The 72,089-nt window shown below is 34.3% G+C and overlaps 1 protein-coding gene across 1 annotated transcript; it reads left to right on the forward strand.

The window, feature by feature from the left end:
- The first annotated feature begins 26,610 nt into the window (after positions 1 to 26,610).
- On the forward strand, positions 26,611 to 29,648 carry LOC131063949 (cyclin-dependent kinase inhibitor 5). The gene is made up of 3 exons (XM_057997945.2): positions 26,611 to 28,474; positions 28,664 to 28,867; positions 29,204 to 29,648. The coding sequence occupies exons 1-3, from the start codon at positions 27,780 to 27,782 to the stop codon at positions 29,286 to 29,288; spliced, it is 984 nt and encodes a 327-aa protein (XP_057853928.1). The 5' UTR covers positions 26,611 to 27,779; the 3' UTR covers positions 29,289 to 29,648.
- The last annotated feature ends 42,441 nt before the right edge of the window (positions 29,649 to 72,089 follow it).

Genomic DNA, 72,089 nt, shown 5'->3' on the forward strand with positions numbered 1-72,089 from the left:
CTAAGATGTTCCAGTTTTATTCCAAACTGAAATTCGTGAAATCTCAAATTATGGCTTGGAATAAATTGGTCTTTAAGAATATTTTTCATGAAAAAGAGGTAGTTGCCAATGATTTGAAGGTTGTTAATGAGCAGATTATTAGACATGGCACTAATTCCTCCACTAATGATGCTCAAAAGAACTTGCAAGCTTACTGGGAGATCCTTTGCTCTCGGGTTGAAATCTATTGGCAGCAAAAGTCTGGTGAGGTTTGGCTTAAAGAAGGTGACAGGAATATTGCCTTCTTTCAAGCTGAAGCCAAGCTTAAAAGAGCTACTTCTACAATTTTTAGTATTAAGGATTGTAAGTTTGGTTATGTCCTTAATTCAGATCAGTAGATTAGAGAGGAGGGGGTGTCTTTTTTTAAGGAATTGTTATCTCCTCCTTTTTCTTCTTCCTCCATGGATCATCATGTGGATTTGCTTTTAGATTCTATCCCCTCCCTTGTTTCCCATGAGGATAATGACTTTCTTATGAGACCTTTTTCTTTAGATGAGCTTCATTCTGTTGTTTTTTCCATGGCCCCCGACAAAGCTCCATGTTCTGATGGGTTTACTATCTTGTTCTTTCAGAAATGTTGGGATTTTATTGGTTTTGACTTATTAATGGCTTTGGAAGAGGCTAGGAGGGGTGGGTATATCCTTAAAAATTTTAACATCACTTATATTGCCCTTATCCCGAAATCTAAGAATCCCCAAACTTTTGTTGAATTTAGACCCATTTCTTCGTGCAACTCTATTTACAAAATCTTCACCAAGGCTATTTATTTAAGACTTAAAATTCTCCTTCCTCATATCATCTCTCCTCAACAAGGAGGTTTTGTTTCGGGTCAGGAAACTCATGAGGGAACAATTGTTGCTCATGAAACTTTGCATTCCATAAATTTGTCCAATATCCCAGCTTTTGTGGTCAAACTTGATATGATGAAGGGTTATGATAAAGTTTGCTGGGCTTTTTTGCTCAAAGTTTTGAGAAAATTTGGTTTCTCTGAAAGCTAGTGTAAATGGATCAAGAGTTGTATTTCTACTGCTTCATTTTCTGTCATCATTAATGGAGCTCCCTCTGGATACTTTTCTTCAACCCAGGGTGTTAGACAAGGAGATCCTTTATCTCCTTTCTTATTTATCATTATGGCAGAAGCTTTTAGTCGATTGGTTATCAAGCAAAGGGATATGGGCTTTTAGCAAGGGGTATTAATTCCTTACTCTGATATGTCAATCACTCATAACCTTTTTTCCAATGATACACTTTTATTTGGGTCTTCTTCTATTCAAGAGGCTACTCATATTAAATTTATTCTAGATACTTATACTGCTGGATCTGGCCAGCAGATTAGCCCCCATAAATCCAAGATCTTCATTTTTAATACTCCTCAATTGGTGGCTGATAGACTTGTGAATATCTTAGGTTTCCCAGTAGACTCTCTTCCTTCTACGTATTTGGGGATTCCTTTCTTTATGGGATCTGCTAAGTCTTCTATTTGGAATTCAGTTATGGAGAGACTTAAATCTTGTATTTCTGCTTGGAAGGCTAGGTGGTTGTCTCTTTCAGGTAGGAAACTTCTCATTAAAACGGTCCTATCTGCCATTCCCAATTACTATATCTTAGTTCTTCAAGCTCCCAGATCAGTCATCTCCCAAATTGAAAAGATTATTCGATCTTTTCTTTGGAAAAACAACATGATAGAAGATAAAAATATTCCATTGATTTCTTTGACTAAGATGTCTCTTTTCAAGCAAGTTGGTGGTGCTGGGATTCATGACTTATCTAAAAGAAATAGGGTTTTTGGGGGAAAACTAGTTTGGTCTATGTATACTAAGCCCCAATCTTTGTGGTGCCAAATTATGCAGGCTAAGTATTCGGATTCCCAAAACCCTGCTAGGATCTTCACAATTTCTAATCCTCCACAGAGGTCTGCTATTTGGAACTTTATGATCTCATGTAGGGAAGTGGTCTCTAATTTTCTCTCTTGGCAAGTCCATTTGGGGGAGAATATTCTTTTTTGGAAAGACTCCTGGAATGGCTTTCCCCCTCTTTCATAGCATGATTCTCTTGCTTCTGTTTCAGTTGTTCTTTCTCAATCATGGAGAGTTAGATTGGTAGATTATGTAGATAGTGTTGATCTGTTTTGTCACAAGGTCTCATGGAAGGATCCCTCTACTCTGACATTGTCCTTGCAGGAAATTCAAAATTTTAAATCTGTTTTGCAAGATCGAGTGGCTTTCTTTTCTAACATCAAAGATCAACTTATTTGGTTCCCTTCTAAATTGGGAAATTACTCTATTAAAGAAGAATATTTTGTTGTTCAACAAATGGCCAATCAAAATGCTCCTCATGGTGCCTTTTTGTTCTATTGGAATAACTCAGTATTACCTAAAGCTGGTGTTTTTTCTTGGCTCGCGCCACAAAATAAAATTTTGACTAGTGATCATTTAGTCAAATTTAATATTGCAGCCTCCTTTTCTTGTATCTTATGTGGTAAAGCTCTTGAAGATGTCAATCATCTTTTTCTTCATTGTGAGTTTGCAAGTAGTTGTTGGCATTTTGTCCTACAAAAGTTATCTCTTTCATTCCCTTTACCTTTATCTTTATGGGACATGTTTTAGTCTTGGCCAATTTTGTATTCATCTTCTCTATTCGCTTGTTTGTGGTTTATAATTCCCTCTTCAATCATATGGGTCATTTGGTGGGAAAGAAACAAGTGCATTTTTAGATGTGACTCATTGGATTTATCAGTTGTTCTTGGGATTTTGGAAAGAAGTATTATTGAGCAAGTTAATGCTCATGTCCAGAAATATTTTAACATGAATTCAGAGTTCTCTTCTTGGGACAATTTTATGATCTCTTCTTGGAAAAGTATCATTATTCCTGTATCACCTGCCTTTCCAAGGATTCGGAAAACACCTGTAGACAGAAATTCCATAAAATGGCATCCTCCTAATGCCCCTTTTTGTAAATTGAATTTTGATGGATCCTCCTGTGGAATTCCCGGTGATTCAGGAATAGGGATAGTTTTTCGTGATCATTTGGGTTCTTTATTAGCATTAAAAGCTATGCCAATTTCTCCTAGCACAAATAATATGGCCGAGGCTTGTGCTCTTTTAGAAGGTCTTGTTATGGCTAAGGATTTGAATTTCAAATACCTTCATATTGAAGGTGATTCAACTATTGTCATTAATGCTTGCAAGGCAAGAAAAGCTGATAATTGGCATTTCCGGTATATTCTTGAACAAATATGGACTCTTCTTGATACGTTTGAGCACCTCATCATCTCACATTTTTATCATGAAGGTAATGCATTGGCTAATTGCCTCGCTAATATGGGTTGTGACAAAACTGTTATTGATTCCTCTTGATTGGGGGGTGATTTGATGAGCTTCCCAAACCTATTAATTATAGCCTATAGAGAGTTGAGGATTTAATCTTTCTTATTATATGATTGCTTGTTTATACGAGTTGATATTCTCTTCTCTTGGTGAGGTATTTCTTTTCATAATCCCATTTGGTTTTGATTTGAGGTACTTTGTTTTACTTGATCATCACTTGGCATTCATTAATGATGAGCTAGTTGTTATTGATGTTGTTCGTGTGTTTGGTACTCTCTTCTGGTGCGAAATCTGGAGATATTTATTTTCACATTGGGAATTCGTCCTTCATATGTCATTTAAAGTTTGACGTAGCGTTGTTTTCATAATTATCTCTATATGCCGCTTCTTTTGGTTTGTCAGTTTTTTATGATATATCTCCTCTTTCTTTTCATTTATGACAAAAATTTTGGGCTTCATTTCTCTCTAGAATTTCTGCATTCACCTCTTCTCCTTTGGCATTTGTCTATAATGGCGGACCACAGATCTCATGTCGTTGGTGTCAGTCATGTTTTGGAACCTTGCGTTTCTTGTAATTCTTTGCGTTCTGTAGTGTATATATATATATATATATTGGTTGCAATTGTTTTTTGGTGCAAGGGTATGTCAATTTTGATTGCAGGAGTTCTTTGTTGCAGGGTATTCAAGATATCCCAAGAACTTATCTTGTAAATAAGCTTGCATTCTCCTATTCTGTAAAATGAGCTTGCATGCTCCTATGTGTAAAAGAGCCTGCATGCTCCTATGTGTAAAAGATCCTGCATGCTCCTTTGCTGATCTCTATTTTGTAACTAGCTCCGGCTAGAGGATTGTTCACTACTTCTCTTCTATAATCATGTTGATGAGCAATGACCAGAGTTTTTCTTGCTGGTTCTTTCCTCTGGGAGCTCAGTTTGAACCAGTTTTTAAATATATTGTAAAAATTATTTATTATTAATAAAATATATCAAGTGGCATTGCCACCTTGCCAAAAAAAAAAAATCATCATTCTTATTCTTTTTCAAAATAAATAAACCACTCTCATATCTCCAAAACCAACATATACTTTCCAAAAATGGAAATATACATATAAAGAAACAAAAGAAATAGATAAACATTTCCCAATGAAATATAATTTCCCTTTCATATATTAAAACAAATACACGATCTAAAGATATTAATTAGTATATATATCTCTATATATACCTAAATTAATGAGTGAACAATAATTATTATATATTTGAAAATATGCACTAATTAAGAATCAATAATTAATATATAAATTATCGCAATTAACATATATTTAGTAATATACATTAATTAATAATTAATAATTAATATATAATATATAATTAATAAAATATATTAATTAAAATTTAATAATAATAAAACATTTAAAAAAAACAAAATTTAAATTTAATATAAATAAATAAATTTGTTTTAACAACCACACGGTTTCTATCATTTCTAAAAAACACAGAACTCTATTTTTACGAAATTTATACAGAAGTTAGAATGCAATCTCCAAGAAACCCAAAATATTTTGTAGAAACCCAATTTGTAAATTTGGAGATATTGTAGACATTCTGAAACAGCATAATAAAAACTTCTATAGGGGTTTCATTTTGGAACAAAATCTGGCAGCATAACAATATGCCAAGGAATAATTTTTAAACCAAAATAATTCCTTCCAGCTTAAATTTAATGGAAATAAAACATGAATCAAAACTATATTCAACCAGAAATTGGAAATCAAATAACAAAATCATGAAAAGTTTTCCTGTCCATTTCATTTTTCCCCAAATTAAAAAAAATGGAAACTAATTAAATACTAGTAAAAAAAATTCAACCAGTCCAAAATTTTGTGACAACACGGAGAGGGCAAAATACCAATAAGAATTTTTAAAACAAAATGAAACCCCAAATTTCTTCAACCAAAAATAATTTTAGGCAACAAGAATCATTGCTCACACATGATTCCACCATTCAGCCAAACTCTAGACTAATTCCTCAATCAAACATAATCCTAAGAGCTTTCAATGGAGATTTAAACCAAAAAAACAATACAGGGAGAATACCAAATCCAATCTTTGATTAAGCAAAGAACCAAAATGATACACAAATCCCTACCTCATTTAGCAATCCTAGAAGAGATTTGTTGAAGAGTCCAACCTACAAGCTCCAGATCAATTCTTCTCTTCCAGACATATTTTTCTCCAAAATTTCTCTAGAACCTCTTCCCAAAATGTCTCTCTAGAAATTTATTTCTCCAAAAATTATTCTCCCCAAAATATTTTCCAACCCTAGGTTATATGGGAAAAGTTTTGACCAAAAATCCCCTTTTTGCATTTAAAATATTTTTATTTAAAATACCATCCCAAAATTCTTATTTCTGAATTTAAAATACTTTTACATCATTTATTTCTAATTTAGAAAAATCAAAATGCCTCTTCCTCAATTAATTTCTAATTTTCTTAATTTTAAGAAAACTATCATTTATATTTCAAATTATTTAATGAGGGTAAAATGTTTTTGATTAAAATAAAATCTCCAAATTCATTCTTTCAAAACTATATTAAATATAAATATAAAACTTGATTTTTTAATTAAAATTAATTTTCTTTAAATAACTAAAATCAACCTTTCTATTTTTGAAAGGTAAGAGATTAAATTAATTCTATTTCAAATTAATTTAAATCTTTCCTTTCCAAAAGCATAACTAAGTAAATTAATCCATTAAAATTTACCATTAAATTTAAACTAGCTACCAATTTGCATTGAGCAATTCTAAATAATGATTAATCGCATAAAGGGAACCTATTTAATTTAGTCTGTTAATTTTTAATGCATAAACACAACTTAATCAAATAAAATAAAAAGGATTAATTACTCAATTTAACCACACACACAAAACACACAATCCAAGAAAGCCAACCAAACAGACGACCTGCATACCCAACCAAAGGAGTACTGACAGACGACTGACGACGCTCACTTGAGCATGACTAGGGTCAAATGAGGGTCTCCCGACCACCTAATCCAATTTCTAAGGGTTAATGAGGAGCACTCAAACCTGTGAACCCAGATGGAGTTGAACCTCGCACACATGCGGTACTGTACCTACAATCTCCAAGATTAAAATCTGATTAGGGCAGGGGTACTACATTCTCCCCCCTAGATTCTGACTTACTCTTGGAAGTCGTAAGGCTAGCCGGAAAACATGTCGCATGCATTATCCCTGAAACTCATTCAACAAATATCAAATTGCACATAGGAATCTTTCCACAAATAAATGAAACATAATTGCTAAATCCTCTACGAATGCCATAATTCATTGACAAGATACATCTAGATCCATACATTTCTTAAAATATTCTAGGAGCTATCTACAATCATAGCAGAGAAACAAGAATTTTCTTCCTTTCATTACACCAAATTAACGCATTACAAAGAGGTAAGAAACAATTACCATACTCATCTAACAAATATGACAAGAAAACATGCCATCGGATTAAATTTTTTTTTCCAATCCATCCTCATCATAAAATTTATCGCATAGAACTAGCTTCAAAATTCAACTTCCAATAAATAAGAGCAACATATAGTACACAATTGTTTACACTTGTCAGACATATAAGAACCTTTCCAATGACTATGTCCCATAACATAGTGACAAGATAACACATTTTTACACCATGATTACACATAATAACCATCCACATAACTGGAATGCACAACTTAAAAGGCCACATGTGAGCATGTCTAATGCTTGGTCAAATATAACCTGCACGATCAGCATCTCTATGCCTGATCGCAGAACAATAACATGATCATAAATATCCAACATCTCACTCAAGGCTTGATGGTGCTAGGGCACACCATAACGGTGCTACCTTCCATACAAGACCTTTGTGAACATCCCTTGTTGAGTAAGGTGGTTAGCCTCCAAGAGATAGTCACCACACATAGGTAGGTAGTGGATCCTAGCTGTATCACAACCTCACATACCCCCATCCTCAAGGTTCCCTACATCTACTTCCTCATATACACTCATCCAAGACTGCCTCCTACGTTCTTGGAGAGGAATTCACATTACAACACAAAACCAACATATGAAAACTGATGCTCTGCAAAAAAGGATTAGAAAATCTGTTTGATGGCAACACACACAAGAGCACAAGAAACAAACGTTAGTGTTAGCAACAAAAGATTATCCTAAACAGGCATATCAAGAGAGATATTAAACATGAAATAGAAAGCATATAAACATAGAATAAAATAGCTAATCAAAATGCTCATAGTTGCTCCTCCCTTGTTCCTCTCCTCTCCAAGTCCCAAATGAGTGTAGCTCTCAGCTTTTAGCACTAGCCATGGATGCCATATGGAGATTCAAGATAGTTGAATATGATAAGCAAATGCTATGCAAGTGTAGATAGTGATGCTAGAGAAAGCTCTATGCTAATGCCAGTATAACAACAATACTTTAATGCTTCCTTTTTTGCTTGAGGAGAAGGGTTCTATTTATAGAAGAAATGGGGAAATGAAGGGTTAAGATTGAGCAATCTTAACAAGGGTTAAGATTGAAAGATATTCAATCCATGTGAGACTTTCAACCCAATCCCATGTTGACAAGTGTCACCATGAGGAGGCTTGAGAGGAGAGATAAAGAGCATTAAATGCTTGAGGGGACATGATGGTTACCCTAGTCAAAGAAATAAATGCTTTGAATAGACACATGGGTTACATGAGGGTTAAGTTAGGGGTCAAAGTCCTTAACCATGGGTGCAAGTGGAATTAACCATTAATGGTCATGTAAGAGCCATAAGTGGTTTGGAAGACTTTAGAGGTTAATTTGTTGAACACACAAAGTATTAATTGATTTTCAGAGACTTTGGAGTCTTTGAGAAGTGACTCCAATTTGCTTAGGAATGTGACAATATTTAGGGGATGGATTAGGTTAATTAGGAAGGGTTTAGAAGAATCTAGAAGGGGTTTAGGCATGCAAATGGATTTTGTAGGAAAATGCAAGTGGGAGAAATTTTGGTATTTTCAATTAAAATAAAATCATTTATTTCAATTAAATGGTGTAATTTGCATTTGGATAAATATTCAAATAAATATTAATTTATTTAAATGAGAAAAAGGAAGATAAAGCATTAAAATGCTTGAAGACTTTGAGGGAAACCATTAAAGGCTTGAAGACTTTAAGGGAAGCAATTAAAGTCTTAAGAAAACTTTAAGGGAAACCATTAAAGGCTTAAGAAGACTATAGAAGGAAGCCATCAAGTTTGAAGACTTTAAAGCCATCAAGTTTGAAGACTTTAAGGGAAACCATTAAAGGTTTCAAATGGGTGAGGATAAATAGGATTTTAAATAATTTATTTAAAATAGTTGTGCAACTTGCATTTGTAGGAAAATGCAAGTGGGTAGAGGATAAAGGTGATTTAAATAAATGATTTATTTAAAACAGTTGTGCAACTTGCATTTGTAGGAAAATGCAAGTGGGTAGAGGATAAAGGTGATTTCAATAAATTATTTATTTAAAATAATTGTGCAACTTGCATTTGTAGGAAAATGCAAGTGGGTAGAGGATAAAGGTGATTTAAATAAATGTTAATTTATTTAAATGTGAGAGGTGGGATTTTGGGAGATTTAAATAAATATTAATTTATTTAAATGTGAGAGAAGATTTAATTAAATAAATATGATTTATTTATTTAATTAATGGTCTGAATTTGGTTAAGTGAATTAAATCAAATAAATTGAATAATTTATTTAATTAATAAGAGAAGAGGGTTAAGATGAATTAATTAAATAAATTAATATAATTAATTATTAATTGATGGTTAAATAATCAAATAAATATTAAATATTCATTTAATTAAGTGGACAGATTTATGTGACTACAAAAACAATAAGGATAAATCAGTTTAGCCACCAAAGTACAGATGAATAAAGATAATAAATCATCAATTCCAATAGTAAGGCAAGAAAATAATTCAGAATTTGCAACACCAAATCAAGTATGCAAAAGATCACAAGATCATGGCTAAACCTTCAAAATCAAAATCAAATAAATTGTTGGTCCCCAAAGAAATAAATAAGAATATCACAATTGCACATAACATCACTATGTGACTAGCATTTAGCCACCAACAAGGAAGGAGGGAACAATCGTATAGCTGTCGCAATAGCTCATCATGTGGTGTGGCCTAGTCACACATCCGCATGGCATGGCAGTGTGCACCTCGACATCACCCCACATCACATCGTCACGTAGCATGGCTCTACCCTAAACCAGTCGGTAGGCCGCATGGCAATGTCTACTACATCTTGCATCGTGTCTCAGCACGACATGGCTATACTCCAAGTGGAAAAGGCATGCAATGGACATATCCCGCATGGCAGTGTACCTCGCAAAAAAGGGCACACGCAGGTCACACCCCACATAGCGATGTACCTCTTAGGATACTCGCCCTAAGCTAGAGGTATACATGGCTAAGGTCCACCCACATGTCTATCAACTCTGGCCAATTGGCAGCTCATGTGAAAAATAACATACCTTTCATGAAGACAAGGAAAAAGATCCTCCCATAAAAGCCATCATTATGCTCAAGAATTGTCATCAATATGCTCAAATAAAGGATATGAATAGGCTGGCACACATAAACCTTATAATTCGGTTCATCAAAAGGGAAAGTATTGAGTACACCTATAATACAGTTTCATTATTTAACTATATTTTTCCTCAAAATAGAGAAGCTAAAGTCGCTTCACGCCGACATTACTCATACGCCAATCCATACTATTCAAGGAATGGTGACTTCTAATACTACCCCTTAACATACTGAATTACCAACAACCCTAGGTTTGGTACTCAGTAGGGTAACAATTAAGCAACATCACATAAACGGTATGGTTTCTCATACTCATAAGTAAACATATCCTCCATGGTTGATTACTTCACCATCCCATGGGCACATAAAGCAAGCAGAGGTTTCTTACAATACACAAAGAAAGCACCAGTACTGGTTTATTCACATTTATGAGGAGTACTTTTCAGTACGCTATCATCTAGTCAAGGAGGGTTTTAACTATGTTTTCCACATGAATAACTGAATAAAGTTTATTCTAGATACAAGTACTGAAATTCTTCTTAACCATTCAAAATTACATAAGGAAATAACATCATTCCGATATCTTTTCTAAATCCATTAAGCATTCACAACCACATTACTAACTATGCAAATTTCGTTATGAAGCTCAAAACTTTCATCTTTCCATAAAAAGCCAAAAATGCAAAAAGTACAATTTCACATGTTTTATAAACACTCTATTTAAATCAATGCACTCTTCAGTAGCATTACTAAAATCTAATAATCTAGGCAAAGAGGAGGAAAAAGAGAGTTTGATAACCAATCTATTTCATACATGGACACAAGATCACACGACATTATAAAATCTCACTATAAGTCTATCATCTTAATTGTACAGTTTTCATTTCATTATTGTTTAGAAGAATGCCAACAGGTATAACATGACATTTCCATTTATTATGGTTGCAACAAAATGTTCTAGTTTTCCAAATAGTAGAGATCAAGACAGACAATCTTTTCGATAATACAAGATCTCTTGCGAACACTCACTATTTTTAATTCTCTACAAAGCCTATCATAATCTGTAACCTTTCTTTGAAAATCTAGGGTACGATAAGAAGATAAACGAGGAACTTATCAACTAAATAATACATATTATTGTATGCACATCAAACAAGCTTTTTCATTTGCACTTTCTAATCATAATAAAGCAATCATATATATCCAACAACAAGCTCAATGTAGCATTGTTAAAATAGATCCTCAATCAAACTAGTTTAATGAAACACATAAAACAATCTTTCATGGAACACATTAATACACTCTTGAAGCTACTATAACATTTTCCCTTTTATACTTCTTTTACAAACAAAGTAGTTTTACATAACAACTATTCACATATTAATACACCTTGCTTAAGATAATATTTAATTATATTACTCCTACAAAACACATGGAAAATTATTTAATGTAAACATATAATTTTTTCTCAATAACCAATATGAACTTTCAAACCCATAGCCCTCTTATTATCTAGAAGTACAAAAGCATCATAAGGCTCACACAAGGGTTCAAGAAGTCACTACCTTTCTCTTGCAATAAGGAAACACACATAAGAGATAATTACACAAATCACAACCATTTAAATTCTAGAGAGAAAGAGGAAGAAGGATGATAATCATTCAATTTGCTACACCATAAGAATTAACATCTACCATACAAGTCCTTCAAGTGGACAACACTAAGCTAGATCATAATTTTAAAACAAGCACATTTCGTACTTTCAAATTCAAGACAAGCACTGACCAACCCAAATGGATTAGTCTAAAGAGTACAACAATCAATAAGGAGGTACATATGACTCTCTTTCAGAATAAGAGTAATCATAGACCAAGGAATCAATAAGTAAATCAAGCACATATAATCACTCAAAAAGCACCAACATCAAGAAGGTGTGAACATACATGTTACACACCATTAGGTTTGCTCAAAATAATATGCAAAATAATAGGACACGAGTACTTAAGATCTTAAAGATCCTATTCCTCAATCACATGCATACAAAAGGAAGACAAGTGTACAACACAAGGTCTATACACTTCACACCAACAAAGGGCACAACGAAACTAGAGATCCCAGTGTTGGCAACATGGGCTCTGATACCAAATGTAATGCCCCACCAGGAAACCCCGAAGGGATTAAGCTAAAACACAGGAATGGAGTGCACATAATTTTTTTTTTTAAATTAAACATAACATAATGATACAATGAGTTATCAAAAGCTCAGATAAGACAGCAGAAGACTAAGCAATACCTAAGGAGTTTCCCAACGTGATTACTTAATTTAACATCTACTCAACTCCCAACATTTGATCCAATTAAGCAGGTAACTTAATTTCATGTTATTACTTTAAACAAGGATATAATTTGTTCAGTAAATTTAAATTATAGATAATAGGATGTGTTCATACATTATGGTTGAAGATGAGGCTAACATGAGGAAATTTACACATTAAAGTTAAAACATAGATAACATGTGGACGTTCATTCATTAGAGTTAAAAGATAGATAACTTAATGAGTTTATCCATTAATGGTAAATTTTAGATGACATGATGAGGTTTATCCCTTAGAGTTAAAAATATGGATAACATGATTAGGTTCATCCAATAAATTTTAACCATTCATTACATTCAATTTTACATTAAATACATGCCATGCATCTAGTTTCATAACGTACTTTAACTTCATCATAAACTAATGAATACTTCCCATGCCTACTTAATTGCGCTATCAATAACTGAATATATTTCATTGATCAAATCTACATTCTCTTATGATCCCTATTACTGCATTTAATAAAATAACTACATATATGCATTTATGGTTTATTTCATCTAATCCCAATTATACATTCTAACATAAAGCATCCATACATGACAAATTAAAAGGTAACATAAGAATGGAAAAACACCACATAACATTGAAATGATCTTGGAGTTCACCCCTAGTGGGCTACATCTTCGGGTCTGCTCAACTGTAAGACCCCTTTGATACTTAATCAATAGTGAAGAATAGATAAGGTTTACATCAATTACAATCCTTCCATCAAGGCGAGCATAACCAATAAAACATATGACCACATTGGTCAAATAAATACATGAATGATCCCTGAATAGGAAAGGATCCAACAAAACATAAAAATAAATAATTATAATAGATCAACTGGAGCATCCGTGAAATTAAATCTTCGCCACCCATCATAAGCATCCCATGGTCTCACATGAATATCAGGTTCTCATGAGGGCAATAAACATCAGGACGACTCCACAACCGAGCTCCGATCAAAGGCAACACAACAACATACTGGCGAACATATTCAAAAAAACTCCTAAAACCCAAGAATACACAAGGTCGAGCAAACAGAGTTCAATAGGGTAGGATTACTCACTTGGTCAAACTAGACTTCATACGAGGTGCATTGACCGATGGTTCTCTAACTAGAGACATGACCAGCTATGGTCTACCATAAACCAATATTTAACACGCGCATAAAGGATATGATTGAATACAAACTATCACATGAAAACAGTCAAGATTCAGAATCAAAGACATAAACCAGTACCCAAATCGACAAATGACAATAACCAACAATTACAAACGAGGACTTGCCATTTCATAAGCAAATGTGAATAAAGAAGATTACATGCATAGTCAGATATTAAGAAGGGCAATCTATTCCACATTGCTTAAACATTAAAATCAATCCATTTTTCTAACGGATCTAAGTTGACTACAGTAATCTACCTCATCTAGGTATAGGTTGGTCATAATTCTCTAACTATCTAAGTTCATTTTGCATATGAAGCTAATATAATCACTTTGTCCTGAGTTCTTATCCGAAAATTCAGTCATAAATATTCTATAAGCAGAACACCCAATGATATAGAACAATTATTCAGATTAATTAGCTAACATATGATATTTATTGTTCAAAATAAATCATCATTCTTAGTCTTTTTCGAAATAAATAAACCACTCTCATATCTCCAAAACCAGCATATACTTTCCAAAAATGGAAATATACATATAAAGAAACAAAAGTAATAGATAAACATTTCTCAATGAAATATAATTTCCCTTGCATTTATTAAAATATATATATATATATATATATATATATATATATATATATATATATATATATATATATATATATATATATATATATATATATATATATATATATATATTAATGACTGAACAATAATTATTATATATTTGAAAATATACGCTAATTAAGAATCAACAATCAATATATAATTAATAATATATATTAATATATAAATTATCGCAATTAACATATATTTAGTAATATACATTAATAAGTAATAATTAATATATAATTAATAAAATATATTAATTAAAATTTAATAATAATAAAACATTTTAAAAAAACAAAATTTAAATTTAATAAAAATAAATAAATTTGTTTTAACAGCCACACGGTTTCTATCATTTCTCAAAAACCCAGAACTTTATTTTTACGAAATTTATATAAAAGTTAGAATGCAGAGTGACCAAGAAACCCAAAACATTTCATAGAAATGCAGTTTGTAAATTTGGAGATATTGTAGACATTCTGAAACAACATAATTAAAACTTCTACAGGGGTTTCATTTTGGAACAAAATCTGGCAGCATAACAACATGCCAAGGAAGAATTTTTAAATCAAAATAATTCCTTCCAACTTAAATTTAATGGAAATAAAACATGAATCAAAACTATATTCAACCAGAAATTGGAAATCAAATAACAAAATCATGAAAAGTTTTCCTGTCCATTTCATTTTTCCTCAAATTTAAAAAAATGGAAACTAATTAAATACTGGTAAAAAAAAATTCAACCAGTTCAAAAATTTGTGACAACACAGAGAGGGCAAAATACCAGTAAGAATTTTTGAAACAAAATGAAACCCCAAATTTCTTCAACCAAAAATCATTTTAGGCAACAATAATCATTGCTCACACATGATTCCACCATTCAGCCAAACTCTAGACTAATTCCTCAATCAAACATAATCCTGAGAGCTTTCAATGGAGATTTAAACGAAAAAAACAATACAAGGAGAATACCAATTCCAATCTTTGATTAAGCAAAGAACCAAAATGATACACAGATTCCTACCTCATTTAGCAATCCTAGAAGAGATTTGTTGAAGAGTCCAACCTGCAAGCTCCAGATCAATTCTTCTCTTCCAGACATATTTTTTCCCAAAATTTCTCTAGAACCTCTTCCCAAAATGTCTCTCCAGAAATTATTTCTCCAAAAATTATTCTCTCCAAAATATTTTCCAACCCTAGGTTATATGGGAAACGTTTTGACCAAAAATCCCCTTTTTGCATTTAAAATACCATCCCAAAATTCTTATTTTTGAATTTAAAATACTTTTACACCATTTATTTCTAATTTAGAAAAATCAAAATGACTCTTCCTCAATTAATTTCTAATTTTCTTAATTTTAAGAAAATTATCATTTATATTTCAAATTATTTAATGAGGGTAAAATGTTTTTGATTAAAATAAAATCTCCAAATTCATTTTTTCAAAACTATATCAAATATAAATATAAAACTTGATTTTCTAATTAAAATTGATTTTCTTTAAATAACTAAAATCAACCTTTATATTTTTAAAAGGCAAGAGATTAAATTAATTATATTTCAAATTAATTTAAATCTTTCCTTTCCAAAAGCATAACTAAGTAAATTAATCCATTAAAATTTACCATTTAATTTAAACTAGCTACCAATTTGCATTGAGCAATTTTAAATAACGATTAATCGCATAAAGGGAACCTATTTAATTTAGTCCCTTAATTTTTAATGCATAAACACAACTTAATCAAATAAAATAAAAAGGATTAATTACTCAATTTAACCACACACACAAAACACGCAATCCAAGAAAGCCAACCAAACAGACGACCTGCATACCCAACCAAAGGAGTACTGACAGACGATTGACGATGCTCACTTGAGCATGACTAGGGTCAAATGAGGGTCTCCCGACCACCTAATCCAATTTCTAAGGGTTAATGAGGAGCACTGAAACCTATGAACCCAGATGGAGTCGAACCTCGCACCCATGCGGTACTGTATCTGCAATCTCCAAGATTAAAATCTGATTAGGGCAGGGTACTACATAACATATTAATTTAATTTGGCATGCAAATGTAACATATTAATTTGTTTTTTCCTATTATATTGTATTCAAATACATAACCAAGTTCTCTTTTGAATAATAAAGACGATCTCATAATTTAAAAAAATTATATTGGCTAAAATAATTGATGAAGGAGGTTTGCAAGATTTTGCATTATGTACGTATCATAATTTATCTATAATTCTATTGTAGAATGTGGTGTTAGGAAGAAGAAATATGTTATAGGTGACTACTTGTACCCTTAGTGTATTGTAGCAACTCATGTATCACATGTTGTCAGTTGTAAGATGTTTCATATGGTGAATGCATGAGATGGAGCTGGTTATATGGGTTCAATTGTCATTGATACATAAAAGAGTTAACTTGATCTTTGTGATTTATGTTGTAAATGATAGATGCTTCAAAATATTTTATGTTTGTTTGAAGACTATTGCATGAGAAGTGGAAGGCAAGATACATTTACTCTTTTTTCCTTTTAACTTAAACAAGTGAAACCTTATTTTGAAGTGAACTATCATTATATAAAACATTCTAGAACGTTGAAGCGAAAGATTATAAAAAATTGTGAAATAATTATAAATTCATATATCACATTTGGCACATAAAGCATATGCCTATAGGACAAGAATGCATAGATGAAGATGTCTACTATGATGAAGATCAACCTAACTCAATTGTGAATAAAATGAATGAGTGGTATTTATTTTCACACATAGTTCCACCTTCTTAGGTTAATTTTAGTGATCTTCACATGATTGATCAATGTGATTTGACTTGACCCTACTTTGGACAAGATCTCAAGAATGACATCCAAGATGTAAATTCGATTTTGACTTGACCCTACTTTGGACCAAGAGCTCAAGAAGCATATCCAAGATGTAATTTCACATGCTCTATTGAATTAAATTGTTTAATTGAATATGTAGAGGATGTTATAAAAAGTGCATAAACAAAAACACACTTTTTTCAAAAAAAAAGATTTCTTTCTTGTTGCATCATTGTTGGATGTTATTTTATAGATACTAATAAAACATCACTTAACATAATTAAATATTATTTTATCAATTATATTAATATTACAATTTAACTATAAAATATGATAATATTATTTTTCTCTTTACATTAATAAATAATATAAATTTCATGATCTAATAAATACCTATCCAAAAAATAATATTTAAAAAAAAAAAAAGAGACAAACATTAACTTTTTTATGTTTTATAAAACATTACATTTATTTTTAATTAAAAAATATTTATTTTGTTAAATTAATTGATAGTCATCTTAAAATAAATATCATTATATAAATACCAAATTAATTTAAATATATAATATATTAGTACAATTCATTTCCAAATTATCTATATAAAAGATTGTAAATGGGAGTCACTTCGAGTCATTCCATCTCATGGGGTTGTAGCATCAGGGTTATCCTCTCTTGTCAAGCGTAGGCTTGCTAAATGGTCTCCTCCTCCGCAATTCTCTTTTAAATTAAATTTTGATGGGGTTGCCAAGGGAAATCCGGAAAAGTCGAGGATTAGAGCTATCCTTTTTTATCACAATTCTAAGATTGTCAAAGCTGTGTGTAAATATATTGGTGTTGGTTCCAATAATTCTGCTGAATTTCATGCTTTGTCTTTCAGTCTAGATTTGGCGATCTCTTTGGGCATAAAGAATATTGTCATTGAAGGGGATTCAATGTTGGTCTTTCAATCGGTCTCTAATAAGATATGTGTTTCTTGGCACTTACAATACCTTTTAGATCAAATTCTTGTTCAATTGAAGTGTTTTAGTTCCTTTACTATCTCTCACTGCTATAGGGAAATAAATTGTATTATTGATTATCTTGCTAATAAGGTTGTAGTTGAAGGTGTTGAGTATTTGGAAGTCTCCCCTAGGGATATTCCCTCTTCTTGCATTAGTGTTCTTTTTTAATTTTTCCTTTGGTTGAAGTTTGGGATCAGGGGTCTCTTGCTCGATTTAGTATGGCATGTGTAATCTGATCTTTGATGGGCTGATCATTTCTTTGGATGGGTGGTTTCCTTTTTTATTATTTGTGGTATGTTGCTTTCATCACATTCCCTATTCGTTGTGGATATTCTTTCATGTATTACATTAGGGAGGGTGTTGTCTGGCCTTATGACAACATTTTTGTTGTTGGCATACATGGTAAGTATTTCCTCTATGAGTAAGGAGGGTGATGGAGCTTCATCCATGCAGTTTGTATCTTGTCTGTCAAGTCGGACTTAGTTGATCATTCTCAGGTTTCGATGCCCTCACATAGTTGGTTATTACTGTTAGTGGGCATTTTGATTTGCAAGTTGGATGTTTTGATTTGGTTATCATGGTGAGAAGTGTTCTTTTTCCTCATTACATTATGGAGGATGGCAACTTTTTTTTTTTGATGATGGCATTCATGATAAGTACTTCTTTTTCGATCATGGAGGGTGATTGAACTTCATCCGTGTGGTGTTATCCTATCTAGAAGATTAGGTTTATTTGGTTAATCACAGGTTTGATGCCCATACACACTCTTATTCAACTGTTCATTATTATGAGTTGGCATTTCTTCTTTAGCATGATCTGCAGTTGGCTGCTTGATTTGGTAATCATGGTGGGAAGTGCTTGGCTAAGTTAATTTGCAACAACTTCTTTGTGATGTCGTCTGAGTTAATCATTTAAGTTTCTTTGGCAGTTATTTTTATCATGGTTTGCAGCCTAGTTTCTTGATTGAGTAATTATGTCTGGATGTGCTTTGTTCACTCCTTCAGCCAGTGGGTTTGGTAATTATGCTTGGGTATGTTGGTTTCTGCACTTTCTGTGTTGCATCATGCCTTTCCATGGTTGCATTCATGATGGTCTCTCTCACCTGGCTTGGTTTATATAGGGCTCTATTTTTTTATTTATCCATGCTTTTCTCTCCTTTATTCAGGTGGTTCTTCTCATATGTTAAGATGATCTATTTCATTCGAATGAATTTGTTAAGGCTTAGAAGATGGTGGTTGTCTTCGGGGGCTTGGAAATTACAAGTGGTATGGTATATGTGGTGGTTTCTTATCTCTCTTTTGCTTACTTGGCTATTTTTATGGGCTATTCTTTGGCTTGGCCTCATTTTGGTTCCATTGGGTTTCCAACATCCCCTCCTCCTTCTTATATGGATTATTCTTTGTTTGCTCACGGTTCTTATCTTGGCAGGCTCACTTGTAGTGGTTTCTTTTCTTGTTCTTTGTCTCATGCTAATAAGTGGCTTGGAGACTTGTTCTTTGTAGACAGGGGTGGTCCATGGATGACTTTTTGTGCTGGTCTTTCCATTTTTTGGTGGCTGTTGCTCTTCTCTATGATTTGAATGACAGATTATGCTTGTATGCCTCTCATGGCAGCTTCTTTTGTGTCTAATGAAAATATTATGTAATTTGGGATGGGGTTTTGGTGGAATGTGCCCAGGCGGCGCTTTGTAATGGATAGGTAGGCTTTGTGTTTTTTGAGCAATATTGAAGGGTTTTCTTACTGGTTCTTTCCCTTCAATGCTCATTGAACCAAACACCTTTTTATATATATATATATATATATATATATATATATATATATATATATATTTCAGTGGTATATCCACTTTTATAAAAAAAAAAAAGAAGTTAGTAGTGAAAAGTAACAAAGTTCTACCATAAAAACCCATCAACTTATGTTCTTGGATGAATAATTATGTTCATATTTGTTATATAATTTGAATATAATATTCTTTACATCATGGGATGCCATGTGACTCCTCATGAGTAAACAAAAGATTTCATCTATCTTTTAATGATTTAAGATTACATTCGATAATTTTCAGTTATTAAAATACAACACTATTTCTATTTGCTTTGGTTTATGTTTCAATTTATTTATTGAAAGGTAAAATTTTATGACTTCTTAATACTATACATTAATAATACAAAATGATTATTAGTCTATTTTATGATTAATATTAATAAAATATGTATATTATATTTTAATTGAGATATAAAATTAATTTATTTTGAGTATATATATATATATATATATATATATATATATATATATATACAAGTTATTATAGTTCCCATAAAAAATGTTCATGGATATTATTATCTTTAAAATTTATTTTATTTCTTCATTATTCCATTTAAATTGTATTATTCACTATCATACCTTTCTTTCCTTCTATCTTTTCTTTCTATTTTTCATAGTGTTGAGGTGTGAATTAGAGCGAAATTAAAACCAAATAAGGAAAGAAAGTTGGCGGTATCTTTGAAGTTACATTTTCACTTGTTATGCTTATCCCTAGAAAAATGGATTTAAAAAAAAATATTAAATAATAAATTTTAAAAATATATTTTTATGTACAATTGACTTTGTATTGAAAGTGTAGAATGTCTCTCAACATAATTGAAGTAAGTTTCTAAATTTATATTTAAAAAATATTTATGACAATTTTATAAATAAAAATAAAATATTTATTTCTCTTTAATTTTTTAAATTGATAATTTTAAAAATATTTATAAAATGATATATATAAATATTATAATATTAAATCTTCAATTTTTTTTCCATTTTTAAAGCTTTGGAGAAATGAGAACATTTCATTTGATATTGAAATGTATCTTTTTACTTTAAAACTTTCATAAACCTACAATCAATGGCCTTGGAAAATCAATTTTTGTTTAAGTTTGCAATGACCAAAAGGAGTTGAAGTTTAGTCCATTATATATATATATATATATATATATATATATATATATATATATATATATATATATATATATATATATATATATATATATATATATATATATATATATATATATATATATATATATATATATCAAGTTATCTTAATTTCAACATGTTTCAATAGTTGAGATTACTAATGCCGATAGGCATTCTACAATGGTAGCAAGGGGTGGAGTGAAATGGAGTGAGTGTGTTAATGTTAACTTTTATCTTTTAACTTAAATTTGACAACCATTCACATTTCAAAATATTAAAAGACATGAATTCAAAGTTGTTACTATTGATTATTAATCCTCATCATTAATAAAATGTATTTTATAGATTTAAAAATTAATAAACCATGTAATGTGAATTGATGTACCAATAAAATATGATTGCATCATAATTATGTGTTTGTGAGAAGGGGATAATGCTTTGGGTGATTTTTTGATCAAGGTAGATTTGTGAATGTCATTTTCCATTTTGAACCTTATCCTCCCTATTCATGACTCTTATTCATGATTTACACTAACAATGATGAAACTAAAATGAAATGAAAAAATCACACATCCATTTGATATGATAACATTACAAAAAGAAAAGCTCACTCTTTAATCCTTATCTTTCTAAACTTAAAAAATAATGATCACTTATCTACGGTAGTAGTTAGAGTTGTCATTAGAATTGGGGTTAGGATTCAATTGGGTTTAGAGTTAATCTTTGATTAGAGATACAGTTAGAGACTAACTATGGTTTGACTTAGGGCTAGGTTTTAGTTACATATGGTTACACTATTTTTAGAATTTAATTATGTTTAGACTTAGGATTAGGGTTTAATTAGGGTTAGGATTTGTTTAAGATTAAGGTTAGATTAGGGTATAGATATGGTCACAATTAATATTCTCATTCAATTAGGGTAGATAATATATATGGTTAGGATTAGGGTTACATTTTAACTAGATATCGCTTAGTGCATTTTACATATAGCTTTTTTAAAATACAAGTATGCTATTTTAATTTATCAATGTATATGTATATGTATATTTGTGTGTGCACACATACATACATACATACATACATACATACATACATACATACATACACACACACACATATAGGTATACATACATATATATATACATATACATATATACATATACATATACATGTATACATATATACATACATATATACATATATACATATATAGACATACATACATACATACACACACACACATGTGTGTGTGTGTATACACACACACGCGCACACGCGTACACACACACATACACATACACATACACATACACATACACATACACATACACATACACATACACATACACATACATATACACATACATACATACATACATACATACATAAATACATACATACATACATACATACATACATATATATATATATATATATACATATACATATACATATATATATATATATATATATATATATATATATATATATACATATACATATACATATACATATACACATACACATTCACACACACACACACACACACACACACACACACACACACACACACACACACACACACACACATATATATCTTTGTGTGTGTGTGTGTGTGTGTGCGTGCACGCGTGCGTGCACACACACACACATATACATATACATATATACATGAATATTAACTTTTGATAAAAGAATTATATTTTTATTTATATTGTTTAATTTATTTTTATGTATATAATCACATGTGCCCTACTATCACTATATAATATCTCTCAATAGTTGATTAAGGATAATTAATGTTAGATATAAGAGCTAAGTAGGTTAAGTTTAATGAAGTAAGTTAATCAAAATTACAATTAGATATGTGTTGAAATAAAAATGAGATAAGACTATATATCTTGCAAGATAAACTTTGATTGATATAGATGTAGTGATAATAGGTTGCAAATTGAACTACGAGAATAAAAATTAGATCAACTAAGATAAACAATTGAGCTTATAAATGAGAGTTGAGAACAAAATCAAGATAGTGTAGCAGTGTGATCTTGTCTTGATTACTATGATTCTATCTAGAGTAGCATAAGGTCTTCAATACTTACATTACTTATATGCTTGATTGTAATTGAAGAAAAATAGTGGTGGTCCTAAAGAACACTATAGGGCTTTCTATGCAAGGGTTGAAGTGGAGGAGCTCCTTGTGCCTTAGCCACTCCTTGATATAGAAACAAAAGTAAAAGTGAAAGAGATAATGTTGCTAAATGTTGATGTAGAAAGAGAGGTCATTGTACTAGATCTATGCAATGTTAATGAAAGATGTGTAAATATGTTGTCTTGCTTTTGATTAAATCATTACCTCTCCTTCTAATCACCTAGAAATGGTTCCCTTGAAAACATTCCCTAAACATCAAATTAATTTTTTTGTTGTACAATCAATCAGTAACAAATGTGTCGGATGTAAATGATTTAATTTTTTAAAAAAGAATAAGAGTACGACAACAATTTTATCAACTAAAAGCTATCTAAAATGAAAAAAATTTAAACAAAAAGATAAAGTATAACAAAATAGTATAATAAATACTTAAAAACTAATTACCTTTTAATCCTTATTCAAGGGTTGGAGTCAAGGACTTCCTTGTGCCTTAGTGAAACCTTGAGATAGAGTCGATAGTAAAAATGAAAGAGATAACCTTGCTAGTTATTGAAGTAGAAAGAGAGGACATTGTGCTAGACCTACATAAATGTTAATAGACAAATGTGGAAATATGCTCTCTTGCTTTTGATTCAGTTATTACCTCTCCTTCAAATCACCTAGAAATGATTTCTTTAAAAGAATTCCCTAAACATCAATTATTATTTTTTATGTACAAATTAACAAGTAACAAACATGTCAAATGTAAAATAAGATGGTGACAACAATTTTATTAAAAAGATATAGTACATATCAACTATAAACTTGTCTAAATTGAAAAAAACTTTAAACAAAATGATAAAGTATAACAAAATACTAGTTAAAAATTAATTACCTTTTAATTCTTATGTAAAGTTTGAAGTAGAGAACTTCCTTGTGCCTTAACCAAGCCTTCAGACATAGATAATAATAAAAGTGAAAGAGATAATGGTGCTATGTGTTAATAGACAAATGTGTAAATATGTTGTCTTGCTTTTGATTCAATCATTACCTCCTCTTCAAATAACCTAAGAATAATTGCTTTCTAAGCATTTCCCAAACATCAAATTCAAATTTTTTATCGTATAAATCAATGAGTAACAAGCATATCAAATGTAAATGATTAAAAAAAAATCATATCAACAATTTTATCAAAAAGATAGTATCTCAACTATAAACCTATCTATCTTTGGATGCTTAGTGTCGTGGTAGAAACACTTTGTCCGTGAGGTGGTCACCAAGGTTCAAATTCCCACTAGACCATTCAGCTCCCCTGAATAAAAACTAATTACTTAAAAATAATAAAATATATCAAAATAATATAATAAATACTTAAAAACTAATTACCCTTTAATACCTAACCACCAACATTTCATGGTCGCTTGATCACACAAGCTCCCATTCAGTACAAATTTTTTCACTTTACAAACATTGAGGACAAATTGTTTGTTAGAGTGACATCAAAGAGTTGATTGGGTGGGAGTTGTTAGGGGTGGTTTGGAAAGAACAAATGCATGAATTATAGTGGTAGGGTAATGTAGATTTGCACCACCTGATGCTCTTATCCTTATGAACATTTAAAAAAAAATCCCATATCAATACAATGTCACTCCCCTTTTATATTATACTTGTCTGTCATATGTAATAATTGTTTAGATGACTTCAAAAGTTAGTTCAGAATAATTTGTCTTTGCTGAGAGCAATGATAATGTGTAAGAGATAAAATGTTTGGTTGCATTCAGAACAGTGCTTGCCATGCTCAAACCAAAAACCTCATTTCAGATTCAACAGTGAACCCCCAAAAGCATAAAACTTCACCTGCCAAACTTTCTGCACAAGCCAGAAGAAAACTACAGGTGCTGCAGAAGCATCCTAAACGTGTGGCATATCAACGGTTGACTTGGGTTGTTTTTTTGCATAGAATGACAGGAGAAGTTTAATAGCAAGATCAGACATTTAGATTATTGACATCTCCTAAAGAATAAGAGCAGAAAAAAGAAAAGGAGGAATAAATAATAAAATATGAAGGGTGAAGAGAGACATGGGATTGCTCAAGGAAATGTTCATGCCACTTCTGATTTTTTTAATCTCTCTGGTCCACTCCATCCATTAATGCTCTTGGGGACAGTGATTTATGATTGATAAACAAACTATTTTTACTGTCTAAGATTTTTTAATGATGTGGGTATTTTGTTTGACCCTGATAAATGAACAAATGTCCTCTCTTTCCTCACGTGTTGGCCTATTTGGTGGTCTTTACCAGCTAAAATCTAGCAAATGGGTATATTGAATTTGAACTCTGTTGTGAAAATTTTGAAATGGGTACAAGAGAGGGAACTGAAATCACGTGTAGGTGGGAGTTAAAAAGTGTTAATCCATGTTGACACATAATTCTTGCCATTAATGGAGCGGACAAGGTGGATTTAGCGTAAGTTTGGGGGATTGTTTTTGTGCAAAAGTCTCGGATGGTTTTATCATTGCTGCTTTCACTTTGCCTTACACAAAAAGTTAGGGGCTATGATATACATTAATTGCAGTTCAGAGAAATTAGGGTGATGCTTAAAAGCATAAGGAGAAAAGTTAATATGATATACTCTGCTGCTTGCAGACATCATCGTTTTATGGGCCTGGGGGGAACTATTATTTTAAGAAGAGCATCTTGTTGGAATCTGTCACTTTCTGCTGCTCTTGTCTGTTTTGCTAAGATGCTTATTACTTATATTGATATTCCAATGCTTGTAGCTTGGCTGTGAATGGCTGAATGGAACAGTGGCTACAGGTTTGGCTACATTTGCTACATTTGGAGGAGGGGTTAAATGTTTAGTAATATATAGATCAAATAGGGGAAACTTTCGCAGAGATTTGATATTAAAATGAATATAATTGGCCCGTGGGGGCAACCCACTACAGTTATGGAATGTTGGTTTTTTCCTTTTCATTTGATTCTAGCTGCAGGAGGTTCTCACTGGGTCTGTTTGATGATGATGACTTTTAGGGATTGAGTCAAGCGTCCATTGAAATCATATCTGACATGGGCATATATTCTGCTGATGTGTAATTATTGTACTGGCCAATGGCTAGCCAGCCATTGCAAGGGGGTACATAACTGAAGTACCCATGGAAAAGTTTGAGTTTCTAAGGGGGTCTCATCCTTCTGTATCTGCATGATATTTGGTGTCTCTGATGCTTCTGACTGAACATCAAGAATCTGGTTTCAGGAGCAGTAGCCCACAAATCTTGTACATGTCACATAGACCACAAGAGCAAAAAAAAAGCTTATGTGGTGGGGAAGGATTGGGTGTGGATTCATCTTGCTGACTCTGCCCTATTGGTGTCGCATGTGGAGCAGTGAATTGAAATGCACACCACACCGCATTCCCTGACTCCAAGGTGATCTAAAATAGACAGTGGAATGGAAGGGTTCTAATAGTAGTTGTGAAGTTTGAAATATAGCCGTTGGGTGGTAGTGGTGGGGGTGTGGTTGCAAGTTGCATGTACTCATCATGATTATATGTTTAGGTTTTTGGTTTCTTTCTCATCATTCAAACTGGGTCTGTGTCCCACACCACACACACCTAAATGCAACATCCGTGCATTAGCCCTTTTTTCTTACCAAAAAATTCTCATCAATCCCATGAATGCATGACGACTGATGATGGGATGGGACTGGGGACCAGATGCCATTGCAGGTTTTTTCTTTCTTCTGAATTTGTGAAAAGCAGGGGGCCACAGCCACAGCTGCACTAGGGTATTGAACTTACATCACATACACATTCCGCATGAAGCCCCCAATAAAAAATGACTAGGTAGTGAAGCATTTGATTAAGGGGTTAAAAGAAGTGGGTTTAAGGGGACTACAGTGTCGTGGGAAAGGGGTAACAATATGATGATGATTTATCACAAATACCAAGGAAGTGGACACCTTTCCAGCAGCATTGTCCGAACGGGTTTAAAGGTATCCAATGCTAAGGACTTTCCAATGCTTTACAACGTGGGCACTCACCCTACAGCGTTCCGGTTGCTATCTGCTCCTAGTTCTCTTACGAATATTTTTATAGCCTGTCAGGGGATTCATTAGTACGCTCGTGCCTCCTGTTACATCTTCCCTCTCTTCCAGTTGAGCACTCTCTACTGTCTCATTTTTTAGCTTCATCCTCCTCCCATTGTCCGTTTTTCTCCCGCTTTTCCCCACATAATGACTCATAACGGCCTTGCCCTTAATATAGCACCCAAATCTCTACTATGTTGCCTCTTTTAAGTCTTATAAAAAACAAAAAGCTCCTTACAGCCCTGCTTTATTCTGCCGAGATTTAGAATGTTAATGGCTGCCAAGTAATATGCTCAACTTATTCCGTTGGGGACAACCAGTTGGCTGAACTGAACTTTTTGGACACCCAGTTTGTTGAACTGATTTTATTGGCATCTTGTAGCTAGAAAAGATACACCCACGTCGCCGAGTAGCTTTTTATTGGCAGGTTAGGAGTTGCAGAAGAGATATTCACAACACCGAAGCCATTTTTCTGTGGTTGGAACACGAGAAATGCATTCTACTTTAATTATTTGTTCAGCTGAATTTTTTGTGCAAGCTATTTGAGGGCTTTGTGAGATTACGGTGTTAAGTTTTGCATTAGGAGCTGGAGTTTTGGGTCCAACCGTGGCTACCCCACGGGGTCCGAGGATGGGGAAATACATGAGGAAGGCCAAAGGAGCAGGAGAGGTTGCAGTCATGGAGGTGTCCTCTCAGAGCTCTCTTGGAGTTAGAACTAGAGCTAGAACTAGGACTCTTCTTGCTCTGCAGAACCAAAATAAGAAGTCTTCACCAACTCCCAACAAGCCTCCTAAGATGTGCATTGCGCCTGCTACTATTAATACATCATCATATCTGGAGCTCCGTAGTAGAAAGCTAGAGAAAACAACTGGTCCATGTTGTGCTGTTGCAGCACAGGAAACCCGCTTGAAAAAAATGGGGAAACTATATTGCAGTGCTTCAGAAAGGAGTAGAAATGTAAGGAAAGAGCATTTACATTCGCATTCAACATTCATGGTTTCAGAAGAGCAGCAGGAGCAGCCCAAGAGCAAGGCTAGTAAGCTTAGTAGTATAGCTAAGCAGAGAAGTATTCATAGTGGCAGCAGAGGATCTCCATCTGCAGTGAGCAACTCTACATCTTTTTCTCAGGTATGTTCAAAAAGGAAGTCTGGTAGGGCTCAAAGAAAGGAGCAAGTGAAGAAATCCAATGATGATACACAAGATATTGTGCCTCAGAGTAACATAAGAGCACAGGCAGGACAGTTGCAAGTTTTTGAGGATGAGACCCCCACTCCCATAGAGGGCTCATTTGGAGAGAATGCTATAGATCAAGAGGGCAGGGACAGGTCTGCATAATCATTCTTTTATTATTGTAATTACTATTTATTCTTAAATATGTTTTTGCTACTTCGGTTCAATAGTCTTTGTCATTTGTCAAACTGGACTCATCTCTTGTTCTTGTTTCCATTGGTATTTTTGGGGCTTAGTTTTCAGTTTTTAAATTTAATATGGATTTTGTGGGTGGGTATCTCCAGGCATATCAGAGAAAGTACTCCTTCTAGTCTTATAGGAGATGGGGAGACCTTAGAGGCTCCTGGTTCTACAACTAGACCTTCATGCCGCAGCTCTGGTAGAAGAAGATTGCAAGGTGAAAGTAGGAGAGATGTCCCGACCTCCAGAGAAATGGAGGAGTTCTTTGCAGGAGCCGAGCAACAACAGCAAAGAATCTTCATAGAAAGGTACATGAAGCTTTTTTGGTTCATACTTCCCTCAAAGTATGCCTCCTTTACTGGCGAGTCTATTCAAGCTCGTATACGGTCTGCAGTACATGTAGGAATAGGACTCCATGCATGGAGGAACATTGAAGCACCCGTGTTATGATGCAGTTTGTGGGTTTACTATTTGCATAAATATTTGTACATATTTTTGTATATTTCATGTTCATGTACAAGTAGTTTGGATATTCCATCCACTCTTTCCCTATTTCTTTACAGGTCTTGTAGTTATGCAGTTCACAACACTTATGTGACTAGTATTCTGTTATATGGAGTTCTTACATGATTTATTGCTTTTAGGTACAACTATGATCCTGTAAATGACTTGCCTCTTCCTGGCCGTTATGAATGGGTTGCAATAAACACTGCTGGTTTTAGACCATGAGAAGACATCAATCACCAGTTGCAGCAAATCCTTCTGGAAGTGGCTTTTAACTCAGCTACAATATGAGGGTTCTTCAAGCATGACATTTTACAATGGAGGATACAATGAATGCTCTGCACTCGAAATAAGAGTGCGAGCTTGTAAAGATTGTCACAAATTTGTTCCATCTTTATGGTCTTAATGTACAATATGTATTGTTGGGCACCTTTTCGTTTGTACAGATCCTTATGGGATATTTTTTCTTCTTATTAAATCTCCCACCTGGGCATCTGTAGAAAAGAGTTGCCTACGTTTTGTTCATACCACTTTTCTGAATAAAAACAATTTCATGGTGCAATCAATGTGCTCCTTTCTCAAAAACATGGACTCAACTCGATAAAATCCCAGTGTTTTCTTACCTCGTAACAATGTCTCATTTTGGGTTTCCTTAAAAGGAATTTTACTACGTTAGAAATCAAGCATATTGAAGTTTGCCATAATGTTACACTATGATGAAGTCATCGGACAATGTGCTTTTATGTGAGCCTAGTAACAAGTCAATTCATTTACTTTATTCAACAGTTGTACTCGACTTACTAAGTTATAGCTGACAAAATCTAAGATTGTTTTTAGTGCTCTTACTCATAAGACTTTGGCTTTGATGTATTTTCAAGGATTGATTTGCGGATAAGTGTATCTCCCTGTCATTTTCAACCAGATATTTGCAGAGAAGTGCATTCCAGTGTGCTGAAAACATGTTGCATTTGCAATAATTCGCAAAAATTGTTACAAGGAAGGAAAATTGATAAAGCAGATTGTTAGTAATCTAATCTATGTTTTAATTTAAACAAGTAATCTTCTTGGATCATTTTTTAATCTTCTTATGCTCTCTATGTAATCTGAAATGTTGATACAAAAAACACTCACGCAGTCAAATCTAGAAGCACTACTCGGACAATCTTCTTTCTCATGATGGATCACTGGATGTGATCCACGACGTCAAAATAAGAACATGTACAATTGATTTCAGAAACAAAAAACACTCACGCAGTCAAATCCAGAAGCACTACATGGACAATCTTCTTTCTCATGATGGATCACTGGATGTGATCCACAATGTCAAAATAAGAACATGTACAATTGATTTCAGAAACAATCCTTTAAGCTCAACCACCAGATTGATTTTCTGAGCTGCCACCACAAATTGACATGCCTAATAACTAATGGACAAACTACCGGAGTGGCTGATCTGAGAATGAATGTGGTCCTGCTTACCCAGAGAATTTGAGAATTTGAGAACTACAAATGGGAGAGCAGGGGTCCACCACTAGATGAAACCCGCCCACCCAAATGATCCTTGGCTCTGTAGCTGAAGTGAAAGCCTCTAGCATTAAAAAAAATCTCACTTTTACCATAGTAGATGAAGTGAAAGCCACTAGCATAAAAAAATCCCACTTTTACCATAGTGGCAATGAAGTGAAAGCCTTTACCATACAATGACGGCAGTGAGATTAAGTCAATTGTAGTGGTCAAAATCCCTGTTGAACATCAAAATCAGAACTGGCATATACAGAAGCAATGTGGTCACCAAAAGACAAAAAAAAATACATGAACAGGACTCTTGTGGAAGTGGAATAATCGAAGAATATCTACTTCAAATAAGAGATGTCTAATGCATACAAGTTTTACTATTTTCTTTATCTGTTTTGGTTATAAACAAACAAGGAAGAGAGTACACTGTATGCTACATTTTAATATCTCTGTCGGATATATATATATGGCCAGGAAACTGCACCCGCATTAAATAAACAAATTCATCTGTACAAGTAGCAGACAGATGAGTCCACTAGTACAAGGAGAAGGCTGATCATTTTGCAGTTTCTGGGCCAATATGCTCGAGGAAGAAGTATAGAAGGTGCACAATTACAATCACAAAAAATCGAAGTATTAATGCTACATTTGGAGTGAAAATGAAGGTGCATGTTTTGTGGGCAACAAAGTCTTTTGCCTATGCACAACTGCCTAACTTTCATTGGCCATCCCAACGTCAAATAACACAACTTAGTAATTGGGGCATTGACATTTATGTCCTCTAGAGATTGTGATTCATTGCTTGTCATTTATGGAACCTCTATTTGTAATATCAAGCCTTTTTTAGGCTTAGAATCCTTATGTTTGAAACTTTAATTCTTCCCACCCTAGGAGGAGGTGACTCTTCAACTACTGCAAGTAGGGATAGCAGTTTGAGCTATCTTATGTGGTAAACCATATTGGGTAGATGTAGTTTCCTCTTTTTCTACATAGTAATGGTGGAGGGAGAGATCTTTCAACTGTGTCATATTTATCTAATTTGCATTTGGAGCAATTTGCAATAATTTGGCTAGTGTTAAAATTCTTGTGATAGCAAAAAGGCAATCTTTCATATGGTCCAAAAATTGATTTCAATCGTGATCAACAATTTTTAGAGTAATATCTACTAGGAAATCAGATGAGCCTTTGTATATAGCCAAAAAAAAAAGAGTCCCCAACAAGATTCAAACTAGAATTGGAGTGGAAGCTTAGGGAGTTGTACCCATATATATGTAACAATGAAAGATTCAAAGGTAGGGTTGAAAGTTGGGTGCCATGGTGTATGTATGAACAATTGTTGAAACTCTAGAGGTAGTCATAGAGAATTCTTTTATGGCCTAGAACATTGTAAAAAATCTTAATTGAAAAAATCACGAGCACTAGAGTAAATTAGAAGATCACCTTTCAAAATAGGACACCAAGTATTTGCAATCGATTTGTGTAGACTATAAATACTTGGCAATAACCTATTGAACATGTTAATCAATCTATTTATTAGAAGAGGAGACCACCAAAGATTATGCTAGTTAAGGGAAAGACCTTCTCTGAAACTAGAGCCAACCCACCAAAGCCAAGGCTTAACTACTTTTGAAGCATGCCAAATGTTTTTGTCAAAAAGGGTACCCTCAATATGAACCACTTCCTTCATGAGAAGAAGGGTTTGAAACCCAATCCCCTTCTAGGCAAGTCTATTGATCAGGTAGCTTGAAGAAATACAATGTCCAAGAAGAATCTTCCAAGCTTCATTGCCCAAAAAGGGCACACATGATTCATTAAACATAGAGTCATTCCTTAGTGTTGAGTGGATAACAACACCAAATGCTCAAGAAATGCAACATAATTAACAAATGATTCATTAAACACAGAGTCATTTCTTAGTGTTGAGTGGATAACAACACCAAAAGCTCAAGAAATGCAACATAATTCCTAGGTAACTTGATGGAAGCTCTTGTGTTCTTCAAAATTAAATGTTAAAATTTATGATATGATTTTAGTAAAAATCTAAATTTTAAGATTTAGTTGTTCTCTTAATTTCTTCTTGAAAAGGATTGCATCTTGATGATAATCATATTTAAAGAAATCAAAATTAAAAATTTAAACCATTTTGTCCTCAATATAATAACAATAAAAACTTTTGTAAACTTTTAGATTTTTGAATTTTTCATTTATATTTTTACTCTAAATTTTCCTAGAATATGTAGAAGATATCCACATATATCCTTATTTAATATTTATGAAAAGATTATCATATGATAAACAATTAAAAATAATATTGTAAATTGAGTATATTATTTATAAATATAAAATTTAAAATAATAAAATAATATAAAAGCTTATCATTTTCTTAATCTTTTCTAATAGTTATCTCCATACATTTCTATTATAATTTTTTAGAAAACTTAAACTCACTTATTTATTTATTTTCTAAAAAAAAACATTTTTGTTTTCAAATTGTCTTTCTAAAAATAAACCTCCAAACAATAAAATAAAATTTGAAACTTACTATATATTTTTTATTACAAATTCTTTAATGAAGTGAAAAAAATCTAAGTTTCCAAAAGTAACTTTCTATTTTGAAAACAATAATCACATTTAAGAATACATTTCTATTATTTATCTTAAATTTATATTTCTAAAACTCAAACTTTCTAATTTTAAAACAAAATCTTAAATTTTTTTTTCTTTTCCTTTTTAATTTTTATTTTTATATAAGAAATATTATAATTTAATATTATTACTTTTAAATTAAAAATTCAAAACAATAAAATTAAAAAAACTTACCATATTGTTAATAGTTACAATGATATCTTTCTATTATGAATCTAATTTCCAAATAATATTATCTTAATTTGTCTTTTCAAAAATATAAAACTTAAAACAATAAAATATAATTAAAAACAGCTTTCCAAAACATAAAACTCAAAACAATAAAAATTGCATATATATCTTAACATTAAAAATAGAAAGTTGCAATAATTAAAATCAAAGTTGAACTTATTAGAATCAAAACAAATCTAATATGTAATAATTTATATGAAATTAAATATTCTAAATGAAAACATGTTTAGGTTGTTTCTACTATTGACTTTTTGTTTTTCCTTCACGAGCTCTTATAGTAAATAACATTTAGTCATTGCTCTATTCATTTGACAAATTTCTAAATTCATATAATAAAAAATTGTTCTAAAAAATCATAATAAAATATTTTAAAAATGAAAAATAAATATACCTTAAATATAAACGAAAATATATCATCTTAATCTATACAGAGTGTAATAAATTTTTGTGTTGTCACATGCATTCCGAAAGTGAAAAAACTATAGTCCTATAATGTTGGCATTGTAGGTTACCTCCTATAGTGCTACTATTCTGAAGTAAATTTAAAACACTTATCATATTTAACAATATTTGTGAGGCAAGTCATTTGCCATTGGTGATTTTTTGGATAATTAAAAATTTATATTACTTTTTTATGTTTAGTATTTTTTGAAATGATTTAAATTATTAAATTATTATTTGAATTGTATTTGTCTTCATAGTTAATATTAAAATTAAAAAAATCATTATCGTTTTTAAACTATTTACATGCATATTAAAAAAATATTTTTTTTGTTTAAATAATTTTTAAAATTACATTAAACTTAATTTTCAAATTTTAAATTAAATTATATATAATATGTTTTTTAAGTTTAATCTTGCAAATGTAGTGTATTTAATATTTTGTCATTATTTTCAATCAGATTTAATGTTGAGCATACATTTCATTAAGAATATAATAATTTGGTTTAGTAAGAGTAATCATCTCCGTTGTACCTTCTTTCCATACAAGTACTAGTTTTTTTAGTACTTATGAATTAAGTAGGATTGTTTCTATTATAAATTAAAAAATTATTTTTTAATCATAAACAATTTTTTAATATCTTAAAGAGAGAAAAAAAACCATACACTTAACAAGATAATATCAAACTAGTTGTACAAGATAATATGTCTAATGAATATAATTGTATATGATTACCTGATACACAAAATACACAAAAGGTTGCAACATTGTCATTCTAGAACTTAGCTTCTCTTGATATGATCTTTTTCTATATCTCGTTGGAGGTTGTACCCATGCCAAAAGTTCCTACTTCCATTGTATTGGTCCAAGTTTTTCCACCCAAGAGGGGGATCAATGTATGCCACTTCTTCATTTGAATTCATAGCCTCAATAGGTGAGGAATCTCCTAGAGCAATGTGGAATTTGTCCTTGCTCATTTTGTTCTTCTTCTTGGTTTCTTTAGGTAGGCTCCCTTTGTCTTTTTCCTCCTTGAGCTTTCATTTGTTGTATTCTCTGATAGAATCCCTCAATCCATTAACAAAAGGTATGTTTTCTTCTTTAGGATAAGCCCACATGTGTTCACACATCACTTCTGAGGTATTTACCCAAATTGTTCCATCCTTCAAGAACTTCACAAACTTGGTTCTTGAGATGTCTAGTTTTACTATTACCTGCATAGCAACATGAAAAGACGTATCTCTTACAAGACTTAGTAGGCTCCCTCTTCACTCCTTTAAACTTCTCCTCATTCCTTCAGACCCAAATGTGCCATAAAATTTTAGTAGATAATATTAACCAAAAAATATTACATTCTTTGTTGAGTACATGCACTTTGCCAAACAAGATTTTAGAACCTACAATATTATTAGTCCATTCTTTTAAATCACTGCAAAAATGAGTCTACATATCTTTAGATATAAAGAAATCCAAAAATATATGTTGAATAGAATTACGCTGTCTACAAACATTACAAATATCAACATCCTTACCATGAATTTCATAAGGAAATGTTTGAAGTAGTAGTAGCCATTTAAAGAAAGCCTTTTTAGGCTTAATACAATTATTTCATAGTCTATTGAAAACATCTTGCCATTGTTTGCTAGTCAAATTAATCTGCCAGATTTTGTTAAGATAGTCAAACAATTCATAATTGTTGCATAAAGTCTTATAGATCATCTTAACATTAACATTACTCAAAATACATCACACTACAAATGGGAGAGCAGGGCTCCATCATTGTATAAAACCTACCCAACCAAATAATCCTCGGCTCTGTAGTTGAAGTGAAAGCCTCTAGCATAAAAAAACCCACTTTTACCATAGTGATTGAAGTAGAAGATTAGGTTATTGTACCCATATATATGTCACAATGAAAGATTCCAAGGTAGGGTTGAAAGTTGGGTGTCATGGTGTATGTATGAACTATTGTTGAAACTCTAGAGATAGTCATAGAGAATCCTTTTATGGTCTAGAACATTTAAAAAAAACTTAATTGACGAGCACTAGAGTAAAAATGAAGATCACCTTTCAAAATGGGACACCAAGTGTCTACGATCCACTTGTGTATACTATAAATACTTGACAATAACCTATTAAACATGTTAATTAATCCATTTTTAGCAAAAAAAGATTTATTTTTTACCACTTCCCATTTAACATCATCACTAAAATCCATGACAAAGGACATATAGGTGCATTGGACCTAGGCATGACTAATTGGGAGATACCATACTCAAGCATCTTTTTTCTAATGGACCTAGAATAATTAGAACCATTCTTGGATGCCTGCGTCAGATTCACCTTACTTTCATAGGTGTGATCAAATTTCACAACCTCCTTAAATGACTACATGGACTAGGAGTATTTGTAATTCCATTGGCCCCTAAACATCTTCCCTTGATCAATGCCCTTCCAATGCTCACATTTAGGTGATCATTTGTTGTATCACCAATCACTTATTGCACAAAAGAGTTTGCACAAATCTTAGCCTGTTTATTGGTCGCAATGACATATCTAAAGTTTGTTATTATCTTCAATTTTTTTTTAAAACATGTATCATTTGAAAAACATTTTTTTAATAATAATAGATTTATTTCATTTATATTATTCAAATTTTGAAGCTCAATATTGATCTATATTTTTCACAATTTTACCACTTGTTTTCTTTTTCTTATATCTATTTTTTTTTTATAAAAGTGGTGAACCACTAAATTTTATTAATTTTTATAATTTTTTTACAACCTGATTCAAAGAGCACCGGTAGGAAAGAACTAGGTCAAGAAAACCTTTGGTCTTGCTCATACATAAAAACCAGATAAGAGGCCCACCCAAGATTACACAATTGCCATAATGGGCAACAAAAAACCCAGCCCCCTATACTGAGTACAAAATTTCTCTGACTGAGAGAATTACATTAAGAATGCATAAACCATGAGCTAGTACTTTCCAACAGAGGAGAAGAAGGGGGGATAACATCATCATTGAGAGCTACAGGAGACACCATCTGAAGAGGCAAAAATGAAGTTGGCAAAGACATTACTGCTTTCATCGAGTCCAGTTTAAAGTGAATGCCTGAAAATACATTGATAGGTGCCGCCAAACAATTTGGCGAAAGATAATCTAACAAAGCTACCAAGGAAAACAAAGTAGCAACATAAAGGTTAGAAATCAAGCCATTCCTTATAATTGAAAGAAGTTCCCCGTGCCAGCCAGAAGATAGTAATTGAGAACGAGATAGGAAACCACCATAATCAAAATTGCCAAATTCAAAATGATAGAGAGACAATGCACTATCCAAATCAGCAGCAATATAGAAATAGGGATGGACGTATGCATCAAAAAGTGCCCTGACCATAGAAGAATCCAGGAGCAAGTCCATACAGATAGTGAAAAAATGAGATGCAACCTCAGCAAGAAAACAACCTGCATTTTCCACCAGCCATCGTTTGCCCAAAACCTTGCGAAAAGCCAGAGAAAAATCCAGAGAATAAATTTGAAACAAACGACCAAGCTTTTCATCATCAAAATCATGAGAGTCTTGGAAGTCATGCTGCTTAATAGGCATCAATATTCTATAGCCGGCAGACGCCATAAAAGAGATAATGCAAAAACATAGAGAATACGAGATTATAAAGACAACAAAAGCCATTATGAAAGAACAAGCTTGGCCACTAAAGGATGCAATAGATAATATCAGCACAAGCAAGCCCACGACAAACGTGCAAAGCAACAACCATAGGCTACCACCTTAAGAAAAAATGATGAGAAGTACTTCACAATAAACATGGCCATAAATAATACAAGATTGTCACACGAATGAGATCCCCCCAATGCAAAAGAAGTAATTCCAAGTCTGCCACTGCAAAAGAAGAAATGAAAACAATCATTAAAACTTCAAGTGAGTTGCTCGAACTATAGTACAAGCATCAAAGATCATCATAAATAAAACCTCGTGCAAGTTGTACAGGAAATCATACTTCGAACAAACAAAAAACCATGCAGTAGCGATGATGTAAAGCAAGGTTTTCATTTTTAAATTTTTGAACTATGTAAAGCAAGGTTACAAGGCACTCCCGCACCACAAACCCCAACCTATTAAAACAAAATATCCCAGCCCGTAACCTGGATGGAATTACAAACAACAATGCAGACTTAGTGAGGAGATATGAAGACCAAAAAGGCCACCAACACCACATTAACCTGCATACCTGAATATAATCACCAACAGGGTATGAAGTCGTGACTCTGCTAATAGGTTAGGATCGATTAAACTGGGTGAGGTGGTAAAATACTCAAATCCACATCAACCAAAGAGTGGATGTCTTCATCTAATGCTTTATTGGCCAAAAAGTCTGCCACCTTGTTGGCTTCCCTATAACAATGGACTATAGAGAAGGAATTAAAAAACTCAAGTTGAGCAAGTATCTTATCCAACCAATATTTGAGATGCCAAGAATGTGAGGAGCGATTAGTGACCATATAGAAAACAACCTAAGAATCACCTTCTATAACAACATCCAACAGATGCAATGAAAGGAACAAATCAAGCCCAGTAGAAAGGGCATGAAGCTCGACCACATTATTGGTTCTGCTAGCAATACATTGACATTGATCTTTAATAATACAAGCCTTATTATCAGAAACCACAATACCAATGGTAGATTTCCCAGGGTTACCACGGGATGCTCCATCAAAGTTCAATTTGATAGAAAAAAACTACAACATAAGTAATATAATTAGTTTTTTATTTTTTTTTATTTTTTAAGTTCTATAAGTATTTGAATCTAATTTTAATTTTTTATTTAAATAGTTTGTTGAAAAAAATACAATTCAAGATTTTTTTATGAATAAGTGCATCAACATTCTATTAATTAAGAATTATTAGTACACATATTCACTAAAAAGGTGGGTGGATGCAAGATCACTCTCCAAGAGTCAAATAAGGCCAAGCTCATAAAACAAGAAAATAATTTAAATAAAGCCGCCAAGTGGCAAGAGCATAATAGCCGAAGGAGGGAAAGTGATGTCAAGAACATCCCAATCCTCATCTTTGTCTTTATTTTATCCTTATCTTTAGTGTGAACTAGAAAAAACACCAAATCTAAGTGGGGAAACCATTTTGAAGAGGCAACAAATGGCCACATAAGAGAACCACTAGTTTATGGCCCCACCCCTTATAAAACCACCCAAAAGTGGCATCCCAAGGGAGATTATAAGTAGAATACCACCGACCAAGTTGAAATGTGCTTTTGTGACAAACAAAGTGGCAATGAGGACCTTGGGACTAAGAGCAATGAGCAGAGTGACTCCACCCCCTGCACTGTCCACACACATGAGAATGACCACAAGAGGAAAATGAAATTGGAAGAACTCTAGTCACAATATTGGGAGCATTACCTTAGTGATCAAGCATCTCATGAAGGTGAGCCACTTTTAGGGAAACCTTGTTCGTTTGCACATGAATATTTAAGAAAACATTTGAACAAATGATTGCTTTAAAATAAAGTGAAACATGCTGATCAACAATGTAATGATTAAAAATAGCAAATAAAATTATTTTTTCATATGTTGAAGAGAATCTTCACCTTGAAAGCAGGCCAAATTTGGTTGTATTTATGGGGAATGTGAGGGAAATACCCCAAAAGAGCCACGTTCTAGGAGAAAGGTTTTGACTTGAAAGATTAGAAGAAGTTGTGAATCAATTTTTTAAGTTGTTTAGATCTTTGATAAAAACAAAAAAACCTATTTGAAATATTCCACCTACATAGAAAATGAGCAATGTGGGTCTTGGATGGCCATATGGTGGAGCCATGATCCCACAATAAATCCTTAGAATAGAATCCACCAGGTAAAATGGGCAATCTTGGATTCAACCACAACCGGTCAAATGTTCAAAAATTTGTAGTAACAAACAAAGATCAACAATTGCATATGTCATTTTGGGTTTAGATTTGTCATCATTAGAAGGTTAGGAGAAAGAGAGTGGTACCCAAGATACAATTTGTAATTGCAGAAGTTTGTATTAGGACTCCATTGCCAATCTTTCCACCAGGGCCTAGTAAAATGGACAATAATTTTATGCAACATCTTGATACGAATGCTCATGACTATATCACATGTCTCTTGGTTTGGCCAAGAGAGGTGAAACTTAGCGAAATAAATCTCGTGAAGATTATGGACAACAAATGATAAAGGCATTGAATGTCTTTTTTATGGTATCAAAAGGCCTTACCCATGGCAATTGAGGAAAAGGGAGAACTTGATTTATTAGAAGAGGAGACCACTAGAGATTATGCTAGTTAAAGAAAAGACCTCTAAAATTAGAGCCAACCCATCAAAGCCAAGGCTTAACTACTTCCCAAGCATGCCATATACTTTTGGTAAAAAATGTGCCCTCAATATGAACAACTTCCTTCATGAGAAGGGTTTGAAACCCAATCCCCTTACAAGTAGGTCAATTGATCAGGTAGCTTTAAGAAATACAATGATTCATTTAACACAAGGAGTCAATCATTGGCATTGAGTGGATAACAACTCCAACACTCCAAATGCTCGAGGAAGGCAACATAATTCCGAGGTAGCTTGAAGAAATACAACAATTCATTTAACACAAAGATTCATTCCTTGATGTTGAGTGGATAACAACCCCAACCCTCCAAATGCTTGAGAATGACAACATAATTCCTAGGTGCCCTTGCAATCTTCAAAATTTAATGTTAAAATTTATGATACTATTTTATTAAAAATCTAAAATTTTGTTGTTCTCTTAATTTGTTCTTAAAAAGATTATATCTTGATGATAATCATAGTTTTAAGAAATTAAACTTGAAATTTTAAAGCATTTTTTCCTCAAGATAATAATCATTAAGGTTTTTGTAAACTTTTAGATTTTTAATTTTTCATTTATATTTTTACTCTAAATTTTCACTTGTATGTCTTTATTTATTGTCTTAAAATTAAGATATGTTAATTTGTATTATATATAAAAGATGTCCACAATACCCTTATTTAATATTTTTTGAAAAATAATTATGATGGAAAGATTGTCATAGATAATGGTTAATAACTATGCCAATAGGTGCAATGCCCGCCAAAATACTCTAGAGAAATAATCTAAAATCTACTAACAAATGAAAATATATATACATTTTTTTAAAAACATCCATTACTTTATGTTATCATTAACATACATCAATGCAACATCAACTCTTTGAAAGATCACATAAACCAACATGAACATAACCATAGAACCAGATTACACAAGCAAAGAAAATCATCTAAGCATTAACCTATCTCCAAATACACTCTTGCAAAAAAACCATTCCCTAGGGTATCTTAACATCACTACTTTACATCGTTCTAACATAACACTTATCCATCCAGTATATCATATTCTATCATTCAACTAAACATTTACTTTTCACACAACTAGAGTAACATCAACACACATACATAGCTCATTTACGTAATGCTTTCTTAGATTCATTTTAACATACTAACCAAATTTTTCTAATACCCATCTTGATTCATTAATTACTTAACACATCATGAATCTAAATGCATTTATCTTTCTCCTACACATGGAACTTAATGATCTACTTAAGCACAACTATCACACAACTCTTTAAGAATACTATCCATATTCATATGAAAGTTTTCAACAACAAGCACTTACCTACTTTCAATTAGGATACCATGCTACTGAACAAATTCAAGTGTCATATGATACTACAAGAGTAAACATAATCAATATTTCAATCCCCTGATTCACCTTAGGATCTCATACTCAACATAAACCAATTAGTAATGCATCATCTTATTACAAGATCATAGTTTCTACATCATTAACACCTAATACATAAAAGTACATAGAATAAGCACATAGTATCTATTGCTACATCACCTCCTAAATGCTTAATATTACAAGTTATGTAAGTACATAATCTTATTTCCTTTTATCATATTGCATTATAGATTTAATCAACCATTTCACCCAAGATTCGAGCAACCACCACTATCCTTTCTATTATTCACTCCATAGGACAATGTAGCAAGATACCAACTCTCAATGTAAATGCAACACAAATGTATATAAGCTATTTCATTTCATTTCCACATAGAACTCATATATCCATATTGCATAATGAACAACCGATACATCTAGGAATGACATTTATCCTTCTCACTACATAAAGCCCTATTATAATCTCATTTATAAGTACATAGAGATACCTAACTCAAGAATACATAATCTCTTTTACATATACAAATCATCATGATACAATGTCTTCTTTTCCATGTACATAGAAATCAGCTCGGAAGAATAATCACATGAAGAATCCAATCCACACATGCTAACATCCAAGAAGAATATCCCAATGGAAGAAGGCATCAAACCACCCGACCATGTGGAACCAAATAGGAACCACCCCCCGTGTTAGGAGATGACAAAGGTTCCAACCCACACTCATGACCTAAGCTAACACCTATCAACCAAAGGATACAACATGACTACACAAGAATCCAACATAAGAATAAAGCACCAAAGTACAACACATGGCTAAATCAATGCAATCAACCTCCAGAGGCAAAATCAACAAAGCAAGGCATATGGACAATGGATTTATGCAGGGTAGAGTGTCATCACATGCTAACCTCATGTGGAATTCATCTCCACCTTGGAGTCACTCAAGGGAGATCAGGTATACCGCTCCAACAATCTTCCCAATCTAGGATCCCAAAACCACCTCCTTGGGTCCGTCCAATTGGGGCATATAACATCATATTCTTTATCTTGATTAGGTGTATTCCTAAATACCCAACCCACTAATCAATTATTATTATGTTATCACTTGCAATTAAACCATAAAATCTTCACGTGGTTCCATAGGTTTAGACCTCCTTCTTAGAGATCTAGTGCTCATGACATAGGTCCAACACATGCAAGCAGAGAGTTTTTTAGTGGCGAATCTTCGCCAATTGGCGAATTCTGCGTATTTTTGCATTTTTTGTTGTTGAGGAAATGGCGAATAGTCTGGGGCAACATCATGGTCAAATCGCCCAGAATTTTGGGGTTAATAGTACACTGTATTCTGGCTTCGCTATTGACCACACATCGTTCGACGTGCATGCCCGTAATATTCGCCTGGAATCACTCAGATGTTGGTATTAGATCACCTCTGTTATTCGCCAGCATTATTAAAATGACCACGTACCCAGGACCTAATTCACCAGCGGTAAATTAAATGTTCATTGCACGCGTCAGCCAAATTCGCCAATATCAATTAAAACATTATAAGCATTTGAGGACCCATTTCGCCCTGCTTAAATTAAATGTTCATTGCATGCCTACACAATTCACCCAAAAATGCAATTAAATTAAATGTTCGTTGCACGCCCACGTAATTCGCCAAAAATGCAATCATGGACTAATATAAATACACTATTTCTTACAATTTGTTCGTGTCTGATTAGTAAATTTGGGATCTCTCAATTTGCATTCCGCAATTTGAGTTGGAATGTTGAAGTTCATTGTAGGGCGGAGGGCCAGAGTTACAATCCTGCAACACAGGCCCAAGCATTCATGATTCCTGATTCCTGATTTAGAGAATTGAGAAGGTATAAAGGTGAGTAATCATTTCTTCATACTTGATAGTATTAGTTTTAACTTTTAATTCGTAGTGAGAGGTCAAGACTCAAGATGTCATAGTCGGACATGGGTGAGACTCCTCAGGATGGTGAAGGGATTGAGATGTCAAACAAGGGTGAGATTGAGACTCCTCAGGGTGGTGAAGGGATTGGGATGTCAGACAAGGGTAAGACTCTTCAGGGCGGTGAAACTGAAGGGATTGGGAGGCCATCAAAATGTCCAAAACTTAAACTTAAAGATACTACCATAAAGTCTTTCTTTGGAATTGGCAAATTTTTTGGTCCATCAACTTCTGCAATTGCAGAAGCCATTCACAGTAGCTCACCACCACCACAAGGTGGGATTGTCATTGAGTTAAATGTATCAAATGAGGATGAAAATACTGATATGGCAAAAGATGTTCTAAGGGATACACACAATGAGATAATTCACTCGGATGCAAATGCTAGTACTGAAGATGATGTTGGTAGGAAGAAAAGAAAAAGGAAAGTAAAATTGGGGCGAGAGTGGGAGATGACAAGGAATTTTAAGATTGATTGGGTAGCAAAGTACCCATTCATTGAACCAGTCCCAAACAATGATGAACAACCAACAAAATGCAGTGTAAGATTTGTAGCTAGAAAACTAAAAGAGAGAAGAAGATGCAGCTAAAGATTGACACCATAGAAAAGCATATTGGTAAGGTTTATGAAAAACAGATCATAGATGGAATGGAAACACCAGTAGTAAGATGGAAATCAAAGGAAGAATGTCTTCGTGTTAAGTATGTTGCGGAATATGAAGAGAATAACCACAAAATGACACTGATTGGTAATAGTGGATTTGGAAATACAATCAAGGCTGGGCTTGAACATGCAGTGAAAGATGCAAACCTAACAAAGATTGTTCAGATGAGTGTTATTTTTCATATTCTGTCGAGAGGGCATCCTATGAAAGATTTCCCAGAATTTAGTAATTTATTATCTTTTTTGAATGTTCCTCACTATCCTATGTCACATTGGTCAATAAATGCTGGATGGGAAATGACAAACTGTCTCGCTGAGGTGGAAAAGCAAAATTTACAAGAGAGTGTAAAAGAGTCAAATTTCATTTCATTGTCCATAGATGAAGTTACTACAATAGATAACACTACTTGGGTTTGTATGCATGTGTATACAATAAAAGAACACGTCCATCGAGCTCATCTACTCTGTGTTCGTAAAATGAGGGGCAATTCAACAACATAAAATTTATATTTGGAAGTTAAGAAATATTTGAATGAAATTGCTGGTATGGATGACTTGACAATTGCTAAGAAGTTGGTGTGTGTTGGAGCTGTAGTAATGCAAGGTCAAAGGACCAGTCTTTGCACAAGATTACAAACTAGTATTGCACCATACATGGTTGGCATTCATTGCATGACCCATAGAATGAATTTAACATATAGAATTGTAAGAAATTTCCCTATAATGTCAAAAGTTGAAGATATGGTCCACGAGCTCCACTCATACTTCTACTGAACTCCTAAATGTTTTCCAGAGTTTCAGATTTTTGCTGAAGGAGTAACAACAGGAAATAAGCTTCTCAGGGATGTTGAGACCAGATGGATCTCCTTGCATGGACCAGCAGAATGAGTTCTAACAGAATATCAATCCTTGATCGAACTAATGTATGAGCAACGCCTCACATTAGACAAATCTCCTGATCTCTTACATAAGTTAAGTGATATAGAGACTCTGTTAACTTTAGCTAGTCTTCTCCCCATGCTGGATTCAATGAACAAACTTGTTAAGAAATCCCAAGATAGAACTATGTATCAATGAGTATAGCACTCTACGTAAAATGACATGCTTGAGCATGGATGGTCTATATTTACATCTAACAGGGCGAAGACCAAATTTTTTTAGGTGGCAGATAACTACATATTTGAATCATGCTGAAATTTTTTTACATTTCAATACAAAAAATGAGTTATGTGTCTTTGTAAAATGATTTCAGATACCAATGCACCAATCTTAGATGAGCAAGCGAGGCAGAACACTACCAGTTAAAAAGGAAGATTTTGACAGGATTGTTAAATCTTTTAGTGATAATTTGAAGTCTATTGCATATGAACTTTCAACTGAGATTTGTGAAAGATTCTCGAGAATAAATACTTGAAGCCATGGGTTGTGTGTATCCTCAATTTTGGCATTTAATTGGAGATAATCCAAATGACGCAAAGATGTTTCATAAAAAACTAGAGGAATTGATATTGACATTTTCAAAAGATGCATATTGCAATGGAGAGCCAATAGAAGGAAGTTTAAATTCAGATCATCTTAAAAGACAATGTAAACACTTTGCATTGTTTATGAAACAACAGTTGGTTAACTTGGAGAATCCATTTGAACCTGGATCAATCACAAGGCTTTGGAAAAGGATAGATCAAAGTGAAGCATTGCGTACTGCAATACCAGAATATTTGAAACTTGCTGATTTATGTCAAACAATGATATTGGGGTCGGTGGAAGATGAGAGAGTTTTTAGTGCATTAGGGCTTTTGAAATCAAAGATCAGAAACAAATTAGACAAAAATCTGGAAACTTGCTTGAGGTTGTTTGTAACTCAATATAATGTTAGAGATTTTTCTTATGATAGGGCACTGGCAATCTGGAATTCCATGCATGAAAGATGAGGGTTGTGCAACACTTTAAAAGCTGGTGGTGCTACTGCTAGTGCTAGTGTTGAGACAAATGATGGATCACAGACTCAGAGTTAGCATGAAAACGAATAATTTTTTAAATACTCAACTTAGAATGAAGATGAACCTATTAGTACTAGTCAATTTATGGATCTTGAGTCCATTTGGGATATAGAAGCCTCGGACTGAGTCACTGAAGTGAATTAGCAATCAGTTTATAGGTATTTATAATTATACTACAGTTCTTGAGTCATATTACAATTTCAATTTGCAATACTATAGTTGTCATTGATGATTTTTGATATTGTATTCCTTGAATTTGTCAATCAGAATGGATACTTATTTCATATTTTAAATTGTGAATTTGAATTATTAGTAAAGAATTAGAACTTATTTTCTAAATTATTAGTAAACAATTGAATTATTAGTAAATTGGTTCCACATTATGTTGAACATGAAATGCAACAATTTGTGTCACAAGATCCATAAAATTATTCATATTGCATAACTGTTAGAACCTTTCTACTGTTCTATATTAAATGCTTAACATGATGTTCATGGCGATTAGGGTTTTGTGTTTGTTTTTTTGTCTTAGTTGGCTAGTAAACCGAAGTTGTTGTGCATTGAAAATCTGAGTTGTCCTCTCTTTATTTGTCCATGTCAACATCAAGTGTGGTCAAACGGTTGGTCAGACAATGAGACATGTTTAATGTTTCATCTCTAACTCGCAGATAAATTTCATGTTTAACAATTTAAGTGGCAAGTTAGCGAGTGTTGGCTTGGGTTTAAATCGCGAGGTCTCTAGTTTTTTGAGTGTTAGCATTTTATGTTAGCGAGTTGGAGATTGTTAATGAAATTGATTTGGTCGTGAGGTCTCTAATTGGTTTGATGCCATGCATGATAGCCATGAGAGTTAGCGAGTAAGTCATTAATGGTCTGTGTGCCACTGCTCACGTCTGTTTATGACTGTAATTAACATAAAACATCGATTTTTGTTGGTACTCGCTGGGTCGTTGCAATCAAGAGATAAAAAGTTTTGAGATTTTATGGTTATCGCTAGTTCACAGGTCCTTTATCATCAAGTCAGTTTAAGTCGCGAGCTTGCGAGTACTAGGAGATTTTAGTTATTGCTACCTGGTGCAAGAGCACCTAGGACTTAGGCTAGTAGTTTTCTCAATTTTGTCTTGCACTGACCCTAGCCAAGTTAGGTAGTGAATAAGGACTCCAGGAGGGTCCAAGTGTAAGTGTGATGAGTGAAATGTAGGCCTAGTATAGTTAGTTTCTTCTGAGGTTTGCATTTTGTACATAAATAGTGGTTTGAGTAGGTAGTTGACCTTCTTGATGGTCAAAAGTGTCAAAAATTAGTATAGGCATTAGGGAGGGTTAAATTAGTCTTAGAAATGTTTTAAAAGTCATGTGTGATGACTTGGAATAGGCCTCATAGGTTGAGAAGGCCAAAAAGTGAAAAAGTGCAAAGTTGAAAAAAGTTGTCATGACAACTTTTGTCCTAAATTAGTTAGCGATGGAGTTAGGGATTGTCCAAAGCCCTAGGATGACTCCACATTTAGGTAATACTATAATAAACCTCTCTTACATGGTTACCAAGGTTGGAGCTATTGATTTGTAAGATCAACAATCTGAAACTACTCATTTTCAGACTAGTTGGCATCATTTTGGCTTGTTTTGTTCATTTTTGTAAATGCAAATGGATTGAATCCATTGATCCAGTAATGGATTGAGTTTATTTGGTGTGTTATATATTTTTTAGATCCATTTAAATCTTTTTAGATAGTTTTCATTAGTGTTTTCTTGTTTTAGTTTGCAAACAACCAGTTTTGGCTTCTATATAGCAGTTTTATGTAAAATGGTTGCCCCATGAATTCCACACGTGCTACCATCATGACATATTGGGACATGGAGGGAAACCACTTGTAAAGTGTACATATGCAGGTACAAGTGCTGGATATGACATCTGATATGACTGTCACCTTGTTCTAGGCGAGTCCAGGAGCAACCCGGCTAGAGGAGACATGGTGGAATTGAAGTGCAAAGTGTAGGGGTGAATGCCAAACCACCATCTAAGATTTTGGAGGGGTCCATGAAGTTATTAAAGAGTTTAAAATGAAAGGGGAATCCTTGAAAAATTCATTTGTTTCCCAAACACCAACTTGACCAATCACTGCCGGTTATAAGGCCTAGAAACCCTTCAAAACCCTCAATTTGGGGTTATGACATTGTACGACAGAGTAAGGAACCTAAACCACAAAAATAACTTTAGGTTAGATGATTCATTGAAGAAAATCCAAACTTTCTATGGGGTCTTTTGGACCATTTTCCTCCAAGCCCTAGAAAACCGGATTTTGGAGGCCTAATTGGGGCTCTTTCCTTGTAGCCCTTTTCTAGGCAAAATGGTGAAATCGGTAAGGAGGGAAAAGAAAGAAAACCTTTAAAGGACCCAAAAGGCATTAAAAACATGTTAGCAACCACCTCCACACCTTTTCATCAACTCATAATAGTAGGAGGTCAATTTGACAAGTTGAAGCCAAGGCAACCATGATGAGCACATGGGGAGCATTGTGAATTGGTAGGCTTCCTAGCTAAAACAATTGAAGAAAACACCTTGGAATGGTTAAGAAGAAAGCCCTAGAAGAGATTGATAAGGACTTGGAGGTCTAGAATGCAATTAGTCCTGGAGAGTCGGTGGAGTTGAGCAACACCAACTAGGTGAAGTGTTAGCAAACTAGGTGAACCCCATCAAATTGGTATCAGAGCCTATAAGATTTGGGCTAGGTGAGTAGATGTCCTAAGTGGAATCTATAGGAGACAACAACATGGTGACCAATGCAGAGTTGGCAAAGAAAGTGGATGATCAGGAGGAAGAGAATAGACTCCTAGAGTAGAAGTTGCTAGAATTGGAGAGTAAGCTTGGTGAGGTTGAAACCAAGGCAGATGAAGTATTGGTAAAGGTTGAAGGAGAAAAAGGGAAGGGTAAAGAAGTGTCAGAGATAGACAAAGTACTTGAACCTGATCCCATCTTAGAGCAAGAACCTTTCCTGAAGGCATTTAAGGCCTTGAGTGGTAAATCACTAGAAGGATTGCCATTATTCACTGGTAAGATGGAGGCAGAAGTGGTCCTAGAATGGATAGAAGGCATGCAGAACCATTTTGAATGTGAAGGAATAACTGGAGCCCGAACAGTCAAGGTAGCCAAGTCAGGGATGAGAGGAGCTGCTCTCACATGGCAGAAATTTGTGCAAGATGAGAGGAAGAAAATGGGAAAAACACCCATCTCTTCTTGGAAATGGATGTTAGTCAAAATCAAAGAAGTCTATCTCCCTGATGACTATGAAGTGCAAATTCATAGGAAGAGGAAAAACTTAAGACAAAAGGACCTTGATGTCAGTAGTTATATGGAGGAGTTTCACAAACTTAGCCTTAGATGTCATGCAGTGGAAGAAGAGAGTCTCAAGGTTGCTAGGTACCTAAATGGTCTACGGTGGAACATCCAAGAAGAAATAAGTCTAATGAGCCCAAAAACAGTCCATCAAACCTATCAACTTGCCCTTAAGGTGGAGGAAAAACTTAAAAGAAGACATGAATCAAGCAACAATAGGGGTAGAGGTAGAGGAAAAGACAATAGAGGCCATAGAGGAGGTTTTGGAGGAAGAAGTTCTAAACAAAGGACACAAGGTGAGTATAAACTCACTGAGAAGCAGGAGAGTGGCACTAATAAAGGGGGACTCAATAGAGAAAGGGGGTCTAATAGTGGTTTTAGAGGAAGATCTAGTGGCCAAGGTAGAGTTTCCTCATACTTTACAACAATGAAGTGTTAGCATTGCAACCAACTTGGTCATCCAGCATATAGGTGTCCAAAGAAGGGAACATCATCACATGGTAGTGAAAGAAGAGTGAATTATCTTCAAGAAGAGTCTTTAAGTAGCAAGACTTCAGAGGCTGTCTTAGAATCAAAGGTAGGTGACAACTTGATGATAAAGAGAACTTTGATCAAAGAACCGGTCAGAGAAGAGCCAAGCAAAAGAAGGTCCTTATTTAGGATCAAATGCAAGATTATGGACAAAGTTTGCAAAGCGATCATTGATTCAGGGTCAACGGACAACATTGTGTCAGAAGAGGCAATGAGTAAACTCAAATTGAAAAGGACACCTCACAACAACCCATATAGAGTCACTTGGTTGAACAAAGGCCAACATGTCCTAGTTAATGAGCAAGCATGGGTGAATTTTACCATTGGGAGGTATAAGGACAAGGTGTTATATGATGTCCTACCCATGGATGCATTCCATCTTCTATTGGGAAGACCATGGAAATCTGATAGACAAGCTATCCATGAAGGAGCCAAGAATGCATACTCATTCAAGAAAGATGGAGTCACATTCAAGATGGAGTCACATTCAAGGTTCAGTCTATCCTTGAAGAAGGTGAAAAAAGGGTAGTAGGTCCTAATATTCTTTTGGTGAGTGAAAGACAATTATTGAAGACACTTAAGGAAGGTGAAGGTATAGGGTTTGTACTAATAATGAAGCCTAAGGAGGAAGATAAGAAAGAGCAACCAGATTTGCCAGTAGAAGTGCAAGATTTATTGAAGAAGTTCAAAGGCATAGTAAGTGATGGACAACCAGCCACATTACCTCCTAAAAGAACCATAAGCCATCAAATAGAATTCATTCCTAGAGCATCCTTACCTAACAAAGCATCTTACAAAATGACTCCCCAACAAAATGTTGAGATTGCCAAGTAAATCCAAGAGCTCTTAGACTAAGGCCTAATTAGGAAAAGCATTAGCCCTTGTGTCGTCCCTACCGTGTTAGCCCCAAAGAAAGGTGGTACTTGGAGATTGTGTACTGATTCTATTTCTATAAATAGGATCACCATCAGATATAGGTTTCCCAATTCCTAGAATAGAAGACCTAATGGATTGTTTAGGGGAAGCCAAGTACTTTACCAAGATTGACCTTAAAAGTGGATATCACCAAATTAGGATTAAGGAGGGTGATGAATGGAAAACTGCCTTTAAGACTACAAAGGGTCTTTATGAGTGGCTTGCAATGCCATTTGGATTATCCAATGCTCCAAGCACCTTCATGAGACTCATGAATGACATGATGAAGGACTTCATAGGTAAATTTGTGGTGGTATATCTAGATGATATTCTCATTTTCAGTAAGGATAGGGCGGATCATATTAATCATTTGCAAGATGTACTATAAGGATTGTATGATGCAAAGCTAACCATGAACTTGGATAAGTGTGAATTTTTTAAGAAGGATTTGGTTTACCTTGGGTTTGTGTTGTCTCAAAGAAATGTCAAAATGGATCCCAGCAAGGTTGAAGCCATAGTAAATTGGCCTACTCCTAAGTCAACAACAAAGGTGAGAAGCTTCCATGGTCTAGCTTAGTACTACAGGAAGTTTATTAGGAAATTCAATACTATATGTGCACCAATGTTAGACACTATTAGATGTGGAATGAAGGAAAAGTTTCAGTGGAGTGAACAAGCAAACATAGGTTTTGAAACCTTGAAGGAGAAGATAGCTACTCAACCGGTGCTAGTGTTGCCTAGTTTTGAGAAACTATTCATAGTAGAATGTGATGCAAGCAATGTTGTAGTAGGTGGTGTCCTAAGCCAAGAAGAAAGACCAGTAGCTTTCCATAGTGAGAAGATAAGTGATTAAAAGAGGAAATACTCCTCTTATGATCTAGAGTTATATGCTTTAGTGCAGGCTTTGATAAAGTGGAGACACTATCTCTTTCCTAAGGAATTTGTAGTCTATACGAACAACCAAGCATTGGGTTTTCTAAACTCACAAGATAAACTCAGTTATAAACACATGAAATGGGTGGAGTACATGCAAGCCTACACATTCACAATCAAGCACAAGAAAGGGCAGTTAAACTGGGTTGTTGATGCATTAAGCAGGAGACTTTTGACAGTCCAAGAAATCCAATTGAGAAGCATAGGAGTTGACAGTTTTAGAGACATACTCGGAGGATGAAGACTTCTCAAATGCCTACAAGGTGTGTAAGGAGTATCAAAATCACTTCCATAGTGAGTATTCTGATTTTACTTTGCAAAATGGACTATTGTTTAGAGGTGGGCAACTTTGTGTGCCTAGAGGATCAATGAGAGAAAACCTCATTCAAGAGAAGCATAATGGCAGCCTTAGTGGACATTTTGGAGTCAATAAGACTCAAGATTTGGTTCAGAGGTACTACTATTTGCCAAGGATGAATCAAGATGTGAAAAAGTATGTGGATACTTGCATAGTTTGCCAAAAGGCCAAAGGTACTTCTTCAAATGCCGGTTTATACCAACCTCTTACCATACCAAATAGACCTTGGGAATGCATTAGTATGGACTTTGTAGTAGGTTTACCAAGGACAAAGAAGGGGTTTGACAACATTTATGTCATTATGGATATATTTAGCAAAATGGATCACTTTGTGCCTTGCAAGACTACTCATGATGCATGCCAAATAGCTCATTTGTTCTTCAAAGAGGTAGTAAGGATACATGGTTTACCCATGAGAATTGTTTCAGATAGGGACTCAAAGTTCATGAGTCATTTTTGGAAGACACTTTGGAAAAAGCCTGGCACCAACCTCTCTTTTGGATCAGCCTACCATCCTCAAACAGATGGGCAGACCAAAGTGGTGAATAGAAGCTTAGGAAACTTGTTAAGGTGTCTTACTAAAGAGTATGGTTAGACATGGGATCAAGTACTTTTACAAGCTGAATATGCATATAATGTCACCATGAATAGGACTACCGACAAGATCCCTTTTGAAGTGGTCTATGGTGTGCACCCAAGAGGTATTTTGGAGTCGAGAGACTTAGGTAGTGCAGTAGCAAGAAGTGGATATGCATAATACTTTGCTCAATCAATGAAGGAGGTACATGAATCAGTCAAGCAAGCCTTGATGGAGAACACAAGCAAAATCAAACAAAAAGTTGATGAAAGAAGGAAGAAACTACAATTTTAAGTGGGAGATCTTGTCATGGTGCACCTAAACAAAGAAAGGTTACAACAAGGAGTTCCTAACAAGTTGCAAATGAGAAGGCTAGGTCTATGTGTCATTCTAGCCAAGTATGGAGAAAATGCATACAAGGTGGACCTACCTAGTGACATAGGATTGTCACTGGTTTTCAACATAGCAGACTTATTTGCATACAAGGGACCAATTTAGGGTTCAAATTGTAGTCACTTAGAGGTATCAGATGATGTGAACAACCTTTAACTACCAGCCAAACCAATTCCAAAGGCCGAGAAGGTGTTGAGTTCAAGGATCGCCAAGAGGACAAGGCATCAAACCTATGGGGAGAACCTAATCAAATGGAAGGGTATGGATGATGCTGAATCTATATGGGTTCTTGAGATAGAGTTTGAGAATCTAGGCATTGATCAGAATCTGATTCCCAAGGAGGTGACATGATTTTCTTTTGTTTGGGAGAATGGTGTAGGAGCACCTAGGACTTAGGCTAGTAGTTTTCTCAATTTTGGCTTGTACTGACCCTAGCCAAGTCTGGTAGTGAATAAGGACTCTAGGAGGGTCCAAGTGTGAGTGTGATGAGTGAAATGTAGGCCTAGTTGAGTTAGTTTCTTCTAAGGTTTGCATTTTGTACATAAATAGTGGTTTGAGTAGGTAGTTGACCTTCTTGATGGTCAAAAGTGTCAAAACTTGGTATAGGAATTAGGGAGGATTAAATTAGTCTTAGAAATGTTTTAAAAGCCATGTGTGATGACTTAGAATAGGCCTCATAGGTTGAGAAGGCCAAAAAGTGAAAAAGTGCAAAGTTGCAAAAAGTTGTCATGACAACTTTTGAAAGTTGTCATGACAAATTGGTTAGCGACGGAGTTAGGGATTGCCTAATTCCATAGGATGAATCCACATGTGGGGAATACTATAAGAACCCTCTCTTACATGGTTACCAAGGTTGGAGCTATTGATTTGTAAGATCAACAATCTGAAACTACTCATTTTCAAACTAGTTGGCAGCATTTTGGCTTGTTTTGTTCATTTTTGTAAATGCAAATGGATTGAATACATTGATCCAGCAATGGATTGAGTTTATTTGGTGTGTTACACAGTTTTTAGCTCCATTTCAAGATTTGTAGATAGTTTGTACTAGTTTTTTCTTGTTTTAGTTTGCAAACAACCAGTTTTGGCTTGTACATAACAGTTTTATGTAAAATGGTTGCCCCATAAATTCCACACATTCTACCATCACGGCCTATTGGGAAATGGACGGAAACCACTTTTACAATTTACATATGTAGGGACAAGTGCCAAAGATGACATTTTCTATGACTATCACTTTGTTCTAGGCGAGTCCAGGAGCAACCCGACTAGAGGAGACAGTGTGAAATTGAAGTGCAAAGTGCATGGGTGAATGCCAAACCACCATCTAAGATTTTGGAGGGGTCCATGAAGTTATTATAGAGTTTCCAATGCAAGGGGAAGCCTTGGAAAATTCATTTGTTTCCCAAACACCAACTTGACCAGTCACTGCCGGTTAGAAGGCCTAGAAACCCTTCAAAACCCTCAATTTGGGGTTAGGACATTGTACAGTGGATTAAGGAACCAAAAACACAAAAATAAATTGAGGTTAGATGAGTCATTGAAGAAAATCTAAAATTTCTATGGGGTCTTTTGGACCGTTTTCCTCCAAGCCTTAGAAAACTGGATTTTGGAGAACTAATTGGGGCTCTTTCCTTGTAGCCCTTTTCTAAGCAAAATGGTGAAATCGGTAAGGAGGGAAAAGAAAGAAAACCTTTAAAGGAACCAAAATGCATTCAAAACATGTTAGTAGCCACCTCCACACCTCTGCATCAAATCATAACAGTAGGTGGTCAATTTGACAAGTTGAAGCCAAGGCAACCATGATGAGCACATGAGGAGCATTGTGAATTGGTAGGGTTCCTAGCTAAAACACTTGAAGCAAACACCTTGGAATGGTTAAGAAGAAAGCCCTAGAAGAGATTGAGAAGGAATTGGAGGTCTAGAATGCAATTAGGCTTGGAGAGTTGGTGGAATTGAGCAACACCAACTAGGTGAAGTGTTAGCAAACTAGGTGAACCCCATCACTACCTTGCAAGATGTTTTGCACTTGACCATTTTATGTTATGAGGTTGCAAGTAGGTGTGATTTTAAGTTATCACAAGGTCGCAAGGTGTTCACGGTTAAGTCATTTTAATTTGCGAGCATGCGATGTGGTTGGTATTGCAACTTAGCTGGTTTCATCGCTTGCTCGCAGTTTTTGAAGTTGTTTAACATTTTTATGTTGCGATCTGGCAACAGGTAAGTTTTGGTCTGATTTTGTGGTCATCGCATGCTCACGGGTTTTTAAGTCTTAAGTCAAAAAGTGTTGCGAGCATGTGATGGCAGTTAAGTGTCTTGTTGTCGTAGGATCGCAAGGGTTTAAGTCAAGTTAAGTTTCGAGTTGCGAGCTTGCGATGAAATAAGTTGTTTTGTTAGATTTGTAGTGGTTGCCAGCTCGCAAGTAAAGAAAAAATATTACAAATGTTGTTGCGAGGTTGCAACTGAAGGGCTTGATGAAGATCAACGGTTGTCTCTCACTCGCGAGATTCTTAGAAGGGGTTGCGAGCTTGCGATTAAGAGGATTTGGTAGTATTGTTGCTAACTCGCCAGTTACTTTCAAAATTGTTATAACCGGTTGCGAGTGTGCAATTAAAGATGGGGATTGACACGTGGACTTGTTTGCCCGATTCTATAAAAGTTTTGAATGGAAATCACCAATCAAATAGAAGGGCATGAATTCAAATTTCACTCGAGTACTTCAGCTTTGAATTAATGCCACAGTAGCTAGTTCATGCAAGTGTGGCAATTAATGAGACTTGAGATAAGTGACGACGCCCAAATACCTTAAATTGCATGATCGAGTCGAGATTTTGTATAATTGCATTAATGGATTCTATCTTCGAGGTAATCTAGTGAATTGAGCTCTGCAACAATGTTGGAGAATTCAAAGTGTTGGGTGTGGGAAAATTTCAGAAAATTGGTTAAGTTTTTCTCCTGCAGCTAAAATGAGCAAGGCGACGAGTGGAACTGGAGGTTCCAAGCCCAAGGCCACTGAGGAAAAGAGGGTTAAGAAATACAAAGAAGAATTTGTAGATTTGCTGCCAGGGACTTCTATTGCTTTGAATGCAAATGATTTGGCATGGAGAGATTTATGGAGCCAATGCAGAAACCTGACCATGCTTCATATGACTGGTTCTTCTCTGTTTCATTATTTCTGGAATAATAGGGTTAAGGGTGTCCCGATGTCAAACCCTTGGGATTTAAATATGGAAAAGTTAATTGTGCCAGATATGTATGTTGATGTAGATTTGATGAAAGAGTTGGCCAAACGCTATTGCCTAGTATCTAGGGTAATCAAAAGAAAGAACCAGTATGCTCTAGTTTCAATTAACAAAGATAGCTTTGTTGAAGCTTTCCAGATTATTGGTGCTGCATGTACAGATATAGATTTGGAGCGGATTGCAGAGGATTATGAAAAATACAAAGGTGTTATCAAGAAGCATGCAATGCCTAGATACATGCCTAGGGTGAATAGGAAACTAGTTATAATTCCAGATAGTATCGAACCACCATTTGACATCACACCTTTCCACCATTATATGCATTGTACAATCTATGGATTATGCAAAGTGTTGGGTTTTGATGGAGATTCAACAGTGTCAGCTGAATTACTGATGATGGCTATGGACATTCAACACCCAGATGTTAACAAAGATTATGATTATATGGGCTATGTGATTGAATACATTCATAATGCTCTAGTTGAAATTTAGAGTGCTGCACCCCACCCTGCATTCAAGCATTATTATTCATTGCTGATGCATTTAATATTGTTCTATAATGTTGAGTTCATAGATGAAGAATTGGAGATTTTCAAAGAAGAATTGGGTGTCTTAATGCCAATACAAAGATGGACCCAAGGTTGGGATAGTAGTTCTCCCCATTCTTCTTTCCTTTTCTTCAAAATTGGATTGTTTTGCCAATTATGGAAATGGTAGGAATAAATAGGGAATGATTGTCAATTAATGTTAGGAGAGTTTTGAGACCTTACTAGTATGTTCCAAACTGGTATATTTCACATAACTGGGGGAAATTTTTCTTTTTTGATAACTTTACCATGATCAGAGTCTATGGGTGTCCTGAGCCTCCCCATATTTTACCAAAATTTGTTCCAATTAGGATTTCTTTTATGGAGTTTATTTGGCAATTGACCCTAGTTGAAAAAGAATACCTTGACAGACACATGAAGGGTTCTCTTCTTCCTAGGCTTTGGGTTGTGTCTGATTTTACCATTGGTAGGAGTTCCTTTGATGAAGTAAACAATTTCCTTAAACAATATAGGTTGGTTGATGTTGTGTCTAGATTTTGTGATCCTGAAGAATTTACTAAACATGCATTGCCAAAATGACACCTTGGGCCACAATAAAGGACCATGAACCATTGGATGATGAAGATGTGGTTAGAAATTTGCTTTGAAAAGAGGAAGTACAAGAAAGGAGAAGAAAATGGAAAAATTCGATGAGAGTTGAAGCAGAATTGAAGGTTGTTGACCCTAGTTTCTCAGGTTTTTGCCCTGATAACCCATACCTGGAGAGGATTAATAGAATGCTGAGTTTGTATGAAACTCTGATGGAACAAATGCCTCAAATTCCAAAAGTGGTTGCTCAGTAGCAAGACCCCGAAGATGGACATTCTTCACATGGCAATAGGCCACTTAGTGTGTTTGTTGATGATGTAGAGAATGGGGATGAAGTTCAATCTACCCAAGTGCCAGCTGCAAAGAAAAAAAAACCAAAGAGGTCGGTACAATTGTGAGGAAAGACCCTGCTAGAGCAATTGTTATAGAACAAGGACACTACTTTCATCAAATAAGGACACATCTTAGAGAAGCATGGTAGAATGAAGAATAGGGAGAAACAAACGAAGCCCTTGCTCAAGGCTTTGATGAGTGTGTGATGTTGTCAAATGAGTTCATGAAAGATGATGACTTTATTAAGTCAGATGAATTTAAAAGTTTTTTGACAAGGTTGAAACAAAATCAATTAAGACAAAATCTAATCATAGAGGAAGGAAATGTAGAAAAGAAAGAGGAGATCATCAAGGCACTACAGGAATATGATCCTGACAGGGAGCAAATATCTATGGGACAAGAAAGACAATTGATTAAGAGTACTGGTATGATTATGATTCCTGACTGGGATATCCAGTCTATTTTTATTATTGATCAGATTAGGAAGCAAGAGGACCCAATGTTTAAAACTGAATTTGAAATTGGAGATGTAATAAGAGGATCATGATTTAATCCTAAGTCAAAGACACTTGTTGCTTGGTCTTTGGCCCCTTCCACTCAAAATCCCCACCTTCTAAATATCCAACTAGAAAAGAAAGCTGACAGAATGATCTAGAATTTGCAGATTACAACTGACACAAAGATTGCCTCATTTTTGACTGAAGTTTCTTTCATGAATTTATCAAAAATAGAGGATTTGTCAAGAAGATATACATAAACATATAGCCAATTGATTGCATTATCTAAAAAAGATGAAGAGACGTTGATGAAGAAGGGCGCTCTGGAGGAAGAGTTAGTGGAGTTGAAAGAAAAAATTTTAAATGAGCCCCCTCCAATACAGATTACAGAACAAGTACAAGAAATACCAGCTGATGTGATAACAAAAATAGAGGAATACATAGAGAAAATTGAAAAGCTTGAAAAGGAACAAAATGTCAAGGCTATCTCTGTTGTGTCAGGAATTCTGAAACACAAGATTAATGTATTTAAAGGAAAATTGATGGTAGTGCATGATTTGCACATTTCTTTGAAAGAGGCAAGTAAAACATCCTCTGAGGCTGTCACTTTTCTTGGACCTTTGTTCAATGTTTGGTCAGAAAGAAGCAGATTAATGGATAAGCTAGATACTGCAATGATGTATAGTGACGAGTTCCCTCCAAAGATCAATGACACTAAAGACATGGTGGAGGTAATGAATGCAGCTTATGCATTTTTCACAGGGAAGGATGTGCTTATAAATGAAAAATTGTTGACATTTGGGGAAGGTTATAGTAAATTGGTGCCTTCAATTTATGGTAGTAATGGAGATTTTAAATCAGTTTCTGATTGGACTAGCGAATTTGATTTGATTCTAGAGCAAGAAGAAATAATCAAGCTTATAGATGAATAGGTTGATGTTGATTTCCTTAACGGTATGCTTGATTCACTATTCAAGGTTCAGGTTGATCATGCAAAGTTTATTGTTGAGGCTAGGACAGTTACAAATTCTAGATGGACAGATTCAGTTGCAAAGTTGGAAGAGGTAAAGGCATTCAATTGGCCAACAGACAAAGAGGTGGACAGGTGGCAAGACATGCTAAAACTAAAGAAGAAATGCCAGGTTGCTACCCAAGATTCCTCACAGTAATTCTAAGCTTGTTGAATTCTCATCTTATAAAAGGATTCCAAGATTAATTTGAGAGGGATGGCCACTTTTTCTTTTTGATCGGTAGAGAGGGATGGTCAGTTGGCCACTTTTATTGGTGTTGAAAACTCTAATATAGTAATAATAGTTCACCTGTTCTAGAATTTGATAAATGCATAGCTGAATCGCATTTTGAATTTACTTTCTGATATCATTATGAATATAATATCAATATCATTTGTAGTTTGAGATCTTCACATATTTCTCTTTGTGTTGAATTTATGTTTTCACTACGAATTGAATGGTCAAGGGTTTTCCAGTTTACGTATGAATCTGGGTTGTGTATGTAATGGAATATTCATTCCTATTTATCTACAAATGAATCTTATTGAAGTTTATTATCAGGTTGTCTTTGAATGTTAAGTGATTCTATGCCCTAGGATAAGGCACTGGTCTGTTGTCTTGATGTTGACTTGGTGAAGTGACCTTCCAATTAGAATAGAGTATTCATTATGGGTGATTATGTTTTCTTGTTTGCCTTTGATTATGAAATTGTGATTTGTCTATAACATCCATCATGGAATTGGATCTTCAAAAGATATTCCCTTTAATTGAGTTGCATGCATGTTTTACTAATTATGTTGTATTCCTATCTATTGTGGTGTTTGATACTTTTATTCTTAATACTCTTATGATTTTATATGCTATGAATGTTTATGTAATATATATGGAGGTGCTCTATGACTATCATTTACATGTTTTCCCTCCTCCATAAAGTTGGCATTTACTCATACCTATAATCCACCCACCAATTACAATGAGGTGAATCCTTAATATGATTCCAGACTAACAGAAATTTTGCATTCCTGGGCATAATAGGAAGCATTAAATGAAAAATTACATACACCATAACAATGCAACAAATGAAAAAAGTTAAAACTCATGATTCTGATCATTAGAAAGAGATAGAATTATACACCGGAGAGAAATAGATCGGAATTTAATTTCTATTGAATAAAATTACTACTTCTGTCGACCGTCACAAAATAAATTTATATATAACTCCTTCAAGAACCTGCACAAAGCTTGACAGTAAATGATTTTCATTTGCTCTGTAAATGACTATACAACTTGCTCCCTTCACCTAGAGTCTAGAATCACTACTGGAACTAGAAAAGGAACCCCAATGACTATACAACTTAACAAAATGCTTGAGCCATGCCAATATCACCCTGATGCCTTCAGATGGAATGTGAGATGTTACGTTCTATCCAACGGATCATTTCTAAATAGAGGAGGAAACCTTCATGCCCAGGAACAGAGAAAATGGAAAGAGGAGCTCGAGCCTTCATGCCCACGATCAGGGAAAGTGGAAAGAGGAGCTTTAGGGTAAATGTAATATGTTGGGGAGGGGTTGCAGCTTCCATGTCATCACAAACATGACTTGCTGCCACTCCCCACCCAAACAAATCCTTCTTTCTGATAACTCAATGATGATTAGTTAGTACCAAACCGGTACTGAGAAAGTAAACATTGCAAATGATTGGCAAATAGTAGCACCGGTCTAAAATAGAGTACGACCGATAAAGCTAAGAATGACTGTGACAAGCATTAACCGGTTAATCACTTATCTTTCCACTCAACCTAATAGCATACTTCCATTTCACCCTTATGCATGAATAGGTAATCTATCAACATAGATATAATAACAACTAGTTCAACATGACTTTCCTTCAGACACAAATCACTTGAACCATCACATGAAAGACACCACACATGACACACAGATTTTTCATGTGGAAACCCAACTGGGAAAAACCACGATGGGGATGAATACCCACAAGCTATTTTTGAAATTTTTAGAAGTCCGCTCTGTTAGGAGCCTAGTCCGGTTAGAGACTTATTACAACATGTTCTGTTAGGAACCGATCCTACTAGGGATCACCCGGTTAAGGGATGGCTAGAATACCCGGTTAAGGGTTGAACCCTGTTAAAGGTTACCTTGTTAGAGGATTTCCAGAACTCAATGGTTTTGAGTCACCCTGTTAAAGGATTTACAGCAATTCAGTTAAGGCTACCCTATTAAGGGACTTCCAACTGTTGAAGTGATTAAAGATCAACAGGTATTACAATGATCTGATAATGACACTCAATGCCAAAACGGATCCTCTTAAGTTCCTTTTCTCCTTCTGCACTCACACTCTATAGGTATCACTTCACTCCTCTGGTCTAGCAAGAATCACATATCTCTTTACTTGGATACACACACACAACATTTTCCAACAACCTCAAAAAGAAACACAACATCAACCTTATAGGTAACAGATTGGTCAGTAACAAAACCCTAAACCCTAAACATTTAGGTTTAGACAATTCAAACGGTTCAATCCTAACCATTGAGCACATTGCATTAAATGCAAGAGTCTTGAACCGATCTCAAGACGTTTACCATCATTCGTTCTCCACCATTTGCGTGGTGGCTGATAACCCATCACCGTTTACAGACTTCACACATTCCTGAGGTAGATAGGAGCAATCTCCTTTATGCAAGATCCTTCATGCACACAAGGCTGGCATGGTAACATGATATGGTCTTCGTTACAATGCTAACTCATCTCATAATGACATCAGTTGAGTCACATAGGCTTGGAACACATCAACTGGAAACCCTGAAGTTGAGACTACCAACCGGTATTCATACAAAGCTTTCATATATCGGTTCCCATACCAACATATCGGTTCACCATCATACTGGTTCACTTTAGCGCATATACTGGTTCACAATCATACCAGTTCTCTTGCCAATTACAAACTTCAATAGACCGGTTCACTCTTCAGCATATTAACATCAATGACAACATACAATGTCATCATGTCTTCATACTACCAGTTTACATAATGTCAACACTTTCATTCCTCTTCAGGCTCCTTCTTCAAACCCCCTGCCATCGTGTGACAAAGTAGAAGCAGAGGATGTGCCATGCTTGACCTTTCTTGATAAGAAAAGGCTTTCACACCCCCTCTGGCAATCCTTCTCACTTTCACAACCCCTTTGAAAATAAACAAACTCACATAGGAGAAAACAAAAAAAAATCCATCCGGTATCACAGAGCACACAACAACTCCATGCACGATCCTGCTCAAACATCATCTTCCTTTCTGAGGAAAAAACCATTCTAAGAAAATGAAAAAGGTTTCTTTTCTCTTCTACCAATTAAGTCACCACTCCATTGTATTTATAACCTTTTAACACTTCATTTGGTGATTCTCATTCACATGAAAAATAATCATTTTGGTGTTTTTCAACATGATTGTAGACTTTAGAAGTCATGCCTATCAAATCCACTACATCCTGCTAAGGCTCATCTATTGTGAATGATTTTGTTCTGATTTTATTCCTCCTTGATTGGACAAATTATGCTTCAGAATCCCTGACAACAAGCAACCTAAGCTCTGATTTCTCAGAGAAATCCGTGATCTTCCATCTCTAACTTAGAAGTTGTCCAATCCTTTTATGCCTCTGAAATCATCATCCTTGCTTGTCTAATCAACCTCGACTCAGGAGAAACCTTCAAACTAGTACCTCAGGAATGAGTCAACATCCAAGCCTTAAAAATTCCTCATACATATTAGCTTGCCACCACAGTTGTCGCTAGCTCTCATGTTTGTTTAATGTTAGCATTTTTAGGTTGCAAGCTAGCGACTTGATAGTTTTTGGTTAAGTTTTATGGTTATCACCAGCTCACGAGGTAAAATGTCTGAAGACGTGATCAAGCTGCGAGCTGGTGACAGTTTGTTTGGTTTTACATTGTGAGGTCTCTATCTTTTTGGGTGTTAGCATTTTATGTTATCGAGCTGGAGATTGTTAATGGAATTGCTTTGGTCATGAGGTCTCGAGTTGGTCTGATGTCATACATTATAGCTGCAAGAGTTAGCGAGTAACTCATTTCATACAGTTGTCGCTAGCTCTCATGTTTGTTTAATGTTAGCATTTTTAGGTCACGAGCTAGCGACTAGACAGTTTGTGGTTAAGTTTTATGGTTATCGCCAGCTCGCGAAGTTAAATGTCTGAAGACCTGATCAAGCTGCGAGCTTGCAAGTGAAGTGCTAGTGGTTAAGAGATAAATAGTTTTATGTTGGCAAGTACGTGACAAGGGCTAAAGTTATCGCTATCTCCAAGTCATTGTGGTGACAAGAAATTAACATTCTGTGGTCGAGAATTGGCGAGTGGCAATTCAATTTCCCTCAGTCACTAGATCTCAAGGTTGTGAAGGCTTAGCATTTTTAGCTTGTGAGTTGGAGATAGAGTCGTAAGGGCTTGTCGCTAGGTCGCGAGATTTTCTAATGGGCAGTCTTTCAGGCAGAGAGTTTACGACTGTGTGCCATGTGTTTTAATGACTTATTATCTTGAAATCACCAATTTTTTTTTTATGGTTTGAAAATAGCTTGAAATCGCCAATATTTTATTTTTTATGGTTTGAAAATAGGTTGAAATCGCCAATATTTTTTTTTAATAGTTTGAAAATAGGTTGAAATAGCCAATGCAAATATTTTTCTGGTTTTAAAAACATTACAATTTTCCCATGCAAATATTTTTGGTTTTAAAAACATTACAATTCGTCGGGATTTTTCACAAAGTTTGAGTGATCACGGCTAATTCACCAATGGAGATTATTATTTTTTCTCTGTAAACCGCAAAAATTTGCCAGTAAAATCAAAATTTTCCTAGGAATTATACAACTTTCACCAGGTTCTTACACCTTGTCCAAGGGGGGGGGGGTTTCTTAAAGTTTTCCCTGCATGCAAGATCCCACTCCCCCAACCATGAACCAAGGCCATAGGGTAGATACACATCCATAAAAAATAAAGCAACATCATGAAGACTCAAAAGTGATATAAGAATACAACAAACTAAGCACAAATTGAATAAAGAGTACTCATAAACCATACTCAAATAAAGACGCCTTCATCAAATCATCATAAAGGATAAGCCAATGATGAATAAAATTTCCATAAAAGAGATAAAAAAACACATCAAATTATCAACAGTGAGGCATAACAAATCCCATTAGAGCCATACAATCAATCCCTCAACAATGAGGCATTCTCCTTCCTCCCAGAGCAACATATCGCATATGGATCACCCCAATGGTAAGGAATGAATCCTCTTACCGGAGCACTAGAAACAACATGAAGGATAAAAAAATCAAATGTAACTCAGAGAATGTCAATACAAACAACACAAGCCTCTAAAAGGAGCCCAAAATCAACCCACAAAAACCCAGATGACGAAAACTTAAAAAATTGCAAATTACTCAGACTGACACATACAAAACCTAAACTGATACATATGATCAGTGAAGTGACACACATGACATGTTTTGTGGTGCATATGACCAATCTTTTGGCGCATATGAAACAACAAGCAAAAATGACATAAAACAGAGATACAGTTTGATGAAAATGCCCAGTTTGGACCTCGGTCTCACAAATTGGTTAAGGTTCATTCCCAGAATGTACAAGAAGGTAAAAATGACACATACATATAATTCTAAATAAAAAACATAGCCTCCTATGAGATTTAAGAAAAGTTACAAGAACAATCAAACACACAGAATACACATGAAACTGCTCATCTTTCTCAATCTCAAAGAGAGACATAATGTAGATAGAAAGGTGAATCAAAAGGAATACCAAAGACAAAAATAATGACTTTACAAGCCTCTAAGGTGAATTAAAATAAATGTAAGACAAGATTCTCTAAAAATAACATTCATAGGTGACCAAAGGTAACACCAGACAACTCCCAAAATCTCAAATACAAAGAAAATCATTCCCAGAACCTAAGAGGATGAAATAGTCACTAAGACAAATGAAATACACTCTCTAAATATTTAGAGTGCACGAAAATACCCAAATCCAAAGCAGGAACAGACAAAGGAAAGACATAGGAAACACATTCCCGAAAGCATCATTTCAAAATTGCCAAATCAATACAATAATAATTTTTCCTTTCCAATTACTTTACAAGATTCAAATAATTTTATAACCAAATAGAAATACCCCAAACAATCTTTCTGAAAACACCATTTAAGACAATACTTTGAAAAATAAATTTGCAAAGAAAGAAGATCTGAGAGTTCCAACCTGGAGATTGCAATCCAAACAATGAAGATTCAATGAGAGAAATCCAAGCAACAATCCAAGCAAGCAAGCTTCGATCCAATCTCCAATTCAATCCAAAACCAATTCACAATCCAAAATCAAACTTATATTTCCGGAATGATTAACCGGACAATAATCCCAGAGAGGCAAATAAAAAGAAAAATTATTCAAAACTATGGCCAAATGTGGGGCAATCAAAATATTCCTAAAAACATTATAATTTACCTAACTTGTATAGTTTCGAGGCATATATTATTCCCTCAATAAAAATTATCTACCGATTAAAATCCAACCAATCATATGCGAGGGTAGGTAAATATATTCAAATACAATTACCAACAAAATAAAACATAATAAAAAAACACATTAAATAATGATTCATTACTTAATATAATCAATTGAATAAATTAAATGAACAAGGCCTTCGAAATAGGACCCTTAACGGAAAATGTAAAAATCAAATCACAGATTACAATAAATAATTAATAAAGTCAATAAATAAAAAATCAACAATAATTTTCAATTAAATAAATTGCTCAACAATAAATCAATGTAAATAAATAATATCAAATAATTGATAAATCCTCAGATAAATAAATAAATAAATGTTCAACATTAAAATAACACAAATAAATAATAAATCGATAATGGATAAATCATCAAATAAAAATTTAATAAATAAATCACTTAAAATAATTCAATTACATTAATAATCATATTAAATAATTATATCACCAATAAATAGATGATTGATGATTAAATATACACAATGATCAAATCAATTATAAATTCAATAAACCAATTAAATAAATCCTAATTGGTTAAATAAAGTCTCATAAGGAAATCATCCTAGAAAATGATCAAATAAATATCTATAATCCAATAATTAAACAATTACACAATAATCACATAAACATGGACTCAAACCCACTTAGGCCAAGGGAACAAACATAACACAAGGTCCTAACCTAACCTCAACTTGCGTCGTGGCGCAAACGACAAGGTACACAACTTAGACCTAGAGTGTGTGAGGGAAACTATGTTATCTTTGACAACTTGCCATTGGGATACATACACACTTAGACTTGTGGAGCCAGGTGGAGTCAATGTCTGGTACCTACGAACCTGCATCAAAGACCAACATAACATATACAATACATATGCATAAACATACAAGTGATAGAGAATCACGACTACATATCCCGCTCGCAATGAGTGATATGGCATCATCTCTACTCATGAAGCCAGTCACACAATATAATATCAAAACATCACATATGATCATCATCATGAAATAGGGTTAGTATCATCATAAGTCACATAATCCATGTAAACAATGATCATATGTAAATTCATGATATATAAATCCATCCATCAAGATGATACTATGTATCAACATCCATAAGAACCATCAAATATCATATATCATATAATAAGTCTTGCGTCATCAATCATAAAAGTCTCCAACCATAAAGAGTCATAACAGATAACATGAATCCGCATAAAGTCCTAGTATCAATGATACCATCTAATATAGCAGAAGAGCCATAAATAACCTTCCAAATAACCATCATAAGTCTAAATAAGTCTATCTGAACACAAATCAAAATGCAAGTCTATAAGGTGCGCTACAATAGGCCTAACTTTACAATGACACTACTATGTGAAAGAGAAACTAAAAGGTTAAGACTATTATTTTCTTCCTTATCCAACGTTGTTTTCTTCCTCATCGAATAAAAAATGATAACTTTCCTTTCACTATAGAAAAGAAAAAAGAATAAGGATAAGACTATTGTGGTAACTTTCATTGTTTCACTGTAGAAAAAGAAAAAGGATAAGGATAAGACTACTGTGGTAACTCTACAATGGCACCACCATTCTTATTCGTAAAGAAAAACAAAAAGGATAAGGTCCTATTGTTTTCTTCTTTATCCAATCCAAAATGAAAACTTTCTTTCACTATAGACTACTATTTAAATGAGACAATTGTTTTCTTCCCTATCCAATTCTAAAAGAGAAGTAGTGGCAACTTTCCTTTCATTTTAGATTGCTATTTAAATGAGAAAAAACAAAAAAGATAAGTCTGTCATCTTGATTTTTTAAGAAATGGTTGCACTGGATAAATATTACTTTCTTGGTGGCTTGTTGATGGGTTTGGTAGGGTAAATCCTATGACTATGGCTGAGAACTTGTGTCAGTGGGAGAAACCGAAGAAAGTATGGATGAAGATTGATTTTTATGGTGCATCAAGGGGTAACCTAGGTATCTCGGGAGAGGGTTGTATTACAAAAATTGATGAGGGTATGATTTTCACAAAAGGATCTCAAAGGTTTCCAAATGGTACAAACAATGAAGTGAAGGTGAGGGCTACAATATTGGCAGTTTATTTGGCGGGAAATCTCAAAGTTTCAAAATTGCATTTAGAAGAAGATTCAAAAATCATGACAGATGCAATTGCTAAGGGATCCTCACAGTGTCGAGGAATTAATAATTTTATTAATATTATTTGCAAAAAATTAAATCTTCTTCAAGGTTTTAAAGTCTCCCACATTTGAAGAGAGGCAAACATGCAGGTAGAAACTTTGTCTAACCTAGGGTATGAGCTGGACCAACAACTAGTTGGATGGTGGGATGATAAGGGGTGTGATGTGGCTTGGGAAAATTAATATCTGCTCCTTGGTACTTGATAGGACGCTTTGGTGTTGTGAGATGATAGATATTTTTTATTTATTCAAATAGAGTTTAAACCTTCCCATCATTTTTAAGTATGCCACCACCTTGTTTTGCCATTATTTCAAGATCTCATTTAGTGGTAGGATGGAAGGTGGCATGTGAGTTGAGGTGTGTTTGAGCTAGGCGAAAGGATTTCTTATCCGAATTTATCAGATTTACTACTTCTATTAATTGATGCATGCCTTTTATTTTTTTAAAGTTTGAAGAAGGGTTGGTTTTGGTGGCATGGTGTAGTGTAGAAGTTTGGTGAGCAAAGGGCAGTTTCTCCAAAGCATAGATTGTAGAGATGGAAGCAAACTTCACTTTGCACTCTATCAAACCACAATTGGCCTTTTTGGGACAAATTACATATAAAGGCTGGGTGGTGTTGGATATTGCTGATAAGTTTGCCAGAATGACGTGTTGTCATTTATGTCAACATATTCTTCTGTGTATTCTAGTGTTGCAATTAGATTGGGTGAGTTGGTTTGGCCAGTGCGTTGCAGTTGAGCTGTTGTGGGTTAATGGGTTTAGAGATACTTTTCTCTAGTTGATTTAGTAGAAGTTTCAATGGTTCACATGATGTTTTGATCGAGTTGTGTGATCGGGTATTATGGTTGATATTCAGTTGTTTGTGTTATTTGGTATTCTGGAATGTGCTTCGTATTGCTTCGGAATTGCAATATTTTGGTTTGCAGATTTGGTAGATTGTTTGGGATATTCATATGTGTCCTCAATTCATATGATTCATGATTTGGAACTCTTCAAGTGTATCTTTCAGTTTGACAGTCAGTTTAGTTGGTGTTCTTGAGGTTCAATATAATAATGATGGAGATTCTAGTAAGTGGTGATGTTGTGGTTGTTTATGTGGTGATTCATGTTGCTTGTGGATGTTTCTAGATCATGTTCTATCCATGTTGATGTTCCAAATTGATTGTTGTGCACGTTATTGATCATTTTCTTGATCTGGTGGTGTTTTTTTGTGTTATACGATATTCATGATGATTGTAGTATGTGTTGGTATTTTGGTATAGTTTTATCATTGATGTCAACACCTACTGAAAACTATCACTTTGGAGATCCAGCAACATTCACCGACAAGCAAGTAACTATTGCACAGCTACTAGTATATGGTTCACCGGCAGGATATAATGTTCACCGACACTTGGAATGATGTGGAGGACACTTGGTAATGTCGACGACATCATGTGGACACTTTGTTTTGAAGAATTGATTATTGGTATATTCATATTTGCATATTTGCTTTTACTGGCAAATAGGTCCAGGTTATCTAGGGTTACACCGACAGGTTTATCTTTTCCAGATCAGCATGGCATGCTATGGAAATGATTTATTATTGATGTAAATGCATTAAGCCAACATGTTTAATCGGTTATTGCATCAGATATTATATTATTTGTAAAATGATTTTATTGTAATATCTTGTAGAGCCGACCTACTAAAATTGGTCTTAGGATATGGTATAAATGTAAGATCTTATTTGTAAGATCAAGTGTGGAATGTGAAGAAGGTCTATTGTGAAGGATATGCAAGATTAAGCAGAGCTATACACGAAGACATCATTTGAAGATGAAGCTAGGTTTTTGTAAAGACATATTAGCATTACACCGGTACTGAATTCAGCATATGAAGATGCTATTTTAAGTAGAACATTCTTATTGGATTTAACCATCCAACTGTAGTCAGTGTGACTCCTAATTGTGTTTGAGCAGTGAGCTCTAGGCGCTTTGCCTTTTTTTATGTGTAGACCCCATTTATGTACACTTACTATCTGCAGTAGTATCATCTGATTGTGGGTAAGGTTTCCCACCGTGGTTTTTCCCCTTACAAGGTTTCCACGTACAAATATTGGTGTCACATGTTGTGGATGATTTTATGTTTTGATTTCATGCATTAATCTTTACCCGTATTGCATTTATCTGTTAAATCTGTCTGCCAGTATATCAAACTATCTCACCGGTATTAAAACAGTAATTGATTAAGTTGTTTTGGTTTAAATTTTAGACAACTGATTCACCCCCCCCCTCTCAGTTGTCCCCGGGACCTAACAATTGGTATCAGAGCAAAGTCCTCTTTTGTAGAAGTTTAACAACTTGAGGAGATCCAATGTCTACTAATTATTTCAGGAAGGATAGTCCTAAACTTGATGGAACCAACTATGGGATATGGAAGATCAGAATGGAGACACATCTGAATTGCATTGGAAAATACATCTGGGAAGTTACAAAGAATGGTTATACTGCTGCTATACCTGGCCAACCCAGTCCACCTAACCTAACAAAAGATGAAGACAATGACTGCAAAGCAAGAGAAGCACTTTTGAGTGCACTATCAGATCAGCAAATCATGGGACTATTAGATAGATCTACTGCTAAAGCTATTTGGGATCATTTGGAAACAATGAATGAAGGAGACTCCACAGTCAAAATTGCAAAACTTGAAAGCTTCCGAGTCAGGTATGAACATCTGAAAATGGAAGAAGATGAAAGAATTTCTGCTTTTATGGAAAGAGTAAATGAAATTGTTTTAGGCATTAGATGTTGTGGAGGAACCTTAAGTGATGATGAAATTGTTTCAAAAGTCTTAAGAGGATTTCCACTGGCATACAAAATGAAGGTTACTGCTATAAATGAATTAAGAACAATGCCTAATACATCAGTAACTAGGGATACATTGATTGGAAAACTTTCAGCCTTTGAAATTGAGGAATTTGGTCCTGTTGCTACTGTAAAGATAGATCTAGCCTTCAAAGCATCAACATCATCTGCATCATCATCTGAAAAATATAATTGGAAAGCCCTTTATGCAAGAGAACTTGAAGAAAGTAGAAAAGAACTTGAAGAACTTGAAGCACTATTTGCAAGGAAGATGCCTAAAGGTCTAGTTGGAAGTAAGTATGAAGGTAAAGAACCTTTTAAATGTTTTAACTACAATAAGATTGGTCATATGGCTTCAAGATGCCCTGATAGACATGCTAGACTAAGAGAAGAAGCTAGAAGGACATACAAGCCTAACCCTAAATATCAGAGATACAGATTCAAGAAAAATAAGGACAAATCTTGTTATGTAGCTGATGAAGGAGTAACTGATGATTCTGATGAAGATCTGATGGACAATGGATGGGTTTTTGTTGCTATAACAAAAAATCAACCGACACTGTGCAACTGGTAGAACAAGCCCTTGTAGCTAAAGTTGAAGTAAAGGATGAATGGATCATTAACTCAGGATGCTCACATCATATGACAGTGACAAAGGAAAATTTTTGAACTTTCAAGAATACAATGGCGGCTTAGTAAGATTTGGAGATGACAAAGCTTGTCAGATCAGAGGTAAGGGCTCAATATCTCTTTATGGTAAGCATAACACTGATAATGTATACTATGTTGAAGGTTTAAAGCATAATCTCTTAAGTGTTGGCCAATTAGTTGAGAAGGGATTTCAGTTACAATTTAAAAATGGAAAATGCAAAATC

Source organism: Cryptomeria japonica, chromosome 11, assembly GCF_030272615.1.
Source record: "Cryptomeria japonica chromosome 11, Sugi_1.0, whole genome shotgun sequence".
Lineage (NCBI taxonomy): Eukaryota > Viridiplantae > Streptophyta > Pinopsida > Cupressales > Cupressaceae > Cryptomeria > Cryptomeria japonica.

What these genes read in the sequence shown, in the direction of transcription:
- LOC131063949 (XM_057997945.2), top strand. Translation starts at nt 27,780, where the DNA reads ATGGGGAAATACATGAGGAAGGCCAAAGGAGCAGGAGAGGTTGCAGTC. An exon ending in GATCAAGAGGGCAGGGACAG is followed by an intron (nt 28,475 to 28,663) that starts GTCTGCATAATC and finishes GGGTATCTCCAG; the next exon opens with GCATATCAGAGAAAGTACTC. An exon ending in CAAAGAATCTTCATAGAAAG is followed by an intron (nt 28,868 to 29,203) that starts GTACATGAAGCT and finishes TATTGCTTTTAG; the next exon opens with GTACAACTATGATCCTGTAA.